The sequence below is a fragment of the Nicotiana tomentosiformis genome, chromosome 10 (assembly GCF_000390325.3).
Source record: "Nicotiana tomentosiformis chromosome 10, ASM39032v3, whole genome shotgun sequence".
NCBI classification, from domain to species: Eukaryota; Viridiplantae; Streptophyta; class Magnoliopsida; order Solanales; family Solanaceae; genus Nicotiana; species Nicotiana tomentosiformis.
This window is the reverse complement of record NC_090821.1, coordinates 5,362,099-5,434,187: the sequence shown is the minus strand read 5'-3', so window position 1 is coordinate 5,434,187 and position 72,089 is coordinate 5,362,099. Positions and strand designations below refer to the sequence as shown.

The window sequence follows — 72,089 nt, the reverse complement described above, 5'->3', positions numbered from 1 at the left end:
CTAACTAATAAGCCCTCTCAAACCCTGATAAGGAAGAGAGATATGATAAGTTCATCAACAGTGTAAACTATCACGAAAGCTCTAAATACTGCAACATTGAAATTGGTACCCCAACTAATTCGGGATTGAAGCATAATTACTTAATTGAATAACATACTAAATTAGCACCATATCCTAATCTAAACCTATTTTTCAGCAATCTTAAAACTGCACACAAGCTCAAAAACCCAAAAGTAACAAGTAAAGAATGTAACTAAAATTCAGCAAATAGCAAACAATGTAGTTCAGAATCAGTAAACAAGTTAATAAAAGCAAACGAAAGTCAACTCACAAGGCCTCGCAAATCGATCTAATGGACCCGACATAGCCCAAATCAAGCAGATGAATCAAGCCTGAAAATTCCTGATGACCAGTAGATCGGTAAATCCAAAGAGCTCGACAAAAATCACTGTAAACTCAAAAAAGAAACTTGATGCTCCGGTAGATCGAGAATCAAAAGAGCCTCACAAAATCACTGTAAAGTCAAAACTCTAACAAGAAAAATCAACAAGAAAAATGAAGAAAAGTCGCTATTACTCAGTAGGTGGGAGAAGAAAAATGGGAAGAAACAAAGCTGGAGCCACCTTTTTGGAAGTATCGAGGATGATCGGACGGCAATAAATGCATCAAAAACTAGTAACGGAATAGTGGAATTATTTGGTAAGAGTAGGGGTATTTTGGGGAAGATAATTAATGGCACCGATCCAATTATAGATGATTTCTGATAAATAAAATCTTTTTACTCTTTAACTTTCATAAATAATGATAAATCTCAAATACCAAATAGTTAAATGTCCCAATTTATATGTAGTAATATTTTTTATAGTCAGTACCAGAATAATATTTTTTTTATATTTAATAATAATTTAATTTTAAATTTTTCTTTTTACTGTCAATAAAATAATTTCTAGTCACACTAATTTCAATAGATTGTTTTAAACTATCAGTTTCAAAAAATTTCTTTTATTTTTTTAAACTTCGCTCACAATTAAACACTTTCGCATAAAGTACTTTTACTTTGCCAAATACTTAACTTTGAAAAAAAATTACTTTTGTTTAAAAAAAATTAGTATCACATGCCACGTAGGATACAGGTGGGTCCCAAAAGTGAGTGGAACATGCCACGTATACAAGACGTGTTTGGAAGGTGATAAAAATCTGGCTGGCGGTTCATTGCGGTTAAAATGACAAAAAGGGGCGCTGATTGAGTAATGATTTTGTGACCGACGGTGATATAGGAGAAATTAATTAATATTAATAGGAGTAATAGATTGACAAAAAAACTTTACTGTACACAAAAAAACAAAAACAAAAAGGTTGTCAGGGATGAAAATTTATGTTTCTCTTCTCAATCAAAAAAAATTGGTTATAATCCTTTTCATAATAATGGAACTCAGACAATATTTTTCATTTTGATGTTGAATAGTAGAATTAAAATAACATATTATATGTCAATAAATAAATAATTTAAAACAATTCTTGATAGTATGTTAGCTATCGTTGTTGACAATGAGCCAGCTAGCATGATTAGTGATACTTGATCTGTCCTTAGGTGATTAATTAAAGAAAAAGTGAAAGAAATTATATTTTTTATTAACGTCAGCGTAAGAAAAAGAAAAAACGCATGCCGTTGAACAGTCAAGATCGTGCTTTAACGTGAATAAATAAACAACCAAATTAATGTTACAATTGATTAATCTATCTTTAAAAATTACTATATGTAATCTTTTGGTAAACAACAAAATACGGAGTCTCTTCGCCCGGAAGACCGCGAAGAAGTAATCAACTTTTTCTTTTTGTCTTTTCTAAAAGTAGCAAACTTGCTTGACCATGACCCACTCAAATACTCATACGGGCCACAGGTGATTGAACGCGGCTCCGGCCTTTTGCTTAGCAGCCCTAAAATTCAATTGATTAAAGGGCATGCGCATTGGCCCAAAGAAAAAAAGTCTTATTTAGTAAGTATACAATTCATTAGAAAATAACACATATTAATTAGAGTTTGGTACGAGTTAGACAGGTTGGCTATGACCTAAATTTTAGTCTATCTTGACCCGGCCTATCTCAGTCCAAGTAAATTTTGGGCAGGTCAACCCACTTATTTATTGATTTAATCTATTTTGATCCACCCAAAATGGGCTCAACCCGCCCATTTAACGACCCTGATCTTGAGCATGAGGCACTGCATAATGTTTATTGTAATTTGTCTCCGGTTGACATTGTTAGACACCAAAGGAACCAACCAGTCATTTATGCTTGCCTTTACTCTATCAGCATGTGCAAATTTGGTATCATTTGTTTTAAAACGAACAAAAGATACAACAGAAGATGGGAAAGAATCCTAAGCTTTCAAAGTGCTTGTTTCTTTCAAAAAAAAAAAAGAAGGAAAAATTACGGAAATAGTCAATTTAAACTCAAACTTATGAATCTCTAGCTCAAAATTAGACACTTACCAAAATTAGCTGAAAATTAGAGATACACGCAAGGAAGGATTCTTCCTTTCGAGAATCACGCTAAAGATCTTCCTTCCTTCCCTATTTTTCAAGCGTGTCAATTTCACAGATACATACATTCTTTAAATCACAGCGTTATCTCCCAAAAAAATCTCAAAAATAGCTCCAAATTTCACTCAAAAATCGATCAATTTCACTGTAGAAGCAACAATTTCCTTTCGTGATTTTTCTGTAGATATAGCCTTGATGAAGGAACTACGAACTACAATCAAAATCACTCAAGGAATTAGTGAGTTTTGACCTAATTCCAGCTACTTCAATGGCAAACCAATTTTTCTTCAGTATGGTGACCGATGGAATGTTGTCAACAATTTTGTAGATTACAATGTCAATGCTGTAATAGTTACTCCAAATATAAGTTATGAAGATTTTGTAGACGTGATTTCGAAATAACTTATGATGGATACTTCATTGAATGTTATTGAAATCAAATACACTTTCCAAAACGGTTCTCCACCAATAGTGATACACAATAATATGGGTGTATGTGTATATCTTGAGCTGAAAAAAAGCTCAAAATTTACAATGTATCCCCTTTGTATAACATCGAGTGAAAAGGATATGGATATGATCTGCTACAATTTAAATTCTGTTGTGATTTCCTCAGAGTGTGCACAAAGCTCAGTTATACAGGAGAGATACAAAGGTGATACAATTAATATGATTGAGTTTAGGGATGGAGAAGACTGGCAGGATACAGAATCTAATGAAAATATAATAATAACTGACCCTCAAGACATAGATGTAGAAGAAGGTCAAATTTATAAAGACAAGGCTACGATAGTCAGAGTCATGAAGCACTTGGCAGTAAAGGAAAAATTCCAGTTTAAGGTGCATAGATCAAGTGAAAGCAGGTATCATAATATTTATTGTATAATTATGTATCTCAATGTATATCGTATTTGATGTTAGAAGTATAATTATGCAGAAAATAAGTTGCTGCTTGTAAGTATGTGGTTGTACACTTTTAAGTTGTGGTTGTCACCGTGTAGTACTATATAGTCGTTTTATTTTTTCATCTAGTATTGTTGATGGCAGTGTGTATCACTATATATCATTGTGAATATGAGCAATGCCGTCGCCTACTTGAAGTACGGTACCGGTATTTACAATCTTTACTTCTCTATTATATTGTTCAATACATTCACGAATAATATTACTAATTTCGTCAGCTTATATTTCACGTCGCTCTGTTTATTGATGGAAAAGTTTATATCATTATTGTAGGTATTACCTAGTGTGCATCAACAACAACTGCGATTGATGTTTTAAGTCTTCGAGCCTGAAAAAAGCAAAACTTTTCAATGTCAGAAATTTTAGCAAACTACACTCGTGCCCACTGAAAGACAGATCTTACGCACAACGTCAAGCTACTGCAAAACTCATCCGCAATCTTCTGATAGACAAGTATAAAGACCCAAAAATAATATGCACTCATAATGACATAATTGGAGACATGAACAAGCAGTATGGTCTTCAAATGACATATATGCAAGCATGGAGATAGAAGGAATACACAGTTCAACTACTGAGAGGGAACCCGAGCGAATCATACAAAAATCTGCCAAGCTACTTTTATTTGCTGGTTCTTACGAATCCTATGTCAGTGGTAAGTTTGAAAAAAACAGAGAAAGACATGTTCATGTATGCTTTCGTTGTACTATATCCGTCTATAAAAGGATGGCAGTATTGCAAAGTAGTTGTTGTTATTGTAGATGGAACCTTTCTTAAATCGACATAGAGTGGAACATCATTGATTAACATCCACACAAGATCCAGCAGGTAAAAATAAGAATAATAATGTATGTATGTATGTATGTATGTATATATATATATATATATATATATATATATATATATATATATATATATACACACACACACACGCACACACACACACACACACACACACACACTCAAATGTGTTTATATGATTCAATTTATTAGGTAGTATTCTACCACTCGCATATGCCATAGTAGATTAAGAGAATAATGCTTACTGGGAGTGGTTTTTTGCGAGGTTCAAGGATGCATTTGGGGAAAGGGAGGGAATGTGCATAATCTCAGATAGACATGAAGGCATTGAAAATACAGCGGCAATATTGTATCCACAAGTACCTCACTGTGACTGCATATGGCATATATGGAATAATATTAAAAAAAAATTACAAGAAGAACCATTTGCAGCTCAAAGACATATTCTTTTCTATGGACAAAGCATACACAGTTAAGAAGTTTGATTACCACATAGTAGAGGTAGAGAGAATTGATAAGAAGGTCAAAGATTAATTAATCAATGTTGGGTATGAAAGATGGTCCAGAGCACATTCCATTGTCAACAGAACATTGACAATGACTTCAAACATTGTGGAGTCGATCAATACAGCGCTCAAGGATGCTAGGGAACTCCCAGTACTGCCTTTACTGGAGTACATAAGGCAATTGATCAAACGATGGAACGTTACAAACCAAAAGAATGCAATAGAGTCATTTACTAATCTTGGGAAAAAATATGATACAATGCTGATGGACAATCTCGAATTGTCACATCAGATGAAGGTATGACTAGAATCTGTAGATACTTGTGCATATAATATGTAATCATACCAAATTCACGGATCTGTTATATCTTGAACCCTTCTGTTAAACTAGTATCCACATGCACGGCACAGGGAGGCCAAATGGATTAAAGCAAATATTTTCTAATATTCATTTGTTGCACAAAAGGCAATATTATAGTGTTCAAGTAATTGAGAGTCTTATCTCTGTTACCCAAGGCTTCAGGTTTTCTGTTTCTTTTCAAAGCTGGTTGGTCTACCTCTATTCTCTGTTTCTTTTGGGGCATGTAAGAAATTAGTCATTATGTAAGCAAATTGTTCAACTTTTAGGCGACCACCAGCATGTACATAAGGTTTTCAATTTAATGTAGCATATATGCCTACCCCACTACTGAAATATTGGCTAGTTTGATATGATATTAAGTTATTTTGAATCTTGTAGGCTCTCGAGTATGTGTTTTGAGGGCATATGCTTTGTCACCACTAATGATAGTTGATAATTTTTGTAGGTGACCCCTTCAACGAGTTACTTATATTCAGTACTTGACAAGGGTAAGCAGAGAATGGTGTTCCTAAAAGATCGAACTTGTAGCTGTAGAAGGTTTCAGTTGGATGAGCTGCTATGTGCACATACTTGGGCAATATTAAAATACAAATACATTGATCACATTGAGTATTGCTCGGTGTACTACACCGAAAATTACCTATTGAAGACCTGTAAAATTCTAATTTATCCAGTTCCTGATGAAAGCACATGGAAAATTCCTGCAAAAGTTCTAGATGAAAAAGTCTTGCCACCAGACGTGACTAAATCAATAGGAAGGTCAAGAAAGGGGAGGTGCAAGCCAATATCTGAAAGGGAACGAAAAAGGTCGATTTCACGTGGACAGTGTGGAGAACAAGGTCACAATAGGAAAACTTGTAGAAATAATCCAAAGAGAGAATGAAATATGTCAAACTTAGAATTACTGATTATTTTACTTTACTGAATATCATAGAGATTTAGAAGAATCCAATATATCAAAAACTGTATTAATGCAGAATGTTATTTGAATTTTAGATATAAATAAATATTTGATCTATCATTTAAAATCATGTTGCAAGTGTATTTTTTAAATTATACATCTGTTTGATTAAAAAAGAAGTTGTATCAGCTATGTATCATATTTGTATCTTTTGTGTATCGGCTATGTATCATCTTTGTATCATCTATGTATCACCTATGTATCTTTGTGTATCCGCTCTTAATCATGTCCGTATTTGTGTAATAACAAATCTAACTAATGAAAAACAGTCGTAGCAGTTAGAAAAATGTGCAAATAATTTTAGAAATTTGCAAATAAGAGTGTGGCATCATCAATACATATTTCGAAACCAAACAAACTGCATAACTCATTGTGAAGAAACTAACTGTGTAGCAATCCAAAACGAATGTATCATCTATGTATCATGTGTGTATCATATTTGTATCATGCGTGTATCTGGAAGAGATAGTGTATCACAAACTACCGTATATTTTTCATATCTTGAATTCACAACACAAAATCAAGGAAGAAAATACCAAAATAAACTAATCTGTAACACTCCAATATTGCACTAAAACTCATTAAACCTTTATAACAGAGCAGGCATCTCATTTGCCGTATAAATCTTAAAAGTATTCATAAAATTCAAACACAAACAAACGTGATCCGTCTTACAAAAATGATAACATAACAGAACACAATACAATATGAAATTATTGAGTTCATCCTACAACAATGACAAAATAACTACTTTTTCCGCTTCCGCGACTTATTATGTCGACCAATAATCTCATCATCACTTTGCACGTTCAGTTCCATCTTTTTTCTAGCAGAATCCTACAAGAGAGCACCAAATTTGTGCCGGTGTGCATAGGCATTAAATGTTTTAGGAGGCATCTTGCCCTCGATGAAATACTCGGCAAATGATGCCGTAAATACATCGCAATTAATCAAGTCCTTTGATTTGTAGACACCAGTGCGCCAATTAATACCTTTTTTGTTTAAATAGAAATGCATGTGGACGAAAAAATGAGGCAGTAACACAGAATACTTGTGCATTGTGTTATGAACTTTGGATTGATGAGCAGCTCCACCGCGCATAGAGCCATACACATAAATGCACCTATCCTTGAAGGCATCACAGCCATTATCCAATGCCATTGTTCCGCAACATTAATTGTCATTAAGATGTGCTCGACAGTGTGCTATGGAACATTGGCATCCAAGACATACCCCTGAATATACTCTGCAATGACATGTTTCGGATCGCACACTTCACTATCTCCATATGTATCAATAAATGCCTGGCACAACTCATTAATTTTCTCGTCAAAGTACCAATCTGTGGTGGTGAATGTTATAGATAGGTCTTTGTCATACTTCCCCTTCTTCCTCAAATAATAGAATAAAATATCAATGTGCTGAAACAAAACATAACAAATAATTAATCACTGAAGGCTTGTAAGCTTTAAGCAGCTACACTTTTTCAAACCAAATTCACAGAAAACAAAGGAAAATGAATGCTCACTACTTCTCTTGTGCCAGGCAAGATAGCAATTAATAATATGTTCTAACTTAGGAGTCCTGATCACGTGTACACTGGCTAAAACTAAAAAAAAACTGTAAAAGTAACTTCATACATACCGAGTCATCCAAAGGTTGACCATTATATGCCAAAATGTAAAACCACTTTTTGTCTTCAACATGATATACCTGATCTCGTCCAATTTCACTCCTCTCTTTGAGGTTATGAAAACGATTGATGCAATAGTAATACCCAACAAGAGTCGGGGTTGAATTCCACAGGGAGCTATATGAATGGGTGTTAGTAGTAGATATCTTAGCGCGTCAGTTTGTATATCTAAACTTGCACTTCCGCAATATTTGGTTTTGTTTAAAAATCTAAACTAAACTACGATTGCGATTCAAAGAATGAAACTAGGAAATATTTTTGTTGTTTTCCAAATGATATAAAAGGCCTAGGGCTATGACCTTCACCTAGGTATTTGCCTAATGTGTTGTAAACTTTAAAGCTTATTTTATTGGTCGGGGTATATTATAGCTATCAACACTCAAGTACCCACTCAATACCTTTCGGTCAGAGAATGATTTTGTCCAATTTGGCTTTCTCAATTCTAAATGGGTATTGAACAAAATAGTTAATAAGAAGCTCAAGTCGGGTTTTACTATCTCTAGGTTCAACCCTTTAATTGGGCTTATCAATCTCTCGATTGACCCAATTTCTTGCTAGCCAAGTTTCCCTTTCGGAGGTTCTACGATCGCACAATTCCATGTGCGGTCCGCACTTTGCTTCAGCTTGAAAAGGTTGGAAATTTACGACCGCATAATAATGAAGTGCGACCGCACTGCCCTCTTTCTGTGGTCCGCACAATAATGTCTGCGGCCGCACTTTGTTCTTCTGCGGTTCGCACATGGAATTATGCGGCCGCGTAGCTCTTCTTCTGCAGCCACACATTAATTGTTCGGTCCGCACTTGTGTTGGACTGGAGGTGCAAGTTTTCTGAACTTTTACTCTGACCCGGCTTTTGCGGCCGCATAATTTGTGTGCGGTCCGTATCTTGCAACATTCTCTGATGGAATTGCTTCACGACCTGCGACCGCAGATGATATTCTGTGGTCCGCACTTTGAGCTTTTGTGCCTATTTTTGTCCTTGAGTTCAAATTACTCCTTCTTGAGTTGGATTTAATCCCGGGAGCTCATCTTCCAATATTCCTGCAATTAAGTATATTTTATCAGTTTTCGGGAACATAATTGAGTGCTTTTGGACTAAAATGAAGGCTAAAAGGCGCTAATAAGTAGTCAAAATTCCCACTTATCAACTCCCCCAAACTTAAGCTTTTACTTGTCCTCAAGCAAATAAAGTAGTTCCATCTTTCACAAGTTAAGAGCCATTCCAGCTAATCAAAGCTGAATCAATCACACATCAATTGGGACCAACAATTACCTATGACACTTATGAATTATCAACAAGGCAACAAGTTAAACTTTAAGCACGAATGGTTCTAATGTGATACTTAAGCACCAAGAGTTAACTTTATTCATCAAAGAAGCTCGCCCTTTCATGTAGGTCATTATGGATCCCAAACTCCTCCTCCTCCACTCTCTGTTTTCCTATCTCACTTAGGAATATAACACTCAATTCAAAGATTTGTGAAAGGTTCATTCATCTCTCTCAAAAGAATATCGCAAGTACGGCTTTAAGTACCATATGCTTGCCCCTCATGTAAATCACCACTAATGTAAGCTTACTCGGCTTAAAATCACGTAGGGCTTTTTCGGGATGCAATGCAGGCTTTTGGACTAAGGTTGGATAAGCTATGATAGAACGGGTTCACCTTTCCTTAAGCACTCCATTTTCTTTTATCGGCTCATGCTTTTGCCAACCCTTTGAGGCATTTTTTTTTTCTTATGGGAACTAGAGAGACTTAACATCACTCTTTCTTGGTCATGATATTCATTTTCTCCTTCTTTGCTTTTTTCATGTTTCGCATCATTACTTTTCTTTGAATCCCTTCAACTTTTCAACTTATTCACTTTTCTTTTTGCATTTTTCTTTTTGTTCTTTCTTTTTCTTGCCTTTCCTTTTCCTCATTTCTTTTCTCTTTTGTCTTGATACCTTTTTCAAACTTCTCGTTTCTCCCTCATACTTACGTTTTAGCCAATTATCTCACAAGAGTGTTAAGAAAAGCTCGGGTGCCAAGAGAGAATCACAATAAGATGGGTAAAGGCTTGTAACGTGGTTATCAAATGAGAAAGGTTTTAGGATCAATTGGGCTGACTAGGTATAACAATATTGGTGAGCCATGAAAAATTTCAAGTGGGTCAAGGAGAGCCTACAATCACTTCTCAATCCAATAAAACTTAAAACTTTACCTAGAAACACATTCAGGGCAAGTTCTAGACCATTCGCACGGGTACTTGGACTAACAACAACAACATCTCACCTCTCATGCAGCTGGATTGTTAAAGAGGATAGATTCGAGGGCCCACAACGACTATATTCAAGATTGAGAATCACTATGGTTCGACTAAATCACTTGATGATTGTCTAAGTCAACACAAGAGTCAAAAGGTCACTAACTAGAGTTATTTCTTTCCAAAAATCTTGTTTTTAACTATAAGCATGTAGTTATTTGCGTTGGTACCAAGTGAAGCATGTTTGACTCTTCGAGCATGACTCAATTAGGTCTTTTTATTAATTATTACTACTATTCTTACCCAAACATCAAAAACAGACTCAATCCCTTATGAAGGTTGTCACGCCATCCATCGTTGGGAAGGGTCACCCGGTTCACACAAAACACCTTTTGGAATGAACCGTGGCATTAATAAAACCAAAGCCTTATTATCCACTAAATCATAAAAAATAATTAAAGCAAAAAGAAGCTACTAATTCAAAAAGCAAATTCAAAAGAAACTACTAAGTCAAAAGGAAGACAAACAAAAAGATAAAGAAGCTATAAAACAAAAACTATTGAAAGATAAACGAATATACACAATGAGGGAATAAAGAGAATATATACATAATGATAAAGAAGACTAAAATAGTACTAAGTTAATTACAGGCCAAATGTGTCATAGTTATCAAAATACAAAATCATAATCATCAAAATGTCAAAGAAACTCCACCCCTGAATAAAAATAAGCATTATCCCCAATGCTTAAAAAAATAAGAGTATAAGAAGGGTGAGAGTGAAGAAAACTCCCTCGGAGACATTTGTTTGTTTGCTCCCTCAACACGTATCTACGAACCCCTTCAAATATTTATATGTATTTTGACCTGGTGCACCGGTGAAGAACCCTCGTTGCTCGAGCAAAGCGGGCATCATGTTGGTTATTTGGAAATTGCCCGCCCTAATACGGGGAGGGACTATAGCACTTGCATACCCTTCATTTGGCAACACTCGGTGTGGAGTCGCTCGTGGTGGAGGTGGGGGTGGAGAGGGTACATTGTCTTGAGGCGGTTGGCCTCGTCTATTGGCCTGAGGTTCAAGACGGACCTCATCCATTTGATCATCCTCAACATCCACATCCTCCACAGCTATGTTTTCCGAGATCGTTGTTTGCCATGATTGCACCTATAACACTCACATGTTAGTAACAAGGAAGGAAAAGAAGATATCCCCAATACATACCTAAATATATAGCTAACATCGTTTTTAGCTCCCCAACAACGGCGCCAAAAATTGATCTCGTCCAATTTTACTCCTCTCTTTGAGGTTATGAAAACTGTCGATGCAATAGTAATACCCAATAAGAGTCGGGATCGAATTTCGCAGCGAACTATATGAATAGTTGTTAGTAGTATATATCTTAGCGCGTGAGTTTGTATATCTAAATTTGCACTTTCGCAATATTTGGTTTTGTTTAAAAATCTAAACTAAACTACGATTGCGATTCAAAGAATGAAACTACAAAATTATTTTTGTTGTTTTCCAAATGATATAAAAGGCCTAGGCCTATGACATTCACCTAGGTGTTTGCTTAATGTGTTGTAAACTTTAAAACTTATTTTATTGGTCGGGGTGTATTATAGTTATCAACACTCAAGTACCCACTCAATACCTTTCGGTCAGAGAGTGATTTTGCCTAATTTGGTTTTCTCAAGTCCAAATGGGTATTGAACAAAATAGTTGATAAAAAGCTTAAGTCGGGTTTTACTATCTCTAGGTTCAACCCTTTAATTGGGCTTATCAATCTCTCGATTGACCCAATTTATTGCTAGCCAAGTTTTCCTATACAATGTATCTCTTTTTCAAGTAGAGACTAGAGCCCGTTTGGACATAAGAACGTTTTCCCTTTTTTCCAAAAAAAAAATTACTTTTTTTTCGAAATCAGCGTTTGTTCATAAAATTTCCAATTTTCACTTGAAAATGTATTTTGGAAATATTCAAAAATTTGAAAAACTCCAAAAGGCTGTTTTTCAAAATTTTCACTCAAATCATTCACAACACTTCAAAAACAACCCAAAATTATATTCATGTCCAAACACAACTCTAAATTTCAAATAACATTTTCACTTGAAAAACATTTTTCCCCTATTTTAGAATTTTACAATTCTTATGTCCAAACGCCCACTAAGTCAAATAGGCATGAATTAATATTTGTAACCATTAATTCTTCAAATAAAAATAAGAACGAGGCTAGATAATAAACATCCAACCATAAATCAGCAATAAATCAAACACTCATTAAGTTTACACACTAGGGTTGAGTCACAACCCTAGTAAAAATTTAGCTACTCATGGTTAAACTAGAAGAAACAGGAGAATAAATGATAATTAAACCCATATTGATAATTAAAATGATGAAATCAATATTCAAAAAGCTCAAAATAGCAAAAACTACTAAAAAGAGTAAAAGAAACCGTCTACTGTAGTAGCTGATGTCAAAAGTTGACCTAAAAAAGTAAAACTCTTCTATTTATACATAGCTAAAATTTTCGAAAATAAATGCCCATTCGGAGGTTCTGCGGCCGCACAATTCCATGTGCGGTCCGCACTTTGCTTCAGCTTGAAAAGGTTGAAAATCTGCGGCCGCATAATAATGAAGTGCGGCCACACTGCCCTCTTCTACGGTCCGCACAATAATGTCTGCGGTCCGCACATGGAATTGTGCGTCCGCGTAGCTCTTCTTCTGCGGCCGCACAATAATTGTGTGGTTCGCACTTGTGTTGGACTCGAGGTGCAGGTTGTCACACCCTAAAACTTGTGGCCGGCACTCGGTACTCTACAAGACCTGGGTGAACCATCTCATATATTAATACTCACTTATATGCCTAACAGGAGGATGCGAAGGCCTCTTCAAGTACAATTATTTTAAGATATAGAACAAGACATGAGTAATATCTTTAAGTAAATATTTTTCCTTGAAGGAAAGCTTCATAAATATAAAAGAAAGTTTCATTCATGTATGCCATATTAGTAATTATATGATTACAACCCAAAATGAATACTACTATTGTCTATGGAATCTCTATGACATAAAATAAAATAGCCAACCAAGGCATAACCCAATGGCTCAAAGGATAATAATATAATAAAGTTCTCCACGGGTACGAGTGTGGAGTCTCACCAAAAGCATCAACAGAAAATGTAGAGCTGCCCTAACCACGCGGTCCAAGCTGCTCAGGTCAGTATCTGAAAACAGAAATGAAAGTGTGACCGAAAAGGCCTAAGCTCCACATGCCTAGTACAAATCGTGAACCGTTCCCCAAAAGAAAATAGGACAAGACTAAAGAAGATATAAGATATGTAATAGCAATTGATATAGAAAGAAGCATTCACATCAATTAACAATTTAGAAAATAAAATAAAATAGTATGGTAAAACATATTTCAACGTCTTCCTTTAATATTAATCTTTGCAAATCGTGTTACATTTTTCATTTATCGGGAGCACTATACCATCACCGACACGAAAGAAGGTCAACTAGATTATGTACCTAGCGGCATGTATCATATACTGTCACGACCCAAAATCCAACTAGTCGTGATGGCACCTAACCCATCCCGTTAGGTAAGCCAATTTCCAACTAACCAATTTCAATAATAATTATTAAATCAATTTAAGTGAATAAAGATCCTGATCTTATACAATCCCCAAGAACTGGTAGTACAAATCACGAGCTTCTAAGAATAGAGTATACAAAGCGAAAATAAAATAAATACATAGTCTGTTTGAATAATACATAAACAGAGCTTTTATAAATCTAAGGCTACCCTGAACAAGAGGCAGCTACAACAGGAACATAGGTACATCTTCAAATCCCGCAACCAATGAGCACAGCAGCAACAACAGCCAACATCTGTACGCAATGTGCAGAAGTGTAGTATAAGTACAACCGACCACATGTACTGAGTAAGTAACAAACCTAGTCATAGGTTAAAAGTAGTCACGAGCTTCCACCAAGGTCGGGTGCAAAACCAACAGTCTACAACAATCCATAACAACATAAAGCAAATAATACCAGAAGTAACTCAGGGATAGAATACACAGCCAAGTAATGATTTCAAAAAAAAATAGTAGTTCTTTCTTTCAAATACATCAGTGAAAACCCAAATCGTTTGCCGAAGTTGCCAATAATATGGATAGTTTGAAAATAATAAATTTCTCCAAAAATCTTCTCAATAATAAATAATATGTTTTATTTTCCTTACGGATAACCCGTGTAAAACAAATGCATCACTATGCCCATCTGTCAAAATGTATGACAAATTATGAATGATGTGAAATTGTACAACATGAGGAAAAATACATATCTATGCATGTATGTTATGTGTGCATGCCAATGCGATGGAACTCAGTGATAAAATCATAAACAACACCTCGGGTAGAACATCACTCATATACAGCCCCTCGGGCAAACCTCATAGTCACTCGTGCCACTCGGGCATACCTCACAATCACTCTTGCCACTCGGGCATACCTTACAATCACTCTTGCCACTCGGGCATACCTCACTATCACTCACGCCTCCCAGTTACTCAGCACTCGGCACTCGCACTCAGTAGGTACCTGCGCTCACTGGGGGGGTGTACAGACTCCGGAGGGCCTCCTTCAGCCCAAGCACTATAATCTGCACGGACAACTCACGTGTTGCAAGGACAACTCTCGTGCTATAATAATAAAGTATGCCGCAGGCGGGCAGCCCCGATCCACACTCATCCTCATAATCAGGCCCTCGGCCGATATCAAACATGTTGCGGCGTGCATCCCGATCCCATAAATATCCTCACAAATCAGGCCATCGACCTCACTCAGTCATAAACCTCTCAAGCCACTCGGGCATTTCAGTAAAATAGGGCATTCGGCCCAAAACATTTATATGCATCAAAATAAAGTCATAAAACTGAGTTATGATATGCAATGAAATAAATATGACTGAGTATGAATTTTCAATTTCAAACAAATAATTCACAGCAATATGACCTATGTGGGTCCTAATAATATTGGCACATAGCCTCAATCATAATTTTTAATATGCTTTTCAGTTTAATTTCTCTAACTCATAAAACTGCATGGAAAATGCCAAGATTATTTAACTTCAAAATTCCACAGAAATAATTATGTCACAATTTCTATAGTGCACGCCCACACGCCCGTCACCTAGCATGTGCGTCACCTTCCAATAATTCACATAATACACATATTCAAGGTTCATACCCTCATCTCCAAGATTAGAAGAGTTACTTACCTTGAACAAGCCGAATCCAATGTCGAGCAAGCTAAACAATGCTCCAAAAATTCCATTATGTGCGTATCAACTCCCGAACGGCTCGAATCTAGTCATAATAATTTGACTCAGTCCACACAATTTATAAGAATTAATTCTATATCAAAACGCTAATATTTTCCATAAAATCTAAAATTACGCCCTTCTTGAAGTGTTCTTGAGATTTTCTTCAAAAATCTATAATTTCCATGTAGTTGAAGAGTTAAGAAATGTAATTAATGAACTAAATCTACCAAGAAAGAATTAAATTCTTACCTTAAAGGTGTATTAATGGTAGAGATATATCTTATCTCTCTAAGTCTTCAAAGACAAAGCCCTAAAATAAAAGACCAATCTCCTCCCGTAATTGCCTTTAAAAGGCTTCAGAATTCAGATGTCGCATGGGTCGCGTCGCATGCTTCATCGTGTGCGTCCCAGCTCCTTCAACCTGAGCGGATACCAACTTCGGCGCTATGGGACAAGTTCACTGCCTCACGCTGGGTTCTAACTTATTTTGGACGTGATGGAGATGCGACGCATCACTGAAGTAATATTTTGGTCTTCAACTTTGTTCATTTCATTTCCCAACTTTACATGTTTGCCTTTGTCTTTAATAATTAATTCCCCTGTACCCTTTGTACCTTTGTTAACCAACAACCTTTCTACTTTTTTAAATCCCTTTTTCGTTGCCAACAGAAGGCGAGGATTTTAAAATCCTTGTTTTCTTATTAAATTCTAATTCTTCAAGTTAGCTACATACCATTGAGATTTCATAAATTTTGGCCCTTATGACATAGAAACTTGATATGCTCCAAATGCATTTGTTGACCTTGTAACCTCCACTAATTCAATGATTAACTATTGAAATTATCCTATGCACTCCAATAACTTTGTTCCACTCGAAATACCATGTAGCTCAGATTTAATAAATTAACTCAAATTAATTATGAAAATTCACGGGGCTTTATATTTTTTCCCACTTAGAAAATTCATCCTCGAATGTAAATCCTTGGTCGTGCTAACATCCGAAGGTGAAATTTTCGAGTCTTTCCTTACTCCTTAACTCTTTAAGGCTTTGAAATTTGACTACTCCCTAAATTTCAAAAAAAAATAAAATTGCTAGGGTTTTCTTTGTTTATAGGTCTCTCCAAAATTTCAACCTGACAGCGAGCCACCAGAGTACAACATAAAATGCCACACATGACTCTACTCATTAGAGCTACATCAGTGAAAGTCTCCACGATTTTCAATGCCTTCAAACACCATTACATAGCCTCTCTCGGCGTCACGATAATAAAGTCTAGTACCATGAGACAAATCTAACCACCGTGAGCAATAAATGAATAAATCACATCACAAAATCGTATTGAATCCCAACTAATAAGTAAGATAAATAAATTGCTTACTTGCTCTATGGAACTAAAGCATGATAAACTCCAAATTCAAATTTTCAAGGAAATAGTCATACCTGAAGTCATGAACAACTGGGGTATCGAATTTTCATATCCTCCTCGACCTCCCAAGTAGCCTCATCGACGTCATGATTACGCCATAACACTTTAACTGAAGCTATGTCCTTAGTCCTCAACCTACGAACTTGCCTATCAAGAATCTCGACAGGTTCTTTGTCATAAGTTAAACCATCATTTATTTCTACTACCTCCGGTGAGATGATGTGAGCAGGATCGGGCACATACCCCCGTAGCATCGATACATGAAAAACGGGATGGACTAAAGTCATTGATGCATGTAACTCCAGCTTGTAGGTTACTTCACCAATCCTTTTCAAGATTCGATATGGGCTAATGAATCTAGGACTTAGCTTGCCCTTCTTCCCAAATCTCATAACGCCCTTCATTGGCGATACCTTCAAGAACACTTGATCACCCTCTTTAAACTCCAACTTACGTCGATGTACATCTGAATAACCTTTTTTTCAACTTTGAGCGGTCTTAAGCCGTTGTTGAATCAAAGCCACCTTCTCTAAGGCATCATGTGCAAGATTGGGACCAAGTAGTCCTACCTCAGTCAGCTCAAACCATCCAATAGGTGATCTACAACGTCGTCAGTACAAAGCCTCATATGGAGCCATCTGGATACTAGCTTGATAGCTATTATTGTAGGCAAATTCAATCAGAGGTAAGTGTTCATCCCAATTTCCACCAAAATCAAGGACACAAGCCCGCAACATATCCTCAAGCGTCTGAATAGTCCTCTCAGCCTGTCCGCCAGTCTGTGGATGAAAAGCGATACTTAAATTTACACTTGTACCCAATCCTTCTTGAAAGGGCTGCCAAAAATGAGCAATAAACTGGGGCCCTCTATCAGATATAATGGAAATTGAAATACCGTAAAGTCTGACAATTTCTTTCAAGTACAACTTAGCATATTGTTGTGCCGTGTCAGTCATCTTTACCGGTAAGAAATGCGCCGACTTTGTAAGTCGGTCGACAATCACCCAAATAAAGTCATGCTTTAAGCGAATGTGAGGCAAACTTTCACGGCCCAATTTCACCTATAGGTTGTGAGGGCGCCCAACACTACAGCTAGGCAAGGCAACTAATAAATTAAGCATACATTGATAAAATTTAAAACCAAGAAAAATAATAAAAACACCAAAATTCTACCAATGTATGTGCCAAAACCTGGTGTCATAAGTGTATGAGCATCTAGTAGATTATACAAAACCTCAAATACTGTCTGAAATAAAAATAGAGAGAATGAAAAATACAAGGAGAGACACTAGTAGCTGCAGAACGACTCAGAACGTGCAGCTCACCACTATGCCCCTGGGTAACCATCCCCGCGAGTCATAAATTAATAAAAGCATGTTCGGGGAGTTTTATTTTCAGGAATGAGTTTTTAAAAGTTAAAATGACCGGTTGGGTCATTACATTCTCCGTCCTCGAACGAGTTTAGAATAATACTTGGAGTGCTAAATAAGTGTGGATATTTGCTCCGTATGTCCTCCCCGGCCTCCCAAGTCACCTCCTCGATTGGTTGGCCCCTCCACTGGACCTTTACTGCAGAGATCCTCTTGGACCTCAACTGGCGAACTTGTTTATCAACAATGGCAAATGGCTCTTCTTCATAACCCAAACTCTTATCTAACTGAACCGTGCTGAAGTCCAACACATGTGATAGGTCGACATGATACTTCCGGAGCATAGATACATGGAAAACCAGATGAACTCCCGATAGACTGGGAGGCAATGCAAGCTCATAAGCAACCTCTCCAACTCGTCTCAACACCTCAAATGGGCCTATAAACCTTGGGCTCAACTTGCCCTTCTTTCTGAATCTCATAATTCCCTTCATCGGCAAAACCTTCAAGAGAACTTTGTCACCTACCATAAATGATAAATCACGCGCATTCTGATCCGCGTAACTCTTCTATCTTGACTGTGCTGTACGAAGTCGCTCCTGAATCAACTTTACCTTTTCCAAGGCATCCTTTACCAAATCAGTACCATATAACTTAGTCTCACCGGGCTCAAACCATCCGATAGGTGAACGGCATCGACGGCCATATAAAGCCTCAAATGGAGCTATCTCGATGCTGGATTGATAACTATTATTATAAGCAAACTCGGCCAAAGGTAGGAAACTATCTCAGTGACCTCCAAAGTCAATCACACATGCCCTGAGCATATTCTCCAAAATCTGAATTGTCAGCTCTGACTGCCCACCGGTCTGCGGATGAAAGGTTGTGCTGAGCTCTACACGGGTCCCTAATTCACTCTATACTGCTCTCCAAAAATGTGAAGTAAACTAAGGGCCTCTATCTGATATGATGGAAATTAGCACACCGTGCAACCGAACTATCTCCTGAATATAAATCTGGGTTAACTTCTCTGAAGTATACGTAGTCACAACAGGAATAAAATGTGCCGACTTGGTCAACCTGTCAACAATCACCCAAACTGCATCAAACTTCTTCAAGGTCCGCAGCAACCCAACTACAAAGTCCATAATAATTCATTCCCATTTCCACTCTGGTATAGTCATCTACTGAAGTAGGTCGCATGGCCTCTGGTGCTCATATTTAACTTGCTGGCAATTTAGACACCTAGCTACATACTCAACTATGTCCTTTTTCATTCGTCGCCACCAATAATGCTGCCTCAAGTCACGATATATCTTCGTAGCACCTATATGAATAGAATACCGAGAACTGTGTGCCTTCTCCAGGATCTTTTTCCTCAGTTCATCCACATTAGGAACACACAGATGATCTTGGAGTCGCAGAACACCATCCACACCAATAGTAACTTCCTTGGCACCACCTCGTAGTACCGTTTCTCGAAGAACCATTAAGTGTGTGTCATCATACTGGCGAGCCTTGATCTGCTCAAATAGTGAAGACTGAGCTATGACACATGTAAGAACTCGGCTGGGCTCTAAAATATCTAGCCGCACAAGTCTATTGGCCAAGGACTGGATATCCAAAGCTAATGGCCTCTTTTCTGCTGAAATGAAAGCCAAACTACCCATACTTTCCGCCTTTCTACTCAAGGCATCTGCAACTATATTTGCTTTACTTGGATGATATAGGAAAGTAATATCATAATCTTTTAGCAACTCAAGCCACCTGCGTTGTCTCAGATTTAGGTCCCTCTACTTGAACAAATTCTGCAAACTGCGATGATCAGTGTAAACTTCACAAGACACCCCATAAAGATAATGCCTCCAAATCTTTAGAGCGTGAACAATCGCAGCTAACTCCAAATCATGTGCAGGATAATTCTTCTCGTGGGGCTTCAGCTGACGTGAAGCATATGCAATAACTCGCCCTTCCTGCATCAATACACAACCCAAGCCAACGTGTGAAGCGTCACAATACGCTGTATACATTCCCGAACCAGAAGGTAACACTAACACTGGTGTTGTAATCAATGTTGTCTTGAGCTTCTGAAAGCTTGACTCACAATCATCGGACCATCGGAACTGAACACCATTCTGGGTTAATTTGGTCAAAGGTGCTGCAATAGATGAAAAACCTTCCACGAATCGACGATAATAACCTGCTAAACCCAGAAAACTCCTGATTTCAGTCGCCAAAGTGGGACGATGCCAATTCTGAACTGCCTCAATCTTTTTGGGATCAACTTTAATACCTTCGCACAATACAATATGTCCCAAAAATGCTACAGACTCTAGTCAAAACTCACATTTAGAGAAATTAGCATATAACTTTTGTTCTCGCAATGTCTGAAGCACTACTCTCATATGCTACTCATGTTCTTCCTTTCTGTGCGAGTAGATCAAAATGTCATCAATAAAGACAATGACAAATAAATCAATATATGGCCTGAATACCCTGTTCATCAGATCCATAAACGCTAGTGGGACATTAGTTAAATCGAAAGACATTATCAGAAACTCATAATGACCATATCTAGTACGGAAAGCAGTTTTCGGAACATCCGAATCTCGAATCTTCAACTGATGATACCCCTACCTCAAGTCGATCTTAGAGAACACCCTAGCACCCTGTAACTAGTCAAATAGATCATCAATACACGACAACGGATACTTGTTCTTAATAGTGACCTTGTTCAATTGGCGATAATCAATACACATCCGCATTGTTCCATCCTTCTTTTTCACAAATAATACCGGTGCACCCCAAGGCGATACACTCGGTCTGACGAACCCTTTGGCTAGTAACTCTTCAAGTTGTTCTTTAAATTCTTTCAATTCTTTCAGAGCCATGCGATACGGTGGGATAGATATAGGCTGAGTATTTGGAGCCAAGTCAATACAGAAATCAATATCACGATTAGGTGGCATACTTGGAAGATCTGAAGGAAATACATCGGAGAACTCCCGAACTACAGGCACTGAATCAATAGCCGGAGTCTCTGCTGTGGTATCCCGAACATAAGCTAGATAATCTAAACAACCCTTCTCAACCATGTGTTGAGCCTTTATAAAAGAAATAACCCAATTAAATGAACTAACCGACGAACCCTTCCACTCTAGCCTAGGCAAAGATGGAATAGCCAAGGTAACAATTTTGGCATGAAAATCTAGAATAGCATGATATGGAGATAATCAGTCCATGCCCAGAATAATTTCAAAATCGGTCATCTCGAGCAATAAGACATCTGCTCTAGTTTCATAACCACTGAATGTAATAATACAAGACCGGTAGATTCGGTTCACAATAGTAGAATCGCCTACAAGAGTGGACACATAAACAAGAGTACTCAAGGACTCACAAGAAACACCCAGGAATTGAGCAAATATAGATGACACATATGAATACGTGGATCCTGGATCAAATAATACTGAGGCATCTTTGCTGCAAACAGAAATAATACCTCTAATCACAGCATCTGAGGCCTCTACATCTGGTCTAGCCGGAAAAGCATAGAATCGAGCTGGAGCGCCAACTGGTTGGCCTCCGCCTGGCTGACCTCCACCTCTAGGACGACCCCTACCCATCTGTCCTCCACCTCTTGGTGGTCGGACTACTGGTGGAGCAACTAGTCCGGTAAGCATAGGCCGTTGACCCTGCTGTACTGGTCTACCCCGAAGCCTGGGGCAAAATCTCCGCATGTGACTGGGATCCCCGCACTCGTAATAACTCTTCGGTACGATGGGCTGCTGACTAAGTGTCTGGCCCTGGGGAACTGAATACCCACTGGTAGGACCCTGAATAGCTGGTGGGCGGTAGGAACTCTCTGGTATAGCACTAAGATAAGGTCGCACTGGAGCACCTCGAGGAGGTGGTGGTGCTGGAGATGGGGGTATGCTGGACTGCCCCCTCACGAACTGACCTCTGCCCCCAGACAGAGCACCTCTGAACTCTCCAGAGTACCTGAACCGCTTATCTCTCATAATCTGCTCTCGGCTCCGCTGACGCACACCCTCAATCCTCCGGTCTATCTCCACAACTAGCTCATTAGAAGTACCCATCTCAACCTCGAGCCATAGTGGCCTGAATACCAGTATGTAAACCAGCTACAAACCTCCGCACTCTCTCAGCCTCAGTAGGAAGTATCATAAGTGCATGGCGAGATAATTCAGAAAACCTCGCCTCATAATCGGTCACTGACATCTGACCCTGCTGGAGCTGCTCAAACTGAAACCGCAACTCTTCCCTCTGGGAGGGTGGAATATACCTGTCCAGGAAGATACAGGTGAACCTGTCCCAAGTCATGGGATGAGAATCTATTGGTCTACCAGAATATAAGACTGCCACCATCTACGGGCTCTGCCCTCTAGCTGAAAAGTAGCAAAGTCTACCCCATGAGACTCCAATGTCCTCATGTTGTGCAGTCTATCCCTGCAACGATCAATGAAGTCCTGTGGAATAGGAGGATGTAGTCTAGTCCATCTGTCCAATAGTTTCTGAGGATCAGCGGCTACAGTTAGCCTGGGCTCAGGTGTAGCTGCTGCCACTGGCTGGGATCCACCCACGGGTAGTGCACCCTGGGCCTGATATACAACAGCTTCCTGTCCATGAGCCTGCGCGGTAGGGATCTGTGCTCCCCCGCCCGCATGAGATGCGGCTGGGTCTGCTGGAAATAAACCGGCCTGAGTCATATTGTCCATGAACCGCAACATACGGCCCATGATATCCTGAAATCCCGGTGCAGATGTGAAATCCACCAGAGCTGGCTCTGCCGCAGGCACCTCATCATGTTCCTCAACAATGGGGTTCTCTCCTGGACCCACTGGCGGCATAACTGGAACAGTCCTGGGACGTCCTCACCCTCTATCACGGGTTGGAGCCCTCCCTCGGCCTCTAGCAACGAGGGGAGTAGCTCTTCCCTGGCCTGGAACCTCATTCGAGCGTGTTCTCACCATCTGAGAGAGAATAAGAGAAGGATATTTAGAACTACATCAATTGCACGATGGAATATGAAGAAAGGTAGTTTTCCTAATACCCTATAGCCTCTCAAAGATAAGTACAGACGTCTCTGTACCGATCCGCAAGACTCTATTAGGTCTGCTCATAACTTGTGAGACCTACGTGAACCTAGTGCTCTGATACCATATTGTCATGACCCAAATTTCACCTATAGGTCGTGACGGCACCCAACACTACAGCTAGGCAAGCCAACTAATAAATTAAGCATACATTGATAAAATTTCAAACCAAGAAAAATAATAAAAACACCAAAATTCTACCAATGTGTGTGCCAAGACCTGGTATCACAAGTGTATGAGCATCTAGTAGATTATACAAACCTCAAATACTGTCTGAAATAAAAATAGATAGATGAAAAATACAAGGAGAGACACTAGTAGCTGCAGAACGGCTCAGAAAGTGCAGCTCACCACTATGCCCCTGGATAACGTAGGTGTAAGACGATAGGTCCCCCCACTAGTACTTGCCTCAGGTCCTGCACAAAAGTACAACAAGTGTAGTATGAGTACGTAAACAACGTGTACCCAGTAAGTATCAAGCCTAATCTTGAAATGGTAGAGACGAGATGACCGACTTTGACACTCACTATGGGTCAATAATAATAATTAAAAATTCCTTCAAATGCAAAAATTCTCAATATATTAAGTAAATTCCTTAAATTCAAATAATTTCCAATTTTATCAATTAATCTCATTTACATGAATAACAATTAATTCCTTAACAAGCGGGAATAATAATTTATTAAATTTCAAGGATTCTCCAATTTATCAATTAGTTTCGCAAGCTGAAATAACTATTAAAGTATCGTGTAATTATTATTATTAAACACAATTTCTGCCGATGACATACGGCCCGATCCAGAGTGTCGTGTACACTACCGAAGGATGTGCGGCATGATCCATAGATGCATCTATCCTGCCGAGGCGTTTGGCCCGCTCCACAAGAAAGGAGGACATTTTCTTATGTACCTCCGGAAGGAGAGTATATTTATTATAAGATAAATTCGGGAGGAAGAACAATTTCTTTTAATAATTAATTAATTTAAACAGAAAATCAAGCGTATGAGATTTCCATCCTTTAATATCTTTATCTAACAATTCACTATATATATATATATATATATATATATATATATATATATATATATATATATATATATATATATATATATATTAATTAAATAAAGAAAGAATACAATGTACACAAGTAATTCATGCTTTGAGTTCTAAACTACCCGGACTTTAGCATTAATAGTAGCTATGTACGGACTCTCGTTACCTCGTGCGTACGTAGCCCCCGCAATTAGCAACAATTATTCAATTTAATTCTTATGGGGCAATTTCCCCCTCACAAGATTAGACAAGAGACTTACCTCGTCTCAAAGTCCACTTTTCGATTACCGCATCGCGTAAAATTATTGATTCGATGCCGAAAAATCCAAAACTATCCAAAAGTTATACAAAATAATTAATATATGTTCAATAATTCAAAATTTATCTATTAAACAAATTACCCTATCCAAAATGATAAAATTTCTAAAATTCATCCCGGGCCCACGTGCCCGGATTCCAGAAATGTTCGGATGAAAACGTTACCCATAATCTTAGGAACATAAATATATGATTTTTACTAAGTTCCATAACAAATTTCGTGGTTAAATCTCATTTTTTTCAAACACTTAGGTTTTCACCTAAATCTATGGGTTTCACTAATTTACATGTTATAATCTACCAATAATCTATGTATGTAACTCATGTTATGTAGGAATTACTTATCTCAAAGTGCTAGGTGAAAACCCTCTTCCAAAAGCTCCAAGAATCGCCCAAGAGATGAAAGAAAAGTGAGATAAATAGCCTAAGTCGCGCATTAAATGAGCTGGGCACAAGCCTCTGATGTCGCATTTGCGAAACCAGGTTCGCAAATGCGACACAACTCTCGCAAATGCGAAGCTTAGCCTTCAGCTGCTGGGATCGCAAATGCGACCAAAGAGTCGCAAATGGGAACTCTGCTGGGATCGCAAATGCATCAAATGTGTCGCAAATGCGAACACTGCCTAGATCGGGCTTCTTCGCAATTGCAAAGCCCTTCTCGCAAATGCGAGGTTCGCATTTGCGAGACCTACAACTGCTGCCATGAAACACCAGAAAACTGATGTATTTTCATTCCTTCCTAACGTCTGAAACTCACCCGAGCCCTCGGGGCTCCATACCAACTATCCACACAAGTCTAATAACCTCATACAAACTCGCTCGAGCGATCAAAATTAGGAAATAACATCAAAAACTAAGAATCATACCCTAAACCAAATTGATTCAAACTTAAGAATTTCAAGTTCTTCAATTTACTTCCAATGCGCCGAAATATACTTAAATTACTCGGAATGACACGAAAATTTGCGTGCAAGTCTTAAATCACTATACGAAACTATTCCGAAACTCGAAATTCCAAACGGACTTCAATTACTCAAAATCCTACTCCAAACCAAATTTAAAGAATTTAAATCTTCAAATAGTTGATTTTTTTACTATTAAGAGCCAAAACGCTCCTGAGTTATCCAAATCCCGATTCGGTCATACGCCCAAGTCCAAAATCATCATACGAACCTATTGGAACTGTCAAATACCGATTCTGGGGTGATTTTCTCAAAATATTGACCGAAGTCAAACTTGTCCATTTAAAGCTAACTTAAGGAACCAAGTGTTCCAATTTCAACCCACACACTTCCAAATCCCGAACCAACCATCCCCGCGAGTCATAAATTAATAAAAGCATGTTCAGGGAGTTTTATTTTAAGGAATGGGTTTCTAAAAGTTAAAATGACCGGTTAGGTCATTATACAAACTCACGACAAAGTCCATATTAATGATCTCTCACTTCCAAAGTGGAATCTCAATATTCTGAGCCAACCCACAGGTCGTTGATGCTTAGCTTTTACTTGCTGGCAAGTTAAACATCTAGCCACAAAGTCCGAAACATTTTCCTTTATCCGATTCCACCAATAGATCTCCCTCAAATCCTTGTACATTTTTGTGGACCCCGGATGTATAAAATATCTCGAGCTGTGTGCCTCAGCCATAATTTCATTACGAATTCCATCAATATCTGGCACGCACAAATGACCGTTCATCTTCAACACCCCATCCTCGTCAAGAGAAAATGCAAGGATATCTTTAGATTGTACACCATTTCGAATATTCATCAAATTTGGATCTTCAAATTGCTTAGTCTTGACACGCTCAATAAGAGAGGAACGTGATATGGCACAAGCGGCAATGTCTTTAGCTATCGGTATATGTGCCAAAGTATCTCCTGACTTTTGGCTTAGCGCATCGACTACCACATTCGCCTTCCCCGGATGGTAATGAATGCTTAAATCATAATCCTTCAATATTTCTAAGTAAATATCTCCTTTGCCTCAGGTTCAATAGTACAAATAATGCCGCCAAATTTTCAAAGCAAATACCACCGCGACAAGTTCTAACTCATGGGTCAGATAGTTCTTCTCATGGATCTTCAATTGTCTAGAAGCATAAGCAATAACCTTACCTTTCTGCATCAAGACACAACCCAACCCAACTCTAGAGGCATCACAATATACTACAAAGCCATCTGAACTTATTGGCAAGGTCAACACCGACACCGTAGTCAATCTAGCTTTCAACTCTTGAGAACTTATCTCACAAGAATTCGACCACTGAAAGTTTGTTGCTTTATAGATCAACTTGGTTAACGGAGATGCAAGAGTAGAAAATCCTTCAACAAACCGCCAATAGTAGCCCGCTAATTCCAAGAAACTATAGATCTCTATCGGTGTAGTTGGTCTAGGACAACTCTTAACCGCTTCAATCTTTTGAGGATCAACCCTAGTACATTCACTAGTTACCACATGACACAAGAATGCTACGGATTCAAGCCAAAATTCGCACTTAGAGAATTTAGCATACAACTTATGCTCCAGAAGCGTTTGCAACACTATCCTCAATTGGTTGACATGTTCCTCTTGACTTCGTGAATAGACTAATATGTCATCAATAAAAATAATCACGAACCTGTTAAGAAATAGTTTGAAACCCCGATTCATTAGATCCATAAAGGCCGTGGATGCATTTGTTAGCCCAAATGATATCACCAAAAATTCATAATTCCCGTAGCAAGTACGAAAAGTCATTTTGAGAATATCCTTTTCTCGAATTTTCAATTGATGATACCCCGACCTTAAATCAATCTTCGAAAAGTACTTCGCCCCTTTGCAACTGGTCAAATAAGTCATCTATTCGAGGTAATGGATACCTATTTTTGACGGTCACCTTGTTAAGTTTCCTGTAGTCAATACACATCCTCAAAGAACTATCTTTTCTTTTCAAAAAGAACACTGGTATACCTCAAGGTGATACACTAGGTCTAATAAACCCTTTATCCAATAAATCTTTCAATTGCTCCTTCAATTCTCTTAACTCAGCTGGAGCCATTCGGTATGGGAGAATAGATATCGGCTGAATATCTGGAACCAAATCTATCCCAAAGTCAATAACCCGATCTGGTGGAATACCCGAAAGCTCATCATGAAAAACATCAAGAAACTCATTAACAACTAGCACAAAATGAATGCTTGCTACCTCTGTAGTTGTGTCAGTGACTCTAAATAAATGATAAAGACATCCCTTCGTAATCATCTTATTTGCCTTAAGGTATGAAATAAACTTACCTCGAGGCTCAGTAATATTGCCTTTCCACTCACGAACTGACTTATTAGGAAACTCAAACTTGACCACCTTAGCACGACAATCAAGAATGGTGTAACATTTGTATAACCATTCCATTCCTATGATCACATCAAACTCAACCATTTCTAGCTCAATGAGGTCCGTCGTAGTCTCTCGATCTTGAATTATAATCACACAACCCCTATAGACGCGGGAGGCAATAACAGAATCTCCTACCAGAGTCAACATAGAAAATGGTTCAAGTAGTTGTTGTGGCTATATCCCAAAATCCAAAGCAAAGTACGGAGTAACATAGGAAAAAGTAGATCCAGGGTCCATAAGTGCATAAGCATCTAGAGTACAAACAGTAAGTATACTTGTAACGACAACATTTGAAGCCTCCGCAGTAGGGCGAGTAGGTATAGCATTGAAACGAGGATGAGTCCCCTGGGAAGTAGTAGCTATCTGCGGCACCTTTTCTGCATTGCGCCCATTGTGTGCCCCATTACCCCTAGGTGGGGGCGGTGCAACCGAAGTAGTAGCCATAGATGGTGATGGATGAGCTATCAAACCTTGTTGACCATTAGGGCAAAACTTTCAGATATGACCCATCAAACCACAACCATAGCACGGACCACGGGGTCCCCTGGTAGCACTAGACTGACGCTGATGAGAACCCATACTACTCTGAGCCTACTATGCAGTACAGTGGTCTCTATGAACGGGCCTAGATTGGCCTCCTTATCCGGTACTGTATGCCACTGGAGGGCTAATGGTAGATGTCTGCAACCTAGACTGTGGTGGGCCAGATGGCCCTTTGCTGCTCTGCCTCTTGCCCGAATTAGGCACTCCACTGAAAGTGCCAAAAGTTCGGGCCTTTTTATTCTCCTCCTTATTGGCCCTATCCTCCTGATGAATCCTCTCAAGATCCATTGCTAAATCCACAAAGTCAGTAAATGTGGTGTTTCTTCTTCTACTAGCTGTTTCTTTTCTGATGCCCAGAATCAAGCCACGAGCAAAGCGATCAATCTTCTCATCCTCAGTGGGGATGAGGTAGGGAGCATAATGGGATAACTTCTCGAATTTGATGCTATACTCTAGAACGGTCATAGTATCCTACTTTAAGGTCTCAAACAATATTACAAGGGAAGCTCTCACTCCCGATGGTAACCACGTCTTAATGATGATCTTCTTAAACTCTGCCTAAATCATTGGAGGTGCATCCTCCGATCGAATCTTCTTTACCCCCTTGAACCAGAGGTCACCAATGTCTTTCAACTGGTAAGCTGCCAATCGAACCATCCGATAGTCTTTAACTCCCAGCAAAGTAGTAGCTTTCTCAACTTCCTCCAAGAAGTCCTGAGGGTCTGCAGCAGGATATGTACCGGTGAAAATTGGTGGCTCAAGTCTCACGAATTTTATGGCCAACTGTGCTATGTTCTCAACCACTGGTGCTCTCATCCCTCCTTGTTGGAGTGCCTGAATACCCACTTGAAGGTTCTGTTGAGTCTTCATAGCCATGAGGTCAACAAAAGTATCCATATCATTCTTAATATCAGTGAGGGTCTTCTCCAAGTGATTTAGTTCTGGAAGTAGAGCAGGTGCCTCATCAACTTCTTCCTCGAGCTCCTGGACCACCCTTGGAGCCATTAGAACTGGCACAGTCCGTGCTTTGCAGCCTTCGGAGGTCATCCCCTAGGTCTAGCGGGTACCCTTCCCGAAGCCGCATCGGGTATATGAGCAGCTTCCCGATTCATTTTATTGCCGCGCGTGTTCATTATCTTCTGCCAATAGATATAGCGTACGAGTTAGGAAATATTTCTTAGCTCTATTGCACGATTCTAGAATAAGAAGAAAGAGTGAAGTATTCTTATAATGTCCATACAACCTTCTCAATATAAGTGTGGTGAACAACACACCAATAAGGAGAACTCTATCAGACACGATTCCATAGACTTTCTAGGACTCGAATTAGAACCTAGGGCTCTGATACCAAGTTTGTCACGCCCTAAAACGACGTGACCGGCACTCGGTACTCTACCTGACCCGAGTGAACCATCCCATAAATTAATACTCACTTATATGCCTAACAGGAGGATGTGAATGCCTCTTCACGTACAATCATTTTAAGATATAGAACAAGACATGAGTAATATCTTTAGGTAAATATTTTTATTTGAAAGAAAGCTTCATAAATATAAAAGAAAATTTTATTCATGCATGCCATATTAGTAATTATAGTATTACAACCCAAAATGAATACTACTATTATCTATGGAATCTCTATGACTCAGAATAAAATAGCCAACCAAGGCATAACCCGATGGCTCAAAGGATAATAATATAATAAAGTTCTCCTCGGGTACGAGTGTAGAGTCTCACCAAAAGTGCCAATAGAAAATGTAGAGTTGCCCTAACCACGCGGTCCAAGCTGCTCAAGTCCAGTCCCTGAAAATGGAAATGGAAATGTGGCCGAAAAGGCCTAAGCTCCGCATGCCTAGTACGAATCATGAACCATTCCCCAAAAGAAAATAGGACAAGACTTAAGAAGATATAAGATATGTAATAACAATTGATATAGAAAGAATCCTTCACATCAATTAACATATTAGAAAATAAAATAAAATAGTATGGTAAAACATATTTCAGAGTCTTTCTTTAATATTAATCTTTGCAAATCATGTTACATTTTTCATTTACCGGGAGTACTATACAATCACCGACACGAAAGAAGGTCAACTAGGTTATGTACCTAGCGGCAAGTATCATATACCCTACTTGCTCAGGTCGTCTTATCGTTGTGTTGCATGAATCGACTCATCCGTGCTAATAAAGTAGTACAATAATACCCCCTAATGGGAAGTACTTTGTCGTTGTTCCCAACCATAAGGTAGGTTCTATGCCTACACCGACACATGTAGTTTCATGACCTAATGAGGAAAAGTATCCAAGGTCAATCTCGGTGAATTTAAGTAACTCCCAAAAATATTACATTTATCAATGACAATGTTCATAGCCAAATCAACTATTTGAGAATAGTTAAATCCAAGATATTTCACAAGTCATGTATTTCCATTTCAAAAATACTACAAGTGCTATTCCTTATTTTAGTTTTAAAAATTTGAATAACATTTCAATAAAATTATATTCATAGCACTTAAATCTTTTATGATGCAAGAAATGGTACAATCCCAGCTCGCTCGTCCCCACAAGCTAGGACTCACATTTAGAAACTCAATTAAATCGTGTTTTGATATGAGTTTGGAGAAAAGTTCCGAGGTTAATAAGTTTCAATGTACCTCAAATAGCTTCCAACCTTACCCTAAATGATCCAATAATGCCGACGAGTCGCAATCTACATATACGAACTCACATAATTTAATAACGCGTCACAACAATACCAACTTAGTGTCTAACACTCAAGTCCAACTTATTAAGTTTATCAAAAATCCTCATTTCATCATTTGAAGGTCAATACTTGAATTATAACTTCAACTCATTCATTAAACTTGTTATTGGACTTAGTCGTTCTACTAGAAACTCAAAATAACATCGTTCAAGTAAGACCCAACACTATTCATCATCCCTACCAACCAACTCTTCTAGGGTTTCATGAATAGATGTTTAAATGTAAATCTATCTTTATAAACATACTCTACTACATCCATGGAGTATAATATATAAGTTTGGAGTGAAGAGATTATCTCTTTGTCAAACCTTAGAAAATTCAAGATTTGAGTTCTTGAAGTGTTCTTGAGATTTTCTTCAAAAATCTATAATTTTCATGTAGTTATAGAGTTAAGAGATGTAATTAATGAACTAAATCTATCAAGAATAAATTAAATTCTTATCTTAAAGGTGTATTAATGGTAGAAAGATTTCTTCTCTCTCTAAGTCTTCAAATACAAAGTCCCAAAATAAAAGACCAATCTCCTCCCATAATTACCTTTAAAAGGCTTCAGAATTCGGATGCCGCATGGGACGCGTCGCATGCTTCATCGCGTGCGTCCCAACTCCTTCAACTTGAGCGGACGCCAACTTTGGCGCTATGGGACAAGTTTACTGTCTCACTATGGGTTCCAATTTATTTCGGACGCGATGGAGATGCGACGCATCAAGTGCAGCGTCCAGCACTGAAGTAACATTTTGGTCTTCAACTTTGTTCATTTCATTTCCCAACTTTACATGTTTGCCTTTGTCTTTAATAATTAATTCCCTTGTCCCCTTTATTCCTTTGTACCTTTGTCCCTTTGTTAGCCAACAACCTTTCTACTTTTCTAAATCCCTTTTTCGATGCCAGCAAGAGGTTAGGATTTTAAAATCCTTGTTTTCTTATTAAATTCTTTGAGTTCTCATAAATTTCGGCCCTTACGATATAGAAACTTGATATGCTCCAAATGCATTTGTTGACCTTGTAACCTCCACTAATTCAATAATTAACTATTAAAATTATCTCTAAGCATTCCAATAACTTTGTTCCACTCGAATAACCATGTAGCTCAGATTTAATAGATTAACTCGAATTAATTATGAAAATCCACGGGGCTTTACACAGGTTCTCTGAACTTTTGCTCTGGCCCAGCTTCTGCGGTTGCATAATTCGTGTGCGGTCCGCATCTTGCAACATTCTCTGATGGAATTGCTTCACGACTTATGGCCGCAGATGATATTCTGCGGTCCGCATGTTGAGCTTTTGTACCTGTTTTTGTCCTTGTGTTCATATTACTCCTTCTTCAATTGGATTTTATCTCGGGACCTCATCTTCTAATATTCCTGCAATTAAGTATATTTTATCAATTTTCGGAAACACAATTAAGCGCTTTTGGACTAAAACGAAAGCTAAAATGCGCTAATAAGTAGTCAAAATCCTCACTTATCAATACCCCAAGATCATAAGCAGGATTGAGTTCACTAACATGGTTCGGGTAAATTTCATTTCTGGTAACAGATATACACAAAAGAGATACAGTAAAATGATATAAAATAATGCTACAAATGACAATATATTAAAATATAAAATTGAACAAAACTCAGAAGTTGGAAACATACTTCTTTCTGGACTTCCCTTCTTTGTCCCATGCAATAAATACATTTAACAAAGAGTTGTTAATGCCAGTTCCGATTTTGCTTTGAAAAGGATGCTTAACAGCATAAATTTGCTTTTTTTCTTTTGCTTCAACAACACTAGTACTGGATCCTGAATCAAATACAGTAATGAACGGAGACTGCACGATCTTTGCAGGACATCTCTTTCTTTTTTCCATTTGCGGCGAAACTTCAGGAAGTAATTCAGGCTTGTACAAAACAATCTGAAATTCAGGAACCTCTTTCTCAAATTGTTCCTTCATCTCCCATGCCGCCTCATCAACACTTGCAGTCACACATACAACGCCAGTCTGAGATTCAGGAACCTTTTCTTTCTCAGATTCTGCCTCCATCTCCCCTGCTGCCTCATATGCAGTCTCACCAATAACGCTAGCATGCGCTACATCTGGTGTGAAAGTTACTTCAGCAATGAACATGTTAACTTTCACACCTGAAGGTTCTTCCATAATATTGACACCTAACTGATCTGCTGAATCGAGCACAATGTTGTTATGATGATGCGCACTGGTATCTCCTTGAGAATATGGAACATCTTTGCCTTCACTTCCACCGACCTATTTTTTAAAAAAAAATTAATTGAATTATCAAAAACAACAAAGAAAAGAAAAAGGAAAAGTGCAGAATGCACAACTAAACACACCTTACAACCATCCATGTCAACATCTTCATTTCCACCAAACTCCGTATTGCTCACAAAATCATTATTGGCTTGACGACCACTGATGTCTTCCTCTGGATGTGCACCATATTTGTCTTCGCTTGCACCAAACTATTTTTAAAAAAAAGAATACAGTAAGTTAACTAAAAAAATAAAAGGAAATGCACAATGGAAAAGAAACATATAACTTGAAATTTATCAACTTAAAGACTTCCTTGAATTTATCAGAAACATATTCCATGAACGACTTTAACTGCTTATGGAACTACAAAAGGAAACAAATAAGAAAAATAATAGACATTATACATTTTTAACAAAACTTTTAATATATATATATATATATATATATATATATATATATATATATATATATATTTTAACATCAGCTTTCAACTTTTGCAACTCACGATCATAATCAACAGGTTGGACACCCGGCACCTTTTTTGATGGAACATGCTCCTTAATCTGTTTCGGGGGTGGCGTGACAAAATCATCACTATCATCAATAGGAAATTTTCCCTTATTACGTGATGTCAAATATTTCTGATACTCATCGTTAACTTCAACAGGCAAAGTAAATCTCCTTAGTTCTTCAGTTGTAGGAGAAATATTTTTAAACTGCAAATATAACAAAAAGTGCTTCAGTTCTAGATGTATCAAAGATGTATAAAAATTATATATTTGATGTATCACAATGAATTACAGTGTATCATATATGTATAACCCATCAATACATAAAAGCTGGTCCCTTATTCTCTGTGCTGTTGAAGAAACCAGTAGAGAAGTTCTCACGCGTTGGCCTGTCTGTCATTTCCCAATTCAATATGCGTAGTGTATGATCTCCAATGCGAACAACAAACTTTTGATCAACTACAGTACAACATTCATAGAACCACACCTGCAATGGAAGAGGAAATCCACCAATCCTATAAAACTCAGACTTTCCCCCCAACCTGTCCCTCACCGACTTCATTAAAGCTCGAAACGCAATCTTACCCCAGGGAAATGACATATACTCACCACTCTCGACAAGATAGAAATCACATTTACTTATAAATGTCTTCTGAGCCTGAGTGGACATTAGAAATGTGTTTATGAAATAAATGATTGCAATCTTAATTGCGTCTTCATCACACTGCCATTTTTTCTTCTCAAAATAATGAATAAGCGACTTCTTTGACACCGCTTCAAGACCAGAAAAATAAGTATCCATCAACCTATTGGGTCTACTGAAGTTACTCTCAATATATTCATTGCCACAACAGTTTAAACCACTTACATCACCAAATTCCCGAAGATCAAAACGTAAAACACATTCGTCATTCAATTTCACATAAAACTGATCACACTTATCTTGAACCAACTCCCTAAACATTAAAGAATGAATAAGTTGTGCATGGATAGCAACTCGAAGTAAATCAAAAAAATAGCCAAAACAGCTTTCCCTAAACATCCGAAGCTGGACATTAGTCAACTTTGACTGTAAAACTGATACGATGCCCACATTAGTGTATGATGTCCAATGAGTAACAGGAAAAGGCTCACCAAGTGGAATATAAAGCTTCCAAGGCTACAAATAAATGACACGAATAAAAATAAACAAATATAAACTAAATCCAATTTTAAAAGAAGATGCAACAACAGAAAAAAATTTAACTGAAATTGTATGTACCTTACAAACTTTGTTAGGAATTTTAACTTTTTCTGCCTTCTGAACCTTACTTTTTTTTGGTTTGACACCCAAATTCACTTCGTCCTCCACGACATATTTTCTCTTACCTTGAACATCATCCACTCTAACCCTTTTGCTCTTCTTTTTCTCAGATTGTCGAACAACATCCTTTCGAGATTCTAACACTTTAACACTGTCGGAACGATTTTGTCTTCCTATATTTCGTTCATCAATTGATTTCTCAACTAAAATCGGGGTTGAATGAGGAGATAAACTCATCGACCTAGTTTCTCTTCTCATGTTACTCGATTTCTCAATTGAAACCGACTTTGAATAAGGTGATGAACTCATCGAACGAGTTTGTCCTATCATATTGCTCTGTTTCACAATTGAAACTAGGTTCAATGAGAAATTTTTTTTAAAAAAAAATTATACGAACAAACAGTTTCAAAATTTTGTGAAGAAATTGATACAAAACTCGACCAAAACTAACAAAATCTATAACAGATACATACGATGATCTCTAACTAAACAATTCAGTTGCAAAAGCTTAAAAAAATAGCAACATCGCTTCTCCAAAAACACATGCAATCCCAAAAAATTATATAAAATAAAAGATTTTCTACTCCAAATTACCTGGAATCAGAAGAAAATAATCGCAAATGTTTCTTGTTTTGTTGTAAATTTCAGCAATTTTGGCTCAATTTAGCAAAAAATCTCTCTCACACACACACACACACACACACACACACACTATATATATATATATATATATATATATATATATATAGAGAGAGAGAGAGAGAGAGAGAGAGAGAGAGAGAGAGAGAGAGAAAACTCGATGTCTGTATTACAAAAATAACAGATACAACATTAATTGAAAAAAATTGGGCTCAAAATGACATTTGAGCCTTTTTTTTAGTAGATATTTTATTTTGGGCTATTTTTGATTGGGAAAGTTTATAGAGTGACAGTTTGGGTAATTTTCCCAAAAAAATATGTCGCGCAGTCGACCCCCTCCATTAACAAATCTAATGATGGTCCATTCTCACCCTATGTAAATGGGCCTCAAATGGCCTTCTAGAAACCTTATCTTGGGCCTAAGCTGGACTTCTTAGTTATCGGATCAATCTTTCACTAAAGTTTTTTTTTTCCACTTGGTATCCGATATTCGTACTGGGACCCCGATTAAATCCGGATTCGCGCTGGAAAGTCTCACATGGGGGTAAAGCGCTCCCTAACAAAGGTGATTCCATATCAAGGGCTCGAACCTGATACAAGCTAAGGGTGAAAGAGTACTTATCACTCCACCACAACCCTTGTTAGTAGCCTTTCACTAAAGCTCGAAGCTAGCAATATCTATAAATTGCATTAAAAATGAAATTATATTCCTTTTTGAAGGAAAAAAAGGTCTTGGGTATAGAAAATCTTAGCAATCTTTCAGCACCATCAAATATATAATGAAAATCTGGGCTACATATTTTTATACTTTCATAGCGAGCTGCAAAAACTTAAGAAACATTTCGAATATCTGGAATTGAATTTGGAAATTTTTGGCTTTTTATTCTGTTGGTTCATGTAAGTTATCTGTTTTTTAATTTATGACGTATGCAAAATTTTGAAATTTCTTAATTGAGTCGTCGCCGTTTATTTGTGATACTTAATTTGTTGAACCAAATTTATAATTATCAAATACTAAAAGAAATAAAACAAAAAAGGAAGAATGATGGAGCATTACATGGGATGTTTTTAGGCATTTTTTGCTTCACAATGAAGGTATCTGTCTGTCGACATGGACATTTGACGAACCAAATGTATATCCTCAATCATTTTAAGAGATAACGTTATTATTATCATTATTAGTAAAGTAAAAAATATAGAACATAATTATATATTTTAAATATTACTCTCTCCGATCCACAATAAGTGATCATTTTACCTTTTGCACACCCATTAAGGAAATACGAACTCCTAGAGAAAAAGAAGGAGATATATTCACTAAATTAACCTTAATTAATTGTTATCTTAACACATTGAAATATGTAAATAAGGGCAAAATTTGAAAAAATAAAATTAATTCTTTCTTGATTATATAAATGGACACTTATTTTAGACCAAAATAATACGGTAAAATGATCAAATTCCAGAGTAGTCAAGCATCGTAAACTACTGAATTTAGTCAACATGTTCCCTCTAAAAATTACTGGTCTTACATTTTTAGCCAATCATATGTTACAAGTTTATATAAATATATAGCATATGTATAATTCTTTTCAGTGTCGTTATAGATTATATTCGAAAAAAAAAAAGATCTACTACTAACCCAAGTGTAAAACTTTTCTCCTCCATATATTCAATTATTCATAACTTGTTAAGAAATCACACAAAACACTTCAATGGGAACTCAAACCAGTGAGAGGAAACTTTAGCGTAAGATGGATTGGCAAGAAGTTAGTACTTGTTAAGAACCAAGTAAGTTTGTGGTAGGATGAATATAATTTTTCTATCCTTAGCCAAATGTTCCGACTTCGAATTCTGAATATTAAAAACTATTCTCGTAGCTAGCGCTTCCTCTTTTATTGAACCTTACGTGATAGTAGCTAATCCAAATTAGTCGGGCCTCATAGGAAACCAATTTGAACAATAGTTCAGTTTCAAGATACCACAATTTGAACAATATAATGAAAAGTAAATGTATTAGCTAGTCATGTCCATAATTCAAACAGCAATACTACTAGTTTAATTTCCTCTTCCTCAGATAACTATGTTTTTGAGGAGGGGTGGGGGGTTTGGGGGGGGGGGGGGAGGAAACAGTGTACTAGAAAGGAATTTATGTGTTGGGTCCTCAAAGGCATGGGTACGAGGTCTCCCCATGTTATTCCTGACGGCAATTATTTATAACTTTTGGTTTTTCAATGTAATGCATGATTGTGATTCTGTGAAGATACTGTCGTCTTGATCATGTTATATTAAAAGCAAGAAGAAAGAATCTGAAAGAAGTATTTGAAATTCTACAACTTGAATCCTCCTTTTGTGAAAATAACATAAATCCTCCAAATAAACACTCACTCTCTCGTCCAATTTATGTAATAATTTTTTCCTTTTAGTATGTTCTAAAAAATGATATATTTTTATATTTAATAAATAATTTAACTTCAATTTTTTAAATTTATCCTTAATAAAATCTTTTATAACAACAGAAATTCCTATGTCGTATTGTTTTAGACAAGCGTGAAAATTCTTTCTGTTAGACAGGATATGGTGTTGCTCCAACTTAGTGAGGACATGACCATGAATAGAAATGTATGGAGGTTGAGAATAAAAGTAAAGGGTTATGATACGTAGTCGAACGTTGTCCTGTCTGTAACAATAGCTCTAGTACATGACTTAGTGTCCTTTGTGTATTCTCGTATTCCTTGACTATTGTTATTACTTGCTGTTGCTTTCGTTTCGGCTTTCTGATAGTAGTACTTACTGTTAGTTTTGTATTTCTGCTTCAGTTTTCTGAATGGTGTGCTTGTTGCCCTTCCTTTTTCTTTACTTAGCCGAGGGTCTATCAGAGACATTTCTCTACCTTCTTAAATATAGGGGTAAGGTCTGTGTATACTCTACTCTCCCCAGACCCCACTTATAGAATTACACTGGGTTATTATTGTTGTTATTTTTCTTAAATTTGGTGCCAGTTATATAAATCTCACATAAGTTAGGACGGAAAGAGTAATACGGTATAATTTATCTAAGTTTTAAAATGAAGTCCTCCATTTTCTTGTCATGGTTAAACTTCCTACATCGTCGCGTTAAAATTTATACTCTGCGTCGAATATACTGAATTCTCATAAATTTGGTGTCTACAACACTTGATCATTAATTGATACGATAAAGTAAGGTAATCTTCAACTTTTTGCGAGATGATAGGAGGAATTTTTCAATGATTTTGAGTGCAGAAAAGAATAGCTAGCTAGTGGAACTTACGAAGTACCTGTAATAGAAAAAGCTCACGGGCAATTGGGATCCCATAAGTGAAAGTTGTACGTACCTTTCTCTCTTGTTAATAACTTTTGACCCATGAATTCCACCGTCCCTGCCTTTTTCGTCCCTTATTTCTTGAGTTTCATCATTATGATTTTGGTAGGGGACACACAAATAACTCTAGCTAGAGTCTAGACTAGACTTCCCACAAGTTGGGGGTTGCAGCTTTAAGCATTAACTTCCAAAGATTCAAGAGCTGACTCACCATTCCAAGTTGATGATATCCACCTTTTTCGGTTTGGATACTAATTAAGGCTGAAACAGAAATGATAGGGACCACATTTGGATCCAGAAGTTAAACTTGATGCCCTCAAATTTGAAAGTCTTAGTGGCAGTCTGAATATAAGAATTGTAAAATTTCGGAAAAAAAAGTGAAAAATTTAAATGAAAATGGTATTTGAAAGTTAGAGTTGTATTTGGATATGAATACAATTCTGGGCTGTTATTTTTGAATTTTTTTGAATGATTTGAATTGAAAATTTTGAAAATCAACATTTTGAAATTTTTTAAATTTTCGAAAAATTCCGAAATTAACTTCAAGTGAAAATTAAAAATTTTATAACTAAACACTTATTTCGAACAAAATTGAATTTGTTTTTGGAAAAAAAAGTGAAATTCTTTGTATGACGGACCCTTAATGCACTAAACTTTTCGTACCTTTAAAATGATAGATTCTAACTTCAGAATATAATATTTATTCAAATTTATCAACTTATCAAATATAAATTGATGTTACATGTCAAAAATATCTGATGTGGCCCCGAAGATAATATTTCTCAACAGTCGATCGACGTGACAATCATGCCTGCTTGACAAAGCCTTTTTCATTCATTCTCCCAATAAACGAAAAAGGATTTTCGGTGACACAAAATTTGTGCTCGACGCTCTCTTTCCTATTCCACTACGCTAAGTGGTCTTTCCCTTTCTTGCTAGATGACTACTATGTAAAAAGATGACGACTACTCCGAGTCTCTGGTTAATCCATGGTATTGGCGAAGAAGTAATGAAGGATCTGATATAAGATTGAAAAGAGGAAATGCTAAGCTAGCTATGCATGATGATATGTGATGCATGCTTTGACTTCTAAGGCTTGACAATCCTTTTGGTCGATTTCCAGTTGATTGCCTCAACCTATCGATTGAGTGAGTTGGAGAAGAAAGTCTTAGAAGGTTACGACACTATAAGTTTCGCGTCTTATTTTTTTGCGTGTCTACTATTTATTTAGGTGCAAAGAGCCTAAGCAGTCAAGCTATTATATTCTGAGCCTGCTCTCCATTTCAACCGTTAATGAAACCACAGGGGCCCGCCCTGCGAGGCCAGAGTGGGCTCAGCAGTCAGCCTCCATTCGAATTATGTTAGAGGGGCCTTTCTCTTTTGCCAGATCTAGAGAGATACTACAAGTCCTCACTACTAAAAAACTGTCAAAAAGCGTTCACAAAAACCAACCGAAGTCGGTCGGAATCGAACAAAAATCGACCGATTACCGACTGATTTTAATTTATCGAAAAAAGAATGGTCTCAATAGAGTAGTGACCGTAGTCGATCGATATTCGTCAACGCACTTTGACTAAATTATCTGAATGTTTAAAATTGTTCAATTTCGACCGATTTCGGTTGGAATGTTTAAAATATTTAAAATGTAAAATTAAAAATTTCGACTGCAGTCGGTAGGAATTGTTAAAATATTTAATATTTAAATTCAATAATTCTGACCGATGTCGGTCGGTAACTTTGAATTTCTGAAAAGTTCAAATGAACAGTTCCGACCGACTTCGGTCGGTAGGCGGTCAGTTTTTTTGGGTATTTGTTTGGCAGAATACAACTGTTTTATAGTTGTACCACCTTCCAACAACCAATCACCTATAATGACAGCATTACATTGATGTCATTCAACCAATATCAACAACAATAATAACAATAACAATAACAATAGCAACTATCAAAACTATATTATTAACAAAACATCATCTCCATCTCCACTAAACTATATTAACAAAACATAATACCCAACAATAAAACGTTTCACAAGGTAAAAGTTCAAACATCATTCAATGAGTATTTTGTATTGCATCGCCTCCATCTTCACTACTAGAAGCTTCATCGTCGGCATGGTTTGAAGGATCACGACGAGAAGGACTAGCATCTGGGGAAGGCTCACGAGACCGGGGAATGGGAAAAACACCACTAGCAAGAAGATTGACGAGTTGACCTTGAATGAGATTAAATTGTTGGTCCCTCTTTTCTAGATGAACTTGAAAGGTATCAAATTATTTATCTCTCTTTTGTTCTCTAGCCTTTGTCTCTTCAAGCTCTGCTGTCAGCTTTGCGATCTTCTTCTCCATATACGAGATAGTTGACCTATCAATTGCCTCGCATTGGGCGGAAGTCCTTATTCCTTGCAATCCAGCCCTGTAGCGTCGAAATGATCTATTTGGAAGGTTGTATGCTATCCCCTTGTTAGGACCACCGACAATGTCACGACCCAAACCGATGGGTCATGACGAGTGCCCGAGTTCTACCTATCGAACACCCCTAAGCATTTGTCTAAGATATAAACATGAAATAAGTGTAGCTCATGTATAAAGTCTGAAAATAAACTACTAATTCATATGAACAACCTACGTGAGAAAACATGCCCAAAAGACATATATATATATATATGAAATATGGTAGGGCTAGCCGACAAGGCCACATACTATCTAACTATACATGACTATCTACAGACCTCTATTAGAGTGTACAACTGTATAAAGGACGGGACTGGGACCCGTCATACCCATATATGTATGTAAACACATCGTACCAAAACTCAAAGCAGCTACGGATCAAATGGAGCACACCAACTATCGCTGATCAAGGAGCCTAAGAAGGGGAACCGTCAGCCTGTCTACCTGCACCTGCGGGCATGAAATGTAGTGTCCCCAGGGAAAAAGGGATGTTAGTACGAATAATGTACTAAGTATGTAAAGCATGAAAATCAGTACATAAAAGACATAGATGAAATATGGGGTAAAGAATTCCACTTGTGAGTCTAAATAACTTTGTGAATCTTGAAACATTTATAATATCATGCACGTGCGTGTAAATGTCGTATCATGCATAGGTATAGGTGTACGTAACATCATCAAGCCTCTGAAGGCATCCCATCATATCATCTCGGCCACTGTGGACAAATCATCAACGTATATCAGCTGATCATGTGGTGGTGCATATATAACGTCTTAAACGATATCTCAAACGATAACTTGATTCTAAAATAAAACGGGTAGCATTTCCCCTGATTTTACTGCTCCCTCAAGCTTACTATAGGTGAGATACAAACATAATACAATCAGCAACTCAAAACCAACCTAATTACAATCCAGGACCTTCAATACAATAAAACCCCTAAATATACCATAATACACCCAATCAACAAGTTATCAATTAGCCTGTAACTACAACGACGAGCGACCAACCTACTACCCTACCACATGTGGCGTTTCTCCATGCCATTTTTATCCTTTCAAACTTTATAAATCAGCAGTATAATAGACAGCCCAAAAGCAACACAAAATAGCCTATAAAACAGTCCACTACAAGTCAAATAACTTGAACTCACGGCTTCCGATCACTGTCCCGTGAGGTCTAACTATTAGGAAACGAATTTATCAACTTTTCTTGATATTTTAAAGCTTAAATACAGAAATTAGGAATTTTATTAACTATTAAATACATTCCAAAACTCAAACTATAAAGAAAAAGAGAGGCGATATAGTGATACTTACGTCGTAGGGATCGTTCTGATGTTATCGCTTCTCGATTTCGTACCCGGGATGTTAGTATTATTTGAAGCTATTAGAGAGCTCAAGGACCATTTTTTATGGTGCCTCTGGTCAGATTCTACGTAAAATGAAGAGAAAGACGAGTTAAAACATATTTATCAAACTTTTGAAAAGTCAAAAGGTGCTAACTTGGCATGCTCTCATTCGCCCATCTTCCGACGCTTATATCTTTTTATTCGGATATCGTATGAATGGACGGTTAAGAGCGTTCGAAACTACATTCTACGACCTTCAATTTGGTATATAATATGTCCGAAAAAGACCTTATATAGCATACAAAATTTATTTCTTAAAAAACTCTATTATAGGGCAAATTCTTAGTCGATTTTTCCGCAACTTTAATCCGATTTTCCCCCAAACTTTATGTGTTTTATCCAAACATCATATATAGTCATATTATGACTTTAAACTCACTTAAATCATGATTAACAAGTCTCATATTCATTATACGTTACCTTGGGACGTATAAGGTGTAACAATCTTCCCCTCTTAGAAACATTCGTCCTCGAATGTTAAACTACTAGAAATTTATAGAAATTTTGGCAGAGTCTCCTCTGTAATAGTACCACTACCAACCTGTTAGACATAAAACCCAACAATACAAAGCCACACAGGTCCACAATCATCAAAAACACTAATGGTCTCACACGACCAATGACAATAACTAACATAAGAATCAAGTACCATATACGTACCTAAGGCTGTGATGTCTCAGTCTGATCCTCCTCCGGAAGCGGAAACAAGTGAGGATACCTAGAATTCATGTCTTCTTCAGCTTACCAAGTCATCTCCTCCACATTATTGTTCCTCCAAAGTACTTTAAGCGAAGATACATCTTTAGTTCTCAATCTCCAAACTTGTCTATCTAGTATAGCAATGGGAGCTTCCTCATATGATAGATGCTCTGTGACCTGAATATCGCCAACTGGAACGACTCTAGAAATATCTCCAATACACTTGCGGAGCATAGACACGTGAAAAATTGGATGTACTGACTCCAAGTTGGAAGGCAAGTTTAACTCATATGCTACCTGACCTACTCTGCGTATGATCTTATAAGGTCCAATGTACCGAGAGCTAAGCTTTCCTTTCTTACCGAATCTCATAACGCCTTTCATCGGTGATACCTTTAGGAATACCCAGTCATCTACCTGAAACTCCAAGTCTCGTAATCGATTATCTGCATATGACTTCTGACGACTCTGAGCTGCTAATAGCCTTTCCCGTATAAGCTTAATCTTCTCAACTGCTTGTTGTACCAACTCTGGTCCTACTAACTTAGTTTCCCCAACCTCGAACCACCCGGTAGGTGACCTACACTTTCATCCGTAAAGAGCTTCGTATGGAGCCATCTGAATGCTGGAATGATAACTATTATTATATGCGAACTCAATAAGTGGAAGATGATCATCCCAGTTACCCCTGAAGTCCATCACACAAGCCTGTAGCATATCCTCTAGTGTCTGAATAGTACGCTCAGTCTGACCATCTGTTTGGGGATGAAATGTTGTACTAATACTTATTTGAGTCCCTAATCTTTTTTGGAAGGACCTCCAGAAATTAGCTATAAATTGAGAACCTCTATCTGAGATAATAGATATAGGGACACCATGAAGTCATACTATCTCCTTAATGTAAAGCTTTGTATAATCCTCTGTTGAATAAGTAGTCCTGACAGGCAGAAAATGGGCTGATTTTGTAAGTCTATCGACAATAAACCATATAGAATCGAACTTACGTTGGGTACGAGGTAAGCCTATGATGAAATCCATATTAATCACTTCCCATTTCCAAGTCGGAATCTCTATAGCCTGTAATAATCCACCGGGTTTCTGATACTCAATCTTAACCTGCTGATAATTTAGGCACTGAGCTATAAACTCTGCTATATCCTTCTTCATTCCGTCCCACCAGTATATTCCCCTGATATCATGATACATCTTTGTCGCTCCTGGATGAATGGAATAACGAGAATAGTAAGCTTCTCCCATAACCTGCTGGCGCAACCCTGCTATATTAGGAACACATAATCGACCTCGATATCTGAGGACTCCATCTCCTATAATCTCTAATGGTGTCTTCTCCTTTTGAGGGTTTGTATCTCTATAGTGAGCTAGCACAGGATCTTCATACTGGCATTCCTTCACTTCAGTTACTAGAGAGGATGTTGCCGTGTCCTGAATAGTAACTCTGGTACCACCTGAATCTAATAATCGAACTCCAAGATTAGCCAGATGATGAGTCTCACAAGTTATCTCACTCTTCTCTGGTTGTAAATATGATAAGCTAGCCATAGATCTACGACTAAAGGCGTCGGCTAATACATTCGCCTTTCCTGGATGGTATAAAATATAAACATCATAGTCTTTTAGTAGCTCCAACCATCGCCTCTAACTTAAATTCAATTACTTTTGCTTGAATATATACGGAAGGCCATTTATGGTCCGTATAGATATCAACATGAATGCCATACAAATAGTGCCTCCACATCTTTAGTGTATGAATTACCGCGGCTAACTCTAGATCGTGGGTAGGGTAATTCTTCTGGTGGTTTCTTAGTTGTCTAGAAGCATAAGCGATAACCTTACCATGTTTCATCAATACACAACCCAATCCAACGCCCAAAGCGTCACAATAGATAGCATAACCATCGGTCCTTTCTGGAAGTGACAGAACCGGTGCTGAAGTCAATCTGTCCTCCAATGCCTGGAAACTCCTCTCACAAGCATCAGTCCACTGAAACTTAGTTGCCTTCTAAGTCAACTTTGTCAATGGTGCTGAAAGGGAAGAAAACCCCTCTACAAATCTCATGTAATAACCTGCCAAACCCAGGAAGCTACGAACCTCTGTCGGTGTCGTGGGTCTAGGCCAAGTTTTCACTGCCTCAATCTTCTGTGTATCGACTCGGATACCCTCACCCGAAATAATATGACCAAGGAAGGCTACAGAATTCATCCAGAATTCACATTTAGAGAATTTTGCATACAACTTCCTTTCTTGTAGATCTCTGAGCACAATACGCAAATGATCTGCATGCTCAGCCTTTGAACGAGAATAAACCAAAATATCATCTATAAATACAATCACGTACAGATCTAGAAAGGGTCTGAACACACCGTTCATCAAGTCCATGAATACTGCCGGGGAATTGGTCAAACCGAACGACATAACACGAAACTCAACATGCCCATATTTGGTCCTGAATACTGTCTTCGGAATATCTTTCTCCTTAACTCTTACCTGATGGTACCCAGACCTCAAGTCTATCATTGAGCAACACCTGGCACCCTGCAACTGATCAAATAAATTATCAATCCTCGGGAGTGGGTATTTATTCTTGATCGTCGCTTTATTCAACTGTCTGTAATCAATACACATCTGCAAGGAACCATATTTCTTTCTCACAAATAACACAGGTGCTCCCCACGGTGATGTACTGGGTCTGATTAAGCCTTTTTCAAGCAAATCCCTCAGTTGTTCTTTCAACTCTCTCAGCTCTGCAGGTGCCATTCTACAAGGAGGAATAGATATCGGCTGAGTATCTGGTAAAGTGTCAATAACAAACTCAATCTCCCGCTCTGGTGGAAGGCCTGGAAGCTCATCGGGAAAAACATCGAGAAACTCATTAACCACCAGAATAGATTGAAGGGTCGGTGACTCAACTTTCACATCCTGTACCTGAACTAAGTGATAAATATAACCCCTTCTGATCATGTTCCTTGCCTTGAGATAGGAAATAAACCTACATCTCGGCGATGCAGTATTACCTTTCCACTCTAGAACTGGCTCCCCTGGAAACTAGAACCGAACCATCTTTGATCTACAATCAATGTTAGCATAACAAGAAGCCAACCAATCTATACCCATTATAACATCATATTCTATCATATCTAGCTCAATCAGGTCCGCTACTGTAGAACGACTAAGAACTCCTACTATATAATCTCTATATACCCGTCTAGCTATCACTGGATCCCCAACAGGTGTAGACACCTCAAAAGGTTTAATCAACTCAGGTTCTATCCCAAACTTGCTAGCAACCAATAGAGTTACATACGATAAGGTGGAACCTGGATCAATCAATGCATATACATCATATGAAGAGACTGATAATATACCTGTAACAATATCAAGTGACGACTCCTGATCCTGTCGACCCGTTAATGCATAAGTGCGGTTCTGAGGACCGCTCGAGCTAGATGCTCCACTTCTGCCTCTACCACAATCGACTGGTGCCTGTGATCCTTGCCCATGGGGGCGTACTGATGATGACGAACTAGCTATAGATCCCGTTGGCTGAACTATACCTGCACCACCTCTCATCGGACAATCTCTCATAACGTGGCTTGGATAACGACAAGTATAACAAACACCCAGCCCCACGAGGCACTGCCCGACATGATGCTTACCACACTGAGCACATCGTGGCAAGGGTGGCCTCATCTGACTTGACTCACCCCTATACTGAGAACGAGAGGCCTTGGAACTCTGACTGGGCCCTGAATATGTTGAACGATCAAATCTCCTATCGAAAAACTGAGGGGGTGCACTAGCTGATGGCTGAGCTAGATACCTCGGGTACTGCTGTCTCTGACCACCTCGAAACTCACCAGAAGGACCTGAAGATCTCGCTCTCTTACTCTGGCCCCTATTATGCTCACGATCGGCCCTCTGCTTCTACTTATGCTCCTCTACACCCTGAGCGTATGCCTGAATACGAGAAATATCAATGCCTGGATGAAGTGAGACCGACATACAGTCATTGAGCAGGTGCGACTCCAACCCCATCACGAACCGGTGAACCCGGTCCTCCATATTAGCTACAATAGTGGGAGCATACCTAGCCAAAGAATCACACTGAAGGCTGTACTCCCGAATACTCATATTACCCTGTCGAAGGGTTAAGAACCTATCAACTCTGGCCCGTCTAAGCTCTGGTGGCAAATAATGACGAAGAAAAGCCTCTGTAAAATCCTGTCATACTGCTGGAAGGGCATCCTCACCTCTGGACAACTCCCAAGACTCGTACCAATTAATTACAATATCCCGAAGTTTATAGGAAGCTAGCTCAACTGACTCAGTCGCAGTGGCCTTCATTACCCTCAAAGTCCTCTGCATCATATCGATAAATACCTGAGGATCCTCATTTGGATCTGCTCCAGTGAATATCGGAGGGTTCAAATTAATGAAATCACAAGCCCTCGTACTAATGGCCCTATATGCATGACCAATACCAACCTCCTGACGTCGAGCTTGTACGACTACTAATCAAGTCAATAACTGAATAACATCTCTCATTTCCTGACCCGGTGCATCTGGATGAGGAGCTGGGGGTACTGGAGCTGGTGCCCCTCGGATATCCTCTGGAGAGGGCAGGGTATGTGAAGTCTGAGATGGAGTCCCACTATGCGACTCTCCCCGAGACTTGGTAACTCGTGGCGCTTTGCTTGTAGTCTTATCATCCACGTACTTGCCCTTTTGGGCGGCTGTAGCCTTCTTGGGCATCGCTGAAAACATAACATGTTGTTAGGAAAATGAATTCTTATATCGCACGATCTAAGATAAGAAAGAAAAGTAACCATCCTAAATATCTTGTAGCCTCTTGTCTATAAGTGTGGTGCACAACACACCCATAAACAAGACTCTACTAGACACGGTCCGTAGACAACCCTAGGACAGAATTGTTCTGATACCACTTTTGTCACGACCCAAACCGATGGGCCGTGACGAGTGCCCGAGTTCTACCTATCGAACACCCCTAAGCATTCGTCTAAGATATAAACATTAAATAAGTGTAGCTCATGCATAAAGTCTGGAAATAAACTACTAATTCATATGAACAATCTACGTGAGAAAACGTAGGCAAAAGACACACACACACACATGCACACACACACACACACACACACACACACATATATATATATATATATATATATATGTGTGTGTGTGTATATGGAATATGGTAGGGCTAGCCGACAATGCCACATACTATCTAACTATACATGACTGTCTACAGACCTCTATTAGAGTGTACAACTGTATAAAGGACTGGACTGGGCCCGTCGTACCCATATATGTATGTAAACACATCGTACCAAAACTCAAAGCAGCTCCGGATCAAATGGAGCACACCAACTCTCGCTGATCAAGGATCCTAAGAAGGGGGATCATCAGCTTGTCTACCTGCACCTGCGGGCATGAAACACAGCGTCCCCAGGCAAAAAGGGTCGTCAGTACGAATAATGTACTGAGTATGTAAAACATGAAAATCAGTACATAAAAGACATAGATGAAAACATTGGGTAAATAATTCCACTTGTGTGTCTAAATAACTTTGTGAATCCTGAAACATTTATAATATCATGCACGTGCGTATAAATGTCATATCATGCATAGGTATAGGTGTACATAACATCATCAAGCCCCTGAGGGCATCCCGTCATATCATCTCGGTCACTGTGGGCAAATCATCAACATATACCAACTGATCAGGTGGTGGTGCGTATATAACGCCTTAACCATTTTTCCATATCCAATATAGATATAATATATGCATATATAATGTCTTCTTGTCATGGGTCAATGTACATGTATAAATGCATGAAATGCATAAGAAATACGTTAATAAGATTTCTCAAATATCATAAAATCAATATGCCTTTCGGACAAACTTTATCAAATACATATTTTTCTAAGACCCATGAATAAAGGATATATTAATAATTCACATAGGGAATCAAGAATATAGACACCCCTAGTATTTCTATGAATAAAGTCATTTATGAAAGTTGCGTATTTTGCTCGTTTCGTTTGTATAATTTGGATCATGCCAAAAAGAAAGAAGGGATAGCCTTAACATATCTCAAGTCGTCAATGCAACTCAACAACAAGCTTATGACAACTAGCGCGTCAACCCTATAGCAAAGAAATACGTGTACAATTTAGAAGGCGGTAGTATATTACATATCTCAAACGATAACTCGATTCTAAAATAAAACGGGCAACATTTTCCCTGATTTTACTGCTCCCTCAAGCCTACTACAGGCGAGATACAAACATAATACAATAAGCAACTCAAAACCAACCTAATTACAATCTGGGACCTTCAATACAACAAAACCCCCAAATATACCATAATACACCCAATCAACAAGTTATCAATTAGCCTGCAACAACAACGACGAGCGACCAACCTACTATCCTACCACATGTGGCGTTTCTCCACGCCATTTTTATCCTTCCAAACTCCATAAATCAGCAGCACAATAGAAAGCCCAAAAGCAACACAAAACAACCCACAAAATAGTCCACTACAAGTCAAATAACTCGAACTCACGGCTTTCGATCACCGTCCCGTGAGGTCTAACTATTAGGAAATAAATTTATCAAATTTTCTTGATATTTTAAATCTTAAATACAGAAATTAGGAATTTTATTAACTATTAGATACATTCCAAAACTCAAATTATAAAGAAAAAGAGAGGCGATATAATGATACTTACGTCGTAGGGATCGTTCTGATGTTATCGCTTCTCGATTTCGTACCCGGGATGTTAGTATTATTTGAAGCTATTAGAGAGATCAAGGACCATTTTTTATGGTGCCGCTGGTCATATTCTAAGTAAAATGAAGAGAGAGAGAGAGAGAGAGAGAGAGAGACGAGTTAAAACATATTTATCAAACTTTTGAAAAGTCAAAAGGTGCTAACTTGGCACGCTCTCATTCGCCCATTTTCCGACGCTTATATCTTTTCATCTGGATGTCGTATGAACAAACGGCTAAGAGCGTTGGAAATTACATTCTAAGACCTTCAATTTGGTATATAATATGTACGAAAAAGATATCATATAGTGCACGAAATTTATTTCTCAAAAAGCTCTATTATAGGGAAAATTCTTAGTCGGTTTTTTCGCAACTTTAATCCGATTTTCCCCAAACTTTATGTGTTTTATCCAAATATAATATATAGTCATATTATGACTTTAAAATCATTAAAATCATAATTAATAAGTCTCATATTCATTATACGTCACCTTGGGACATACAGGATATAGCAGACAACATCCAACCATATCTTCTGTGCTTTTTCGTCGGAAATGGGTGGCCGCTCGCCTTGCTCATTCGGTGGCAAGCTCTGAGTGTACTCATCCACATTAATCTTGTAGCGACCCTTTATTTAGAAGATAGAAAATTATTAACTATATAATATTATAAACATTAATTTCAAGTTATAGTAGTTATGAAACTTACATATGTAGTCTCTGCCCGGTTCTCGACCCATCTAGTTGGATCTGTCAGTGCCTTCTTCTTCCGGATGTGAGCTTCCATGAAGAACTCATCATGAGTCATCTTCCTCCCATATTTTTTCTCTACAAATATAATAAAACATGTTAACTAAATTAAAATATATAAATATAGTTTGATATATATAATTAAATATTTTAAGAAATTATCAGTAGTCTCCTCGCTGTCCCCATGTTCCTTACACCCACACAGTGCAACTCCCAAAATATGCTCTGTTTGGTCCAGTTATGAGTAATACCATATCCAAAAAATCTAGAAGGTTGGGCCTCGATAATGTTAGTGATGTTTTGAACCCTCTCCCAAATTTCCTCACTGGACAAAATTGGAAGTGGCAAATCACGTTCAACTGTATTCTTTTTAACGCGTTCTTCATCATTCTGAACTCATGATCAACTAGCAAGAACTAACGATGACAATCAAACCATGACTGCTTTCGGCCATGTCATAAAGTGAGCACTTTACCATTTTTCATGCAGTAAGGACATGCTAACTTTCCAGTAGTCATTCACCCAGACAACATTTCATACGCAGGAAAATTATTAATGGTCCACATTAAGTTAGCACGCAAGTTGAAATTTTGCTTAGTTGATATATCATATGTATCAACTCCATCATACCACAACTATTTTAGCTCATCAATTAGAGGTGGCAAATATATACCAATCAAACTCTTTGGATTGCGGGGACCAGGAATAACATAATTTAAGAAAATATATGGACTAGTCATACACATTTCAGACGGAAGATTATACGGCGTAATAAAGACTGGCCAACATGAATACGGTGTTGCAGAAATAGAAAATGGCGTGAAACCATCAGCACACAAACCCAACCGAACATTCCTCGGTTCATTCGCATAATCTGGATACATCCTATCAAAATGCTTCCAAGCTTCCCCATCCGAAGGATGACACATAACACCAAGCGACTTTCTATTTTCATAGTGTCATCTCATATAAGGAGCGGAACTCATTGATGCGTACTACCTATTTAATCTAGGAATATGAGGTAAGTAATGCAACGACTTCACATAAACCTTCTTCCCGCTGGAAACCTGCTTAAAACGAGATTTTTCATAAAATTTATAACTTTCTAAATCTGTATCACCCTTATAATACAACATACAACCATTTTTACAACAATCGATTCTCATAGAGAGAGTCCTAACTTAGAAACCAATCTTTTAACCTTATAGAAATCTTCAGGAATGTTGAAAGTTCGGTCAACTAGTTCACTCATAAGGCCAATGAAAGAATCCATTTCCGCTTGAGAAATATTGGTATCTGATTTGATACTTAATAATCTAACCGCAACAGACAACTGAGAGTGCATACTCCCTTCACTTAGTGGACGACTCGAGGCCTCTAACTGATCATAAAAATATTTTGCCTCTTCGTTAGGAACTTGTTCAACACTTTCATGGGGTTCAAACTCGAAGTGCATCCCAAAAGCATCCGCAACCATTTCATGGTATCTAGGAAGTTGAACGTTATTCCCCACCGACCTACTACTTTCACCAACAACTATGTTATGAAATACACCATCACTACCATCAACCTCTACATGACTAGTCCCCACAAAATAATTATCCATAAACCCTTTTTTATAAAGAAGAGTCTTAACATCCTCTGAACCAAAAAAAATGCAAACACTTGCACTTCACACAAGGACACCTAATCATCCCTCCGATTTGAAATGGTTCAAGTGACATTGCATGCCTAATAAATTCATTAACCCATTCTATAAATTTCTCAGTCAAAAATCGACGATTAGGATAATTCCTATTACACATCCAACTACGATATTCTATCTATATAGAGAACAAATAAATTGCATGTTATATTAATTTGAAAGTTCATATATATATATATATATATATAAATGAATTCAATTAGCTTAGATTGTATCGTTACACTTAGTATTAGATTGAGAACTAGCTTAATATATCCTTGTAATTTATTTTAAGTATGATATAATTTATTTAAAAGTTCATATAATAAGATTGATTTATCCTTGCAATTTATTGTTCTAACCCTATCATTAATCATATAATTAGACTCGCTAGATAATGAATTAGTTAAGCCATTCAATTAGACTAACTCAATTAGATTAATTGATATTGTAGTTCATAATTTATATATTAAATAATTTAAATGCATTAATTTGAGTTATATTAAGAACCATAAGTTCATAACTTAAGGTAGTTCGTTATTTATACCTTAAGTTCATAGTTTATACCTTAAATTAATTTATACATTAAATAATTTAAATGTATTAATTTGAATTCTATTAAGAATCATAAGTTCAAAATTTAAAGTAGTTCATAATTTATACCTTTATTCTAAATCTAATGTAGTTCAAACAAAAAACCCTAAAAAATTTATAATTTTAGGTAGTTCAATTCTAAATCTAAATCTAATGTAGTTCAAAAACCCTATTTAGTCACAAAAATCCTAAATAGACAAAAACCCTAAATAATTGCATAAAATTATATTCCAAAAATTTAAAATTAAAAAGCTAATAAGGTAGATTACTAACCTTGAACAACAATGGCAGTGGTGGTGCCGCCGAGGAGGCAACATGGTGGTGGTGGTGGTGGCGGTGCAGCAGTGGTGGTGGTGGAGGCGCGGAACAGTGGTGGCGGCGGCTGGGGGCTTAGGCGTGAGAGAGATGAGATGAGGCTTCGTTGTTTGGGGGTTGGGTGACTTGATTTTGGGTGGGATTAGGCCAAAAATCCGTGGAGAAGGAAGATGGAAGGGAAATAGAAGAGAGAGAGTGAAAAGATGAAAATAGGGAAGAAACCTGTCTGGTCTGGTCTAATTGATAGATTTCCGACCGAATTTCGCCCGATTTCGGTCGGAATTGTTAAAATAATATTTGACCGTTTGACCTCACAAATACTGACCGAATTCGATCGGTATTTCAATTTTAATTTTTTTAAAATATTAATTTAATAAACATACCGACCGACTTTATACAAGTAAATTTTAAATAAATAATATTTAATACTTAATTGATATATGTGTGTGTATGTGTGTGTTTAAATTACTTTTATATGGACACTATACATATATGTATATAATATTTTATCGATTTAAAATCCTAAATTATAATATTTAATATTTAATTAATTTTGAATTTACACACACACACACACACACACACACACACACACATATATATATATATATATATATATATATATATATATATATATATATATATATATATATATATATGCGCGCATACACACATAATCTTGAATATTTTATTCTCGATCACCTTATTAGTACTTTGCTCGGATACTTCATTAGTGGATCAATTGAAAATTCAATTATATTCGATTAAAACTTACTATAACACATTTAAAAACAAAGTGTATAGTTCTATAAGATGTAGTGCTATATTAATATTTAAGTTTTAGCAACAACAACATATGTATACATATTAATGCTATATTAACATATGCTATATTAATATATGCTATATGCTAATATAGCATTAATAATGCTAATACTTGCACTAGGTTCCAAAACTCTTTGCAACCTCATCACTTTAATCTCTAGAAGAGACTTTGAGTCTCCTAAATCTTTCATATCAAATTGGGTTTTTAATCATCTCTTAAGCTCATTTATCGAAGCCTCTTTCCCTTTGTCTATACGCTTCTGCTTAGTATGTCATTTATATGCTTCTTAATAAGCCAGAGGCCGCACTAAGCAAGCAAGGCCAACTACACATGCAAGAAGGCATAGCCCGCGGCTTCCAATCCAATGACAAGCAAAAGACGAATAGGTAATTGAACCCGTAGCTAATATAAACTATATCCATACTGACAGGGATATGAAAAATAAATGAGAGGTTACGAATATAATTGAAAAGGATATATAAAATCATCATTATTATTATGATGATTATTGTTTGACAAGTTAAAATATATTTTATTTCTATTTTTAAGATATTTCTTAAATATATCTAAGGATAGTACCTTTTTTATTTTATTTTAAATATAAAAAATAGTATTTGAATCACGATATTTGATGTTTTGACTTTCGTCATAATTTCTTCGTGAAAGTGTTTTATTGACTTTAGGCATAGTTTACCAGATAAGAATTACTCAAAACCATATAAAGAATATAAAAAGATCTTCTCATCATCTTCGTTAAAAGTTTAAGTTATTAATTAAATTACTTGTGTTTAACTAACTATATGTTTAGAAACAATAAAAAACTGTGGGGGAGGACAAAAGACTTCCAATAGGATGTACTTCGATTTTCTAACAGTAGATACGAGGTATTATGTTGACCATTACCAATTCCCTACCTTATCTTGGCGGCTTGACCGTACAAACTAATTTGAAGCCAATTTTCATTTGAATTTCTATTTACGTCGCAATGATGGGTCCAATCCCTCCTTTTAAGACAAACAAATATTATAGTTTCCTTATGTGCTAACTTATCTGTTTAGAAAAAAAGAAGATTAAGAATTATAAATCATTAGTAGCATATTTACGGATTTAAATACTATGGCATTTTCTAATAATTGAAGTTATTTATAGTTAGAAAACGAAAAAAAGAAAAAGGAGAAGAACGTAGAGCCTTAGACCATCATGTGACAAATGGTAGTACTTCTCTTGTAACTGACCAAACCGATATTTTGAATATCCGACTTCATTACAATTACCAAACTTCTTGTTTTAAATAGTCTGATAATGTAAATAAATTTTTATATATTATCAAACTGGGACACTTTTGCTTAGAATTTAATTTATGAAACGTACGTGCGTGTGGTTACAAACTCATCCACCAGGCCACTAAGCAACAGTAGCCAGATATTCTGATTTCAGTTTGAAAATATAGTAATTTATCGTTCAAATTTACCTTGGAATATTAGTGAGACTGTCCTACCATGTGTGATCCTTGTTTCTACCTACTATGGCCACAGCTTTTCATGCAAAGTAACGTTATAACTTTCTCGCAATTTGTGCACGTCCGTTCACATTTACTTGTTCAATATTTTAAAAATAAATTTTTATTTTTATTTGTCACTTTTAGTATATCAATAGGAGACAATTTATTTTTTTCTATTATAACCACTGTATTAATTACTTATTTCAAATTATTTTTTCAAATCTATTAAAGATATGCATTAATTAATATGAGTATCATGGTAAATTATACGCTTCATTTATTATTTTTTAAGAGGCGTGCAAAGTCAATAGTGGACAAGTAAAAGTGAACGGAGGGAGTATAACATAAATTTATATACTCTGATGATAGTGTTTAACCCAACTTATATAGTGTGTTTGACCAAACTTTTAAAATTAACTTGTTTTAAAAAAAAAAGTATTTTTGATGAGGAACGGTTTGTGTTTGACTAATTAATTTTAAAAAGTACATTTGAATAGTAATTAGTGTTTGACTAAGTTTTAAAACAATGCTTTTTAAGTGTATTTTTCTCAAATTTTCGAAAAAGTATTTCTAGGGAGAAACTTTTTTTTTTTTTTTCTGATTCTCAAAAACGGTTTCTGCTTCTACTCAATTTTATTTTTTTTAAAAGCTTGGCCAATAATACCTTAATTTTAGGAAAAATTACTTTTTGAAAATAAAAAAATACTTTTGGTTAAAAAGAAACTTGGCTTCTTTTAACTGTGAAATTTGTGGTCAAAGAGCCTTCAGCAAGACAGCCACCCCTTAACACTTTATTTAATTGCAAGACTATTGATAAGTGACCTAATATTCGTGATAGGATTACGACCTTATTGATAGGCACCTTTAATTTCGACCTTCGAGATAAGCAGGCAAAAACATTTTTTACAACGAGGACTGCTGCATTATTTAAAATGTTTTTTATTCTTTAATTTTGTTGCAATAAATCTTTTAACGGCAAAAACATACTCCTGTTATCACTTATGCAAGTTCCATATAATCTCCTAGATCTAGAGTTAATACACCTTCATTTATACATAGTAACAGATTCTGAAGCTCTGAATTAAAAGTGTTGATTCTAAAATGTAGGATGAATTTCATCTATACTGGTTTTTCACATTTATATAAGATGGATAGTGAATCATTAGTTCTGCCGAACCTGCAAGTTCATCGTTAGATCCGACACTATTGATGCATAGTTAAGAAGTTCATTAATCTCATTCTTTAATTAAGACAAGGTATTAGAACTAATTAAGCCATTTTAATACTAGTGGGCAGTGGCACCGTCAAAGAAAAGAGTAGCAGTGTTATATCTCCGATTCCTGCAATATGCCTCAGAAATCAGAAGGAATCTAAGTGGTCTGCACATGGAATGACCCATTTACCAGCAACAGTCCGTACATAATCTGAGATTTTTGCAGTTGTTAAGGAAATAAGCAAGAAAAAAAAGTATAACAACGGTAAAGCAAATACCCTAGGTAGTTTTGTGAGAAAATCCATTGTTTTGAAAAAAAGAAAAAAATTATTGGTTAAGAAATTTGCCAGAATTAATGCTCATGATTCACTCAACTGGGCAGTGAACATGAAAAGGCTTCAGACCATGGCTTCAACTTCACGTTCCTAATTTTTTCAAATGGCTTCAAACTTGAGGCTTTCTGTCGTCATCTAGAATTTTTAGAACATGATTGTACCACTTAAAAAGAAAAAACAAAGTAGTACTATAAGTGAAAATCAATTCATGTTCCTTTGGATAAATAACTCAAAATTAACTCGGTGCACCATTCAACCATTTTGAAGCAAGGGTGATAACATATAATATTAGGTTAACTTTATGAATTCTATACATTAGACAAGATGGGTTGCTCTGATGGTAAGTACCCTCCACTTCCAACCAAGAGGTTGTGAGTTCGAGTCACCCCAAGAGTAAGGTGGGGAGTTCTTGGAGAGAAGGATGCCGAAGGTCATTTGGAAACAGTCTCGAGCAAGGTGGGGAGTTCTTGGAGAGAAGGATGCCGAGGGTCATTTGGAAACAGTCTCTCTACCCCAGGGTAGGGATAAGGTCTGCATACACACTACTCTCCCCAGACCCCACTAGTAGGATTATACTGGGTTGTTGTTGTTATTGTTTATGAATTCTATACATGAAATACTTGTTTGCCGGAAAGATCATAGGTTCACGTGTAACATAAAAATGGCCTAAATTTGCCCGTCTGTCACTATAATTTTTTCAATACGTGTGTTTTTTTTTATATCCATCTTTGCCATCATATGTCTCCTATTGGGCATATGAACGATAATCATGCACCTAAAGTCAGTATAAATGATGGTTAATTATCGAAAAAGCACTAAATGCAAGGGTATTAGTGATTATCTATATAACACCCAATCTTGTAGTTAACCTAAAAGAAAGAATTTAAGTTCTTTGTACACTTATTAGGTAATTACGTGTGAATATTTAGACAAACAGTATTTTATAATACGGTAAATTAAATTATGATAATGTGTTATTAGAGGTTAAAATTCATTAATTGTATGAAAAATCGTTTATAGTACTGTTAAGGGGTTGTTTAGTACGCAGGACAAGGTGAGACCAGTGGTGGAGTCAGGATTTTCACTAAGTGAGTTCAAAAAAGAAAACGTTAAAAAAGTTAAAAGAGACTATTGCCAATGGAAATTGAACCAACAACCTCACAAATATTTTGAACTCATTTGACCACTAAGCTATGCTTTTGAGCTATGTCAAGAGTATTCATAATATAATATATAGAGGTGTAAACAAAATTTGCCCTATATGTAGTACTGTGTAATTTTTCGGCGAAGGACCGCCTCCCTAAATTCGCATGTACGTGGGATAAGGCGGAGTAAAGTGTGATATTAAATTTATACTGTGTTTGGTTGACGGTATAAATTTATCCTAAGATAATTTATACCATCCACCAAACATAGTATAAATTTAATCCTAAACTTAATCCCGGATATTCCACGTTGTCCCATCAAACTTGAGATTATTTTATCCAACCTCCCAGGTGAAAAATTAATCCCATAATTATAATTTCAGGACTATAATTCCGAGATAATTTAGTTCGCGTATCAAACAACTCATAGAGTAAGAAAACAATGATGAAAATGTAAAAGAGGACAACTTAGTTAGTTTGGTTTAGTGGGAATGTGACAAGGTTGGGGAAACCTTTTTCTAAGAGTTGTGCATCTGAAAACTTTGGGGACGATTAGGATACTCTTTCACCTAGCTAGAATGATAAGAGATTCTTGTTTCTTTTACCTATATATTAATGTTGTACCGATGGTAGGCTATAATTGTATATTTTGGTCATTAATTACACTCTAATTTATTACACTTAACTAGTGTTTGAGCTTTAAATGATATTATTTTACACTGAGTGTGTGTTTTATGCTTTGTAGGAGCGATTCCGAGTTACGATGAGGTTGTTGAGCTAATTCGAGCTATTCTGGAGTTTTAAAGTCTGAGTAAAAGCCCATGGAGTAAGTTGGGATGGTGTTCAGGGATCAACGGACAATAGTGCACGTAACGAAAGAAATGAAGAAGTGAGCAGGAAAATACCTAGGTGCACGAACGCGCACTGGGCGCGCAAGTAGAGCAGAACACTGTCCAAAGTGCGCGGCCATATGCGCGATCACCTGCCCAGGTGCGTGGCCGTGCATGTCTAGTCTGGAAAACTTTCCCAATCCTATTTTGGTAATTTCGGAGACGACTTCTCTTGACCTATATGAAGACCAGCTCGTCTAAAAAGAGGGTATCTTGGATTTGTAGAGTAACTTTTAGGGGAGAAAAGACGGAAGGAAGCAACGGAAATGCAAAATACTTGATCCAATTCATTCAATACAGAAGTTGGTTTGATTTTGGGAATTGTAATGTTTTCTTGTTCTTCTAATACTCTTGTGATGGATAACTTCTCCACTATGTAGTAATCTTTCTTAGGGTTATTGATGGATGTTGTGATTTGACTATGGTTTTGGATTTTACTCTCTGTTAATTGCCCGAATTTATTGAATGAACTATTAATTGAATTGCAAGGCTTATTGTGGTTTTACTTTAGTCGAAAGAGAAATGTTGCTGCAAATTGCATTGTGCTATATTGTGTGGGTTGATTTTACGCCTTTTCTAGGTAATCGAAGGAGTTTAGAGAGTTATCAATTAACCCAGTTTAGAAGAATAATCGAGAGGTGTTCTTCCAAGGATCATTCATTCAATGTATTTGTGCATATGTTCATAGGACCTGTTATTAGGTTGATTAAGGGAACTCTCATTTATTCGGAAGGAGAATTTGAATCCCTAAGGTAGCCTAATCATCTGTTGAAATCGAAGTAGTCAATACAAGTTAAGAATGAACTTAACCTAGAGTTACCCAGAACAATAGTTGATCACATATCCTGTCACAACACTTACTTCTCATCCTGTTATTCTATCGTTGCTACTTACTCATTAAAGTGCCATTATTTTCTTACAATGGATAATCTTAGTTTTCTTAGTAGTCAATAATGACATCAATCGAAGGTTTATTATCTTGGATAGTGTTGAGCTGAAGATTTATTAGAATATTACTTAAACCAATCCATGTGGAGATGATTTAATACTATACTATGAGTATATCTTAGTAGCTATTGACTACGTCTCTAAGTGGGTCAAAGCAATCCCTACTAGGACCAATGATGCACGGGTGATGTGTGAATTCTTAAGGAAAAACATCTTTACCCACTTTGGGACACCTAGAGTGATTATCAGTGACAATGGGTCACACTTTGTGAACAAGCAGTTTGCCACACTGCTGTTCAAGTATGGGGTCACACACAAAACAAGAACCTCGTACCATGCCCAGACTAGTGGACAAGTCGAAGTGGCTAACCGTGAACTTAAACGAATTCTTGAAAAGACAGTTAGTGCTTCTCGTAAGGATTGGTCGGTAAAGTTGGAAGAAGCTCTATGGGCATACAGAACTGCGTTCAAAACAACCATAAGGACTTCACCGTTCAAAGTAGTGTATGAAAAATCGTGTCACCTACCTGTTGAGATAGAACATAAAGCTTATTGGGTAATTAAGATGCTTAATCTTGATCTTAGTCCTGCAGGTGAACACAAGTTGGCGCAGATGAATGCATTGGAGAAGTTTAGACTGGACGCGTATGAAAATACGCGGATTTTCAAAGAAAATACTAAAAAGTGGCATGATAGTTTGATTAAGCCTAAGGAGTTTCATAAAAGGGACAGAGTCTTACTGTACAATAGTAAACTCAGATTGTTCCCCGAAAAATTTAAGTCTAGATGGACGGGACCATATGTGGTGAAACGTGTATCACCAAATAGGGCAATAGAGATCCAGAACCAGGACGAAACGGAAAGTTTCAAAGTAAATAGGCACATATTAAAACCGCATCTTGTTGGAGGATTTGCTCATCAATCCTCGAGCATCAAAATCAGTTGAGGATGCCCGATTAAGTCAAGTTGACGACTATAACTCAGAACTACTTCTAACTCTTCTATTAATTAGATTTTTCACTTTTATTTATAGTGTAGAATAAATAGAAATTAATATATATTATGATATGGTAGGTGTAGGAAGGTAGATGTTGTGGAAAGTAGGAATAAATATGTCTAAAAGGCACCTTTTGAATGTATCTGTGTGCGGCCGCGCACCTGGGGGGGGGGAGGGGACCTCGCGCATTTGGTCGTGCAACAGGCAACGTCATACGATGCAAAACGTGCGCGACCGCGCAACTGAAGGGATGACCGCACACCTGACCGCGCACTTTCACCAGTGTACTGCCTTACTTGCACGGCCGCGCACGAGGTAAGTTTTTTTTCCTTTTTCCTTCTAATTTAGGACCCCCTGCTCAAAACCCCCAATTCTACAATTTCCCCCTTTCTCTCCCCTACACTAAACAACCCTAACTCGCCCTTCCCCCTTCTCTCATCTCATCTCTGTAAGAAACACAACACCACACCACACCACCCCCTCCTCTCCTCCCTTCACCCAACCTCACGAGTTTTCTCTTCCGAGTTCCCTCAGGTAAGTGAGATGCTTTCTCTCTCTCTTTTCTTAGTTTATTGTATTTTATTTTGCTTGTGTTATAGCAGATTTTTATTTTTGTTTCCTTTTCTTGTGGGGTGGAAGACGAGTTTAACCATGGATACTGATCATATAGTGGCTAGCTGTGACATTGGTGTATCCTTAGTCTCAGTAGGGCTAATATTGTTGTGTGGGGTGGTTAGGACCAGCCGTGCATGTTAAGTGTTTGTATAAATGCCACAATGAGATTGAGGGTGTAATTTTGTGACCAAGTATGAAGGTGAAGTCTGAGTAGCCCCGCTTGGTTCGCCAAATGATTCATTAGCTAATAGTTGGCAGTTTGTTACAACTACTATGGCGCCATCTAAAATATAAAAAACCATAGGTGCCTTCACAAGTGGTCAAGCGGGCTCATCCCGGTCACGAGCTTCAGCATTTGCTCGCCCATATGATCAGAACAAGTTCGTCTTTTGGGAAGCCCAAGCACGATTTCAAAACAAGGCAAGCAAGAAGCATATACCGGGTAGGGGAATTGATATTGGATCTCTCCAGACTGACTGCCAAAGAATGTATAATGAATTGGTCAGGCGAGGCTTGGGGGTATTCTTTGAAGAACCTGATGAGGCAAACTTAATGGTTGTTCGGGAGTTTTATGCAAACTGCCCAGACCATGAAAACCATGTCTGCACAGTCCGGAGGAAGAGAGTAGACTTCTCCAAAGAGGCAATCCGAAGGGCCTATCATTTGCCGGAGTACGTGGAAAACCCTGATATAGGTGACTACTACGCCACTCACCGTGGAGAACCATACCTGTGGTGCCCGTTCTTTGCAACCATTTGTATACCTGGGAAGGAGGTAGTGTGAATAAAGGAGGGGCACATTTCACTCGGCTTTGCTTACCTTTGAAGTGAATACTGGTTGTACATCATTAATAACCGCAAGCTGCCTTTAGGCAACACCACTGAGGTGAATGGTCCCCGGACTGCTCTGATTTGGTGCTTCATCAATGGCCACGATTTTGATGTGGCTCAGGCCATTCAAGACGAAATGACCATTCAGTGTCCTGTATAGAGGTATGGGTTCTTCTTCCCCTCATTAGTCACTCAGTTATGTCATGAGGCACGGGTGCCGAAAAACAGGGCCACGGATAGGAAGGTCAAGCGCGAACAAAAATTCTGGGTTGATAAAGTTGTAATTTGGAAGAAACTTGTTGGACCTACTGAGGCAGATTGTAAGGAATCTGATGCGCCTGACGAGGGCAATGAGGAGCACAGTGAGGATGTCGCTGCTTCTCCACTGCATGAGCTGGGTGTTGGGGAAATGCAGGCGGCAGATGTGACACGAGAATGAGCGTTTTAGAGTAGGAGATGGCAGAGATGCGTACTTCCGTCAATGATTTGGGTACTCGAGTGGACGCACTGGACATACAGAATGCCATATCCAAGAAAAGGATCTTGACATGGCTACGTGTACTTGGCAGGGCTTGTTAACTGGACCCCGACACTATCTCAGACACAGACTAACTTGATCAGGGGAGTTTTTATCCACCTTTGCATTTTTCTTTGCGTGTCATGGGGACATGCCACCATTTAAAGTATGGGGTGGGGGATATATGTATGTTGTATGTACATGACTTTTGTTTTTAGTAGTTGTAGTTTGTTTTTATTAGTTGTAGTACTTTAATTGAAAAAAAAAGAAAAAAAAATTAAATTTCATAAATATTTTAAAATTTTTAATTTTTTCCGACGATGGATATCATTCGATGGGTTTCTTGAGGGATTAAAGTCGAAAGAAAAAAAAGGTTTTCGTTTGTTAGGTAGTGTAGTAACTCCCATTTGATTTTTCTTTGTGTCGCGGTTCTTTTTCAAGGGTTTTGATTGAACCGGATGTAGTTAGTTTTTATTTTGATTAGGAGTAGGAACCTTGAGCTATGTTTTGGATGGAAGGCAATATCTATTGACTCTATTATGCCTTGAGAATAGTGAGTTCTTTAGTTGTGATGCTTAGGCTCAGTTTTTGACTCTTGTGTAAGTATCTTAAACTTTATTATCTTAACATTTCTTAACTGCTTTGACTAGAGTGTCTTGATAGTCCGATCCTGAGTGAGTATGTGCCATGTGTGTGTGAGAATTGTATTATTCATTGCATTGCATTTAATATCTAGATCTTGCCAAGTGTGTTTGTAAAGCGAAATAGTAGTTTTATTCAATCTTGGAAGTGATATGGGCATTTCTTTATTGAACTAGTTATATGCTTTTACCCGCATAATTGTTATATCTTAGTTAACCCCTTTGAGCCTGTAATCCTATTTCTTTGGCACTCACATTACAAGCTTTACCCATTTGTCTGAATTGACCATTCATTTGAACCTTATACCTCTCATGAGCACTTGAAATTGTTATGAACTGTGTAAAAGTTGAAGTATGGGATGTTGATGGTAGGCTATAATCGCATATTTAGGCCATTAATTGCACTCTAATTTGCTGCACTTTACTAGTGTTTGAGCTTTAAATGGTATTATTTTGCACTGAGTGTGTGTTTTATGCTTTGTAGGAGTGATTTCGAGTTACGATGAGGTTGTGGAGCTAATTCGAGCTATTCTGGAGCTTTGAAGTCTAAGTAAAAGCCTATGAATTAAGTTGGGATCGTGTTCGGGGATCAACGGACAATAGTGCACGTAACGAAAGAAACGAAGAAGTAAGCAGGAAACCACCCAGGTGTGCGAGCGCGCACTGGGCATGCAAGTAGAGCAGACCACTGTCCAAGGTGCGCGGCCATATGCGCGATCACCTGCCCAGGTGCGCGGCCGCGCATGTCCAGTCCGAAAAACTTTCCCAAGCCTATTTTGATAATTTTGGAGGCGACTCCTCTTGACCTATATGAAGCCCAGCTCGTCTAAAAAGAGTGTATCTTGGATTTAGAGAGCAACTTTTGGGGGAGAAAAAACTGAAGGAAGCAACAAAAACGCAAAATACTTGATCCAATTCATTCAATACTGAAGTTGGTTTGATTTTGGGAATTGTAATGTCTTCTTGTTCTTCTAATACTCTTCTGATGGATAACTTCTCCACTATGGAGTAATCTTTCTTAGGGTTATTGACGAATGTTGTGATTTGACTATGGTTTTGGGTTTTACTTTTTGTTAATTGCCCGAATTCATTCAATGAGCTATTAATTGAATTGCAAGGCTTATTGTAGTTTTACTTTAATCAAAAGAGAAGTGTTGCTGTAAATTGCATTGTGCTATATTGTGTGGGTTGATTTTACGCCTTTTCTAGGTAATCGAAGGAGCTTAGAGGGTTATCAATTAACCCAGTTTAGAAGAATAATCGAGAGGTGTTCTTCCAAGGATCATTCATTCAATGTATTTGTGCATATGTTCATAGGACCTGTTATTAGGTTGATTAAGGGAACTCTCATTCATTCGGAAGGAGAATTTGAATCCCTAAGGTAGCCTAATCATCTGTTGAAATTGAAGGAGTCAATAGAAGTTAAAAATGAACTTAACCTAGAGTTACGCAGAACAATAGTTGATCACATATCTTGTCACAACCCTTACTTCTCATCCTGTTATTCTATCGCTGCTACTTAGTCATTAAAGTGCTATTAGTTTCTTACAATAGATAATCTTAGTGTTCTTAGTAATCAATAATGACATCAATCAAAGGTTTATTATCCTGGATAGTGTTGAGCTGAACATCAATCCTTGTGGAGATGATTTAATATTATACTATCTTTGACTAGCGAGCCTAAGTTTTATATACCGATTTTACGCTCGTCATGTACTATGTCACGAACAACATGAAAAATAATCATTTCTTTCTTTACTTCTTGTTCTTTATTTTTTTCATTTTAACCGTAAGAAAATAACTGTAAGATTCCTAGTACGATAGTTAGCACATTTAATTTCAAATGAATTTAAATCTTACGGGTTATTTGGATGGTTGTTACATGCCGATTCATAATGTATTGTATTGTATTGTACTGCATTGTATTATATTGTTTGCTGAATACAACGTTTGAATAGATTGTAACGCTTGTCGTCGTTTTATAATGTCACACACCAACAATATGAAGAATAAACTTGCAATCTTACTAAGAAAAAAATAGGATACATAGTGAAATTATTACATAAAAAGTAGGGTAAATGAAACAATATGATTATTCAATAATAAGGAAGGGCAATATGAGAGAAAAAAGTAAGGTAATGAGGCCACCATATCGAATCCGTCATTCTATAAAGTGACACTTTTCATCGTTATGTAACGATAGATTTAACGATACGATACAACAAAAATATAAATAGCAATCAAAATAAATAGTGTATTTAAAGTAATAATACGATATAGTAATACAACCATCCAAACAATATTTTAAAGTAGGAGGACTAGACATGAAACGGAAAAGAGTGAGTACTATGTTTTAGTGTTTTAAAAGGCATGGGCGTAAGGCGGGGCGTTTTACATATGCCTCAGCGGGGCGTAAGCCCCATAGGTATTTAATTTTTAATATTTTATAAAATAATATAATGACAGTTAATATTTATAAACAGGTAAAATTACATAAAAATTGAAGAAAAACTATATATATATGTGCTCCATCCCCACAAAAAACTAATCAAAACAATCTATTATACGTTACTTACAAGCACAAGTAATTTAAGTCTAAAAGAATAAAATTTTCTATATGGAGGAACAAAAAGGATGATTAACCTGCAATTTGAACTTTGAATTTGCTGCTATGAAGAAAAATGTAGTTCTTTTTGTATTTGTAAAAAAAATTAAATATTCGTTGCATTTGGGAGATATTTAGCAGACTAGCAGACAAGATAAAAAATTGAAAAAATCATGAATTAGGGCTTAAATCAATAAAAAGGTCTTTACTTTTAAATTTAATACTTTTGAGTTCCTTTTTAAACCTTTTGGGTAATTACCAAACTGACTTTTGAGAATTTGGGTATTATATGAAGGACTAATTCAACAAATTTTGTTTTAATTTGAAAAAGTCTCTCGGGCTTACTCCTTACTAAAAAAATACGCCCTAAACGCCAGGGCATACGCCCCGAACGCCCGGGCGTACGCCCCAAGCCCAGACCGGCCCACATGTCACCCCTAATACCGATAGAACTTCACATATCCAAAATATAACATTACTACTCATTTAACACATTCACACCTAAGCCAAATTTATGGGGTGTTACAGGGCCTTCTTCCACTACTGATTTTATGAGTTTTACGACCGTTCCCAAGCTGAATTCATCGTCATCAACCGATGACCCCAAGTTAGCCAGAGCATCGGCTTTGCTGTTTTGATCCCGGGGTACGTGTTGTAACGTCCATTCCTTGAATCGATGCAGCGTTACCTGTAATTTTTCAAAGTACCTTCGCATTTGTTCCTCTTTTATTTCGAATGTCCAGTTGACTTGATTTACCATAAGGAGAGAGTCATACTTAGCTTCGACCACCTCGGTCCCCAAGCTTTTAGCCAATTCGAGACCTGCAATTATGGACTCATATTCAGCCTCATACTCTTGAGACTTTCGCCCCACACCATCGCCCCGGGGCGTTTTTGGTACGGCTCGCCCCGGGGCTCGCCCCAAAAATGCCTTTTAAAACAGAGCTATGTTTTATGCATTAACCGTCTACAAAATATATACACAATCAAATTATTTAAAATATAAAATAATTATTTATTCACATCTAATTTATATATCAAATCAAAATTAGTCATTATTAAGTGCAAACCCAAAAAAAATACTTGCATTCATTAATTTAGCGTAAATATTTACGAAAAAAAAATACTTGCATTCATTAATACTATTAACTTGTTGTTTCTAAACCAAAATCAGATGTATACATAAGGAAAATTTAGGAATAATACTTCTACTATCACTTTTGAGACTTTTAACTCACTCTAGCAATGTTGCACCCCAGCTGGATCTAGACGGTTGTGGAGTTTTCTTCTCCAACCCCACATGTCCCATCATATTTTTCCCCACACCCCACCCTTTTTCTCTAAAGATTCCAAACTTCTTTCTATTTTATTTCCACTTGATTTTCCCTTGATTATTAATCCTTTTTTTAAAACAATTTCCCTGGAAAAAATTTCAGATGCTGTCCCACTTTTTCAGCTATAAAATCCCAAGCCAAATCACCTCTACAATCCTCTCTCTTTTTCCTACCTTTTCTCTTCATAGTTTCAAGCTATAAACTCTGCTTCTTTTCTGTTTCAAAGCCTCACTTTTTACTTGTTTCTTGTTCTGGTCTTAATCTCCTTAAAATTTTTGTTTTTATTTTCAAGATTTAAGAGCAACATAAATAAAAGTTTGAAATTTGTGCCTCAGAATCATCTGGGGTTTTTGAGCAAATCTTGATGCTAAACTTAATATTTCTAATCTTTGAAATTCATGTCTGCAATTCTCACTGAACTCCTCCTTTCTGGTTTTATGATAAATTTCACATATAGGCGCAGGACTCATTTAGTGCAATCTTTCTCAGTTGTTTTCCTCTATTGGTTTTACTGCATTTCATAATTAATTTCCTCTAAATAAGAATTATTCATATTACAATTAAGTTTCACATTCATATTAGTACTCTTTATTTGCATCAAATCACTATTTTGTGTCCTGCTAATTTTTGTAGGGGTAGTTTTAAGTCCTGAAATAACGTTGGAGGTATTTACGGATCAAAAGCGTAAATTTAAATCATTTACCAAAAGACAAGGATAGTTTTGAACATTTTTCGTTGTTATTATTGTTCCTAAGTTTTGGTCATAAAAAAATATTTGGTCATGGCTTCATCAAGTGGGACATCATTAGGTTCAGGTTCATATACATTTCAGAACTCAGGCTCAGAAGAAGATGTTCGACGGTTAATGGATCAGAGGAAAAGGAAGAGGATGATATCGAACCGCGAATCGGCTCGAAGATCAAGAATGAGGAAACAAAAACATTTGGATGATCTTATGTCCCAATTAGCCCATCATAGGAAAGAAAATAACCAAATCTTGACCACTATGAATGTCACAACCCAACATTACCTCAATGTTGAAGCTGAAAACTCAATCTTGAGAGCTCAAGTGGTTGAACTTAGCAATAGATTTCAGTCCTTAACACAAATCATCAGTTTCTTCATTGCCAACAACAGTGGCAATACTCAAATTGAGTATATGGCTGATGGTTTTCTTATGAATGATTCTTGGAATTATCTCTACTCTAATCAGCCAATTATCACTGCAGACATCTTGCAATATTAATGAAATAGATTGTAACCTATGCTTTAAAATCTTGGATTGTTTCTGCTTTTCAATCTTTGTATTAATTTCAATATTTGAGGTGCTGGGGATCCTTTATCAGCAGCAGGCTCTAAGATTAAAAAATTTAGTATTAGTAATAGTAATTAGTATTGGATTACTATTTTAAAGCATTGTGTTCAAATAGTTGTAAGACTAATAATCCATATAATACTAGTCATTGGGGTGTTTGTATCTTATGTCACTTGCAAGTATGGTTTCCATTTTTAAGAGCTTTTGCAATTGTAAGTTATAGTTTCCAATAATAGCACACTTTTGATAACCATTTTCTGCATAGTTGTTGAGTTAATACATAAAAACCCCTATGTACCGGTTACTACTAATTACTTGTTTAAATTATTAGGTGTTTCTAATTTTTTTTTTGGTAAATAAAAACAATTTTATTAACCAACTGGAAGTATATATATAAAAAAAAAAACTTGCATACTGTAAACGCAATTTTAGCAAATTAGAACTCTCTTTGCTTTAATTTGTTGTGTTTCTTCAATTTTTTCAGTCTCTTTGTGACACGCAAAACAATTGAGGATAAAAACAATAGCCATGTGATTTTTTCTTATTATTTATTCATATTTATAATTTTTCCTTATTTCTTTCTTATTCTCTTATCTTATTTTCTTGGGTTAAATCTGGTTGAATGCTCATAATCTTAAAATATTAGAAAAGTTAATCAATAACAGTAAACTCAATTGCAAATCATGACATAATTTAATCAATGACAGTAAATTCAGTTGAAGACAATAAGAAATAAAAAATTAAATATTAAAACATAGATTTTTTTCTTATTTATCCTTTATTTTTCTCTCATCTAATTTTCTCGATTTCATTTTTCTTCTTCAAAATTCAACAGCTTAAAAAATTCAAAACCCTAAAATAAAAGTAACACTAAAAAGAAATTAATAAAAATTTATAAACACAATTGCAATCACAACAGAACTTAATCACTAACAATAAACTCAATAGCAGATCGCGATAAAATTTAATCAATATCTGTAATTCCATTAGAAAATTCATATAATCTATTTTAACTTAGAGATTTGTACTTAACTTATAGCGTGTCTCCCATCTCGTCTCAATAATAACAATAACTATCACGCCTCAATACCGAATAAGTTGGGAGTCAACTATATAAATCATTATTGATCATGTCTTTTCATTTAAGTTTAACTAATGTCATTATTATGCCAAATATACTACTAAAAATTCGGCCAAAATCAAAAAACCAACCGAAATCGGTCGGTTTTTTAAAATATTTTATTTTTAATTTATTTTTTTACGAAACCGACCGACTTCGATCGTTTGTTTTTGGCGCAAAAATGCGAAAAACTATTTTAGCATCCCGCGAAATTTATTTTTTAAGAAACTGACCGAAATCGGTTGATTTTTCATATAAAATAAAGTAAAACTAATATTAAAAAACCGACCGAAATCAGTCGATTATTTCAGTCAGTCATTTTAAAAAACCGACCAACTTTGGTCGGTAATTTTATATTTTAATAAAATCGATCGAAATCGGTCGATTATTTTCGCGCGAAAATAAAATTAAAGAGTACAAATAAATTAAAAGAAAGTCATAAACCAAAATATACCAATAGTCTAGTGGTAGAATAGTATGCTGCCATAGTACAGGCCCTAGTTCGAGTTCCAAACGGTGCATTTTTTAATTGTATAATTAAAAATACCGACTGAATTCGGTCAGAAAATACGAAGTCGGTCTTGTCGGCAGATTTTTCTTTTTGGGTCGTTTGTGAAAATTAATTTACCGACCGAAATCGGTCGAAAATTGCGATCGACTTCGGTTGCTATTTTTTACCGATAAACCTATTTTCGACGGATTAAAGTCGGTCGGAAATCGGTCGGTTTTTTCAATTTTCCGACCGATTTCGGTCGGTATTTCTGAACAATTTTAAGCAGTTTTCTAGTATATATATATATATATATATATATATATATATATATATATATATATATATATATATATAATATTAAAAGCTCTCTATATCTTTATTAGCATATAAATTTATGATAAGGTTCTAATTCTTTGGTTTCGCCGTGTATCAATAATTAGATGACTTTGTTTTCAAATTATTAGGTATAAAAAATGTTTGTGGGCGGTGACAATGTCACCATTTACGGTGGTTGTCGAAGACATGATGGTTATAATTTTTTTTTGTTTTTCATTCGGTGTTCGGTGTATAAATTAGGCTCAATTAAATTTGATTTTTCACAAAAAATTTCATATTGAGCGTAAAACTATTTAC

At 36.9% G+C, this 72,089-nt stretch overlaps 5 protein-coding genes across 6 annotated transcripts in view; 2 read left to right on the top strand and 3 right to left on the bottom strand.

The window, feature by feature from the left end:
• The window catches only part of LOC104120021 (phosphatidylinositol/phosphatidylcholine transfer protein SFH8-like), a 7,085-nt gene extending 6,442 nt beyond the window's left edge, over window positions 1-643 (bottom strand). For both annotated transcript variants that reach the window (XM_009631674.4, XM_009631679.4), the window contains exon 1: window positions 332-643. In XM_009631674.4, coding sequence (XP_009629969.1) covers window positions 332-365 — 34 coding nt within the window. In that variant the 5' untranslated portion in view covers window positions 366-643. The remainder of the gene's footprint in view (window positions 1-331) is intronic.
• Window positions 644-3,212: 2,569 nt separating this feature from the next.
• On the top strand, window positions 3,213-6,057 carry LOC104120039 (uncharacterized). Its single transcript, XM_009631701.2, has 3 exons — window positions 3,213-3,406; window positions 4,865-5,111; window positions 5,620-6,057. The coding sequence occupies exons 1-3, from the start codon at window positions 3,213-3,215 to the stop codon at window positions 6,055-6,057; spliced, it is 879 nt and encodes a 292-aa protein (XP_009629996.2).
• Window positions 6,058-28,696: 22,639 nt separating this feature from the next.
• On the bottom strand, window positions 28,697-29,065 carry LOC117273434 (uncharacterized). The gene has a single exon (XM_033652605.2). It carries the CDS (start codon window positions 29,063-29,065, stop codon window positions 28,697-28,699), a length of 369 nt encoding a protein of 122 aa, XP_033508496.2.
• A 3,892-nt stretch (window positions 29,066-32,957) lies between these two features.
• LOC104120372 (uncharacterized) lies at window positions 32,958-36,111 on the bottom strand. Its single transcript, XM_070187412.1, has 5 exons — window positions 36,028-36,111; window positions 35,392-35,769; window positions 34,127-34,337; window positions 33,702-33,830; window positions 32,958-33,615 (listed from the first exon to the last, which is right to left on the bottom strand). Exons 3-5 carry the CDS (start codon window positions 34,220-34,222, stop codon window positions 32,986-32,988), a joined length of 855 nt encoding a protein of 284 aa, XP_070043513.1. The 5' UTR covers window positions 34,223-34,337; window positions 35,392-35,769; window positions 36,028-36,111; the 3' UTR covers window positions 32,958-32,985.
• Window positions 36,112-68,628: 32,517 nt separating this feature from the next.
• On the top strand, window positions 68,629-70,081 carry LOC104114464 (bZIP transcription factor 11-like). The gene has a single exon (XM_033660839.2). The coding sequence runs from the start codon at window positions 69,310-69,312 to the stop codon at window positions 69,772-69,774; it is 465 nt and encodes a 154-aa protein (XP_033516730.1). The 5' UTR covers window positions 68,629-69,309; the 3' UTR covers window positions 69,775-70,081.
• The last annotated feature ends 2,008 nt before the right edge of the window (window positions 70,082-72,089 follow it).

What these genes read in the sequence shown, in the direction of transcription:
- LOC117273434 (XM_033652605.2), bottom strand. Translation starts at nt 29,065, where the DNA reads ATGACCGTTCTAGAGTATAGCATCAAATTCGAGAAGTTATCCCATTAT.
- LOC104120039 (XM_009631701.2), top strand. Translation starts at nt 3,213, where the DNA reads ATGATTGAGTTTAGGGATGGAGAAGACTGGCAGGATACAGAATCTAAT. An exon ending in CATAGATCAAGTGAAAGCAG is followed by an intron (nt 3,407 to 4,864) that starts GTATCATAATAT and finishes TGGGTATGAAAG; the next exon opens with ATGGTCCAGAGCACATTCCA. An exon ending in AATTGTCACATCAGATGAAG is followed by an intron (nt 5,112 to 5,619) that starts GTATGACTAGAA and finishes TAATTTTTGTAG; the next exon opens with GTGACCCCTTCAACGAGTTA.
- LOC104120372 (XM_070187412.1), bottom strand. Translation starts at nt 34,222, where the DNA reads ATGATAGTGATGATTTTGTCACGCCACCCCCGAAACAGATTAAGGAGC. An exon ending in CCAACCTGTTGATTATGATC is followed by an intron (nt 33,831 to 34,126) that starts GTGAGTTGCAAA and finishes TTTTAAAAATAG; the next exon opens with TTTGGTGCAAGCGAAGACAA. An exon ending in TTGACATGGATGGTTGTAAG is followed by an intron (nt 33,616 to 33,701) that starts GTGTGTTTAGTT and finishes TTTAAAAAATAG; the next exon opens with GTCGGTGGAAGTGAAGGCAA.
- LOC104114464 (XM_033660839.2), top strand. Translation starts at nt 69,310, where the DNA reads ATGGCTTCATCAAGTGGGACATCATTAGGTTCAGGTTCATATACATTT.